Source organism: Miscanthus floridulus, chromosome 16 (assembly GCF_019320115.1).
Source record: "Miscanthus floridulus cultivar M001 chromosome 16, ASM1932011v1, whole genome shotgun sequence".
NCBI classification, from domain to species: Eukaryota; Viridiplantae; Streptophyta; class Magnoliopsida; order Poales; family Poaceae; genus Miscanthus; species Miscanthus floridulus.
In genome coordinates, this window is record NC_089595.1 from 79,622,602 (window position 1) to 79,694,690 (window position 72,089).

At 48.4% G+C, this 72,089-nt stretch overlaps 2 protein-coding genes and 1 pseudogene across 2 annotated transcripts; all 3 read right to left on the reverse strand.

The window, feature by feature from the left end:
* Window positions 1-1,880: 1,880 nt before the first annotated feature.
* On the reverse strand, window positions 1,881-3,414 carry LOC136512744 (cytochrome b6-f complex iron-sulfur subunit, chloroplastic-like). The gene is made up of 5 exons (XM_066506741.1): window positions 3,254-3,414; window positions 2,786-3,012; window positions 2,569-2,686; window positions 2,280-2,462; window positions 1,881-2,184 (listed from the first exon to the last, which is right to left on the reverse strand). The coding sequence occupies exons 1-5, from the start codon at window positions 3,296-3,298 to the stop codon at window positions 2,080-2,082; spliced, it is 678 nt and encodes a 225-aa protein (XP_066362838.1). The 5' UTR covers window positions 3,299-3,414; the 3' UTR covers window positions 1,881-2,079.
* Window positions 3,415-18,632: 15,218 nt separating this feature from the next.
* Window positions 18,633-19,196, reverse strand: LOC136510900 (uncharacterized). Its single transcript, XM_066505195.1, has one exon. It carries the CDS (start codon window positions 19,194-19,196, stop codon window positions 18,633-18,635), a length of 564 nt encoding a protein of 187 aa, XP_066361292.1.
* A 37,355-nt stretch (window positions 19,197-56,551) lies between these two features.
* LOC136513953 (protein ALTERED PHOSPHATE STARVATION RESPONSE 1-like) lies at window positions 56,552-61,533 on the reverse strand (annotated as a pseudogene).
* Between the last annotated feature and the right edge of the window lie 10,556 nt (window positions 61,534-72,089).

Here is a 72,089-nt window from a genome sequence, read left to right on the forward strand (position 1 = left end):
ACACTAGACTTGATCAGTAGTTTATCTGAAGCGAATGAACAATTTGTGTTTGGAAGATCACATAATTTGGTAAACTAAATAACCAAGAGTAATTTAACTGATGCCCTTTTCTTGAGATCTGCAATGCACAAATAGTAACCCATCTTCAGACAATTCCTGGGTATGATAAGTGCATCGTTGAAAAAGTGCCCAGGCCTTGTCTTGGAGCAGGAGGTGACCATAGCGCTAGCAACCTAGATGAGTCGTGTTCGCGCAAGGAGAAGAAGCTGATGGCGAGGAGTCAAATACGCAGACATCTCAAACACAAACAAAAGGTCCTTCTCTCTGTCATTTTTCTATCAGAGATTCTTTCTTTCTGAGTGGCGATTGAATTTGGGGTGACTCTGCTGAGGACTACATGATTTAACCTCACATGCCACTGACCATGTATCATTTGCCAAGCTTGTGAGAAATAGCAATAATGATTCACTAAATATGCCTCTTAAGGTGTTTGTGGTACTACAACATTTGCCTCACTGGCTCTCCATCAACAGCATGCAGGCCGCCGGCATGGATGATGTGTGATGGCAAGTGCTGTCTGCACGTAAAGACAATGTTCAGACATTTTGCAATGAGAGGTAAACCACGAAGGCCAGGTCATCTTGATAACAGGTCTCGTGAGCCTTGGACCTGCAGGAAACAGGATGTTTAGAAGCAAGGCCTCTTTTTTTTTTTTTTTTTTTTTTTTTTGAGCAAGAAGCAAGGCCTCTTTGTACTGATTAATTAAGTCTATCTAGTTTGTGGGTTTTTTTTTCTTCAGATGTTAAACAAAGTGTCAGGATGTATTTGGTATGCCAAAGTTCTGTGCCAATCCTACATTGAATTAATGTACTACTTGATCTAGTAGTAATGGTGTGTTATATATAGCAGATTAACTTTAACTGACATACTAACTCTACATCACTATTGCTTCAGTGCTACTCCCTCCGTTCCAAATTATAATTTGCTTTGACTTTTTTGATACGTCTATTTTACTATGCATCTAGATATAATAATATGTCTAAATACATAGTAAAATGGATGAACCAAAGAAGTCAAAACAACTTATAATTTGAAGGGAGGGAGATTTTGCATTATCTACAAACATGCTTTGTTCATTTCGGCTGCCAGGCAAACTGGACCTGGGCCACTGAGCGTCTCCGGCACACCAGCCTGCCAGGATAAAGGGTAGCATTTTTTTCTTTTCCTCTAGGAAAAAAGTTAATTTATCTTCTGAGATTAGCTTTATTCCAAGATCTTAGTTTAACATGACTCCCGAATATCTACAATTTTACATCTCAGTTCTATCTTCCAAGATCTAAACATTGAGTAAAAATTCATAGCAGTGAGCAATGGTTTATGTTAGGATCTGAATTGAGATTGATAGTATGCATCCAACTATGCCATTGACCTGAAAATAATGTTGAAGGTCACGGTTCTGACTTCTGAATGTTGAAGCTGTTGAGAAGGGCACTAGTACCTATGCCTGCATTACGTATCAGTTTTAAAATTGTCTGTGAAGCAACGATGCTCCATATATTTCTGCAAGCACAAAGTTAGTATTACCTCGAGAAATATTTTACCCATAAACTGATGTAGTTTTTTTTTTTACTTATATTCCTATGCTGCTTAAGTCTTTTAGGAGTGTTCCAGCTAATTCGATAAGATCATGTATACTTATTTTTTGAAACGGTCAACCATAGTTGATATCAAATGCTACACTGGCCAAATCTACCCGCTTCTAGTGTTATAACTATTAAAAGGTCACCTTCATTGGTCTTTCCTATATTTAAATCTGATATTCCCAAATTGCAACAGGGAAATACTATGTATGCTGAGATTACTACAGCAGAGATAGTATATGAAGAGATGAGAAACAGCTGTTATTGTTTCACACAGTGTGTGTACATATATATATATAATTTGGACGCAAGAAGCAAGTGAATTTGTAGCAACAACGCCCTCGGGGAGAACGAACGCAAGTCTATGACCTCATCACAGGGACAGGAGGCATACATAGGTCATATGTGAGCACTGAGCACCGCTGGTGTCGGATCCTCCTCATGCCTTCCACCACGGGTCCTCGCCGGTCCTGAAGTCGGTCTCCACCCACGGGACGAAGAGGACCTTGCCGTCGTCGACGTCGGCGTGAACCAGGGCCAGGGACTGTTTACAGAAGAGCGAAGAAGCAGATCAGTTGAAAGCGCAACAAAATCAGTTGCAGACTTGCAGTTAGAAGAAATGGGTGCGTTTGTTTTTACCAGAGGCGCCGGTCCACGGACCACCTTGCCCTGGTTGTTGTACTGGGATCCGTGGCAGGGGCAGATGAACTTGTTCTCGGCGCTATTCCACGGCACGACGCAGCCGAGGTGAGTGCACACGGCGTTGATCCCGTAGGTGGCTAGCGTCTTGTCCTGCTCCACCACCAGGTACGTGGGGTCACCCTGCACGCGCGGCGGCGCACACAAACACGGCCGTGAGCATCAACACAACACAGCAGGCATGCCTGCCTGCAGCTGCAGGTGATGACGATGGCGATGGATGACTGACCTTGAGCCCCTGCGCGAGCGTGCGGTCGTTGGGACCGTGCGTCTTGAGCCACTCATCCACCGTGATGTCGTTGCCAAGCTTGTCCTTGGCGTAGGTCCCGCCGCCGCCGCCGCCGGAGCTGCGTGCAAAATCAATGGGCCGGGGTACTATTCGTTAGTTGCTGGCCGGCTAGCCGTAGCTGTTGATGCATGGCAACGCGAGACGATCGACGACTCACCCGGCGGGGACGAAGAAGGCGCCGTAGGGGACGACCATGCCGACGGTGGGCAGCGAGATGGCGCCCAGGAGGAGGAGGTTCATCAGCTTCCGCTTCTCCATGTCGGGGACGCGGTCGGCGGGGATGCTGCTCGCCGCCTGGCACGTGATGCTCTGGGCGCGCTCCCGGCCCATCCCCAGGCCAAGCCCCTTCACTGGCTTGCCCAGCGTAGCGCGGGACCGGCAGAGCTGCCATTGCAGGCGCGGACATCGTATATATATATATATATATATGCAAAGAAACCATATTGTGCGATTCAGATGCAACTTTGGTGGGCAAGATTGAACGCGCTGGTGAAGACTAATAACGCCGTGGACGTACAGAGACTCTGTTTCTCCTCGGCCAAAACTCAAGAGACAAGGGTGAAGGCCAGGGAGGGAGGCGCCCCACGGCAGAAGAAGGAAGAAGATGAGGAAGTTGCTGGCTCACCTGGGTGGGGTTGGCGGCGGTGGAGAGCGCCGCGGAGGTCGCCATGGCTGCAGCAGGTGAGGATTGCTCAGGGTCGGGGCAAGACGGCTGGTGTTCACTCCCTGGCGTCCACAGGCTTGCGGATGAGCCCCCGGGGGCCTAGCTATATCTTTGCCCCGGGTGATTGGTTGATGCACAGCGACCGGCCTGCGAGCACCACATGTTCGAGACGGGCCAGGGGCGCCTGGCTCTGCGCGGAAGCGACGATGGGGCGCTCGTTTGCCCGGTCGCCTATTTGGACTGCCGTCCAGCCGCTCGTTTAGTTCCGCCGAATTGGCGCCGGCAGGAATACCGTAGCGGTACTGTAGATACAGTACCGTTTTGTTTTTATTTGGTAATAATTGTTCAAACGTTGACTAATTAGGCTCAAAACGTTCGTCTCGCAAAGTACAACCAAACTGTGCAATTAGTTTTTGATTTCGTCAACATTTAGTACTCCATGTATATACCGCAAATTTGATGTGACGGGGAATCTTCTTTTTGCATAGTGTAAAATTTGGGATTTCGGTGGAACTAAACAGGCACCAGGTCCACATCGTCCAACCGTCGGATGAGAAACAGCTGGCTGAGAGAGAACGAAGGAGTAAAATTGTATCTGACACGTACAGGGGCCTGCGCGGGGTGAAGGAACTAGGCACTGACTCACTGAGAGCCTGGGCATTGAGAGCCAGAGACGAGAGGGCCATGGCGACGGCTGCCGGTTCGATGGGACCACCGAGCAGCAGCCGGCCTCACCGATCCTGCCCAAGCCCCAGACCCAGCCGCCGCCGCCGCAGTACCAGCAGGCCCTACCGTAGTAGAAGCCGAAACCGGCGGCGGGGCGCATGCTCGGGCGGCCCATGGAGGACCGGCGCACGACCTACACCTTCGGCCACGAGCTGGGGCCGGGCCAGTTCGGGGTCACCTTCCTCGACACGCACCGGGAGACCGGGCAGTGCTTCGCCTGCAAGTCCATCGCCACGTGGAAGCTCGTCCACCGCGACGACATCGAGGACGTGCGCCGGGAGAGCACCACTGCCGCGCTCTTCCGCGAGATCGTCGCCATCGTCGAGAGCTGTCACTCCATGGGGGGTCTTCCACCGGGATCTGAAGCCTGAGAACTTCCTGCTCCTCATTAACAAGGAGGACTCTCCGCTCAAGGCCGCCGACTTTGGCCTCAACGATCACCAAGGTCCGAGCCACTTAGAGCAGAAAAAAAAAAGACGTGACAGCATGGTCCACGCTGATAGATCTAAAACAGGATCATAGTCATAGATTTAGCGTGTCTAAAACATACATCTACTAGTACATGATTAATAGATAGAGTGAGAAAGAGAGGGGTGAAAAGGGTGCAAACTATCAGCCGTCTTTGAGGAAGACGGGCTCGCCATCGCGGTGCTCGGTGAAAATCCGGTGGCGGTGCTGTGTCGAAGGGCGGCGGTGCAGTGACGGCGTTGGTCGGTGGCGGTGCTTCCCGTCACTGGCTACGCACCCTCTCTTAGATCGGATTAGGGTTGTGTCGGTGGACGACTGTAGCTCAGGTGAACCTCGTAATCTGAGCCGTCGACCCCTACCTTTCTTTTATAGCGCAATGTGACGGGGGCCCATCAACCATGTAGGGTTGGACATCCCCGATCAGGGCGCGGATCCAAGGGCCTAATTGACCTGGATAGAGATCAACTAACATTCTCCCCATTGATCTCACCTTATGACTTAAACTTAACTTACTTTATCTTGTTCCCATTCCATCACAGTTCAGTACATAGAGCGTGCCTCATCGTCACGATCAGTTCCCATTAGATTAAACAGCTACAATGCACCTTTCTGTTTTGAAACAGATTCTCTACTAGGCCCTTATTGTTCAGAAATCATAGGTTTTCCCTTAAACCCATGCCGGCTAAGTGTTCTCTGAACACGCTAGGTGGTAAGTCTTTTGTAAGCGAATTCGTGTGGCAGAACCGTATAATCTAATGCCTTTCAGGAGTACTCGCCTTCCGTTAGACACTAAATACCTAAGGGGGGACACTAAATTACACGGTTCCGTCGAGCACACCCCAAGGAAGAACCCAAAAATCCATATTTTTCCATCAGGATCACAAATGAGAGAATAAAGCTTACATCATCATTAACCATTTCTTACATCACTTTCCATGTAATATCATAGTATAATATTTATCATTTATAATAGCGGAATATGAACATGTGATTAGAGTTATGAACAATTTAAGTTAATAGCGGAATATAAACATGTGATCAGAATTACAACAGAAATAAATATCTATTCATGATATGATGAAGCATTGATATATAAACTATGACAACAGATTAATAAACTTCTATTTATAAAATCTTTAGTGAAGGTTATAAATAAAACTATGATCGCACCGTAAAGGAATCCTCTCTGAGCCCACTAGGAGGAATCCACATACAAGAGTCAGCTCTAGCATCCACCTGTCACCTGCAACAGGGGGAAATAAAACCCTAAGTACTCAATTGTTCTCAGTAAGACTTACCCGACAGGAGGAAAGAAAAAGACTCCAAGGATATGTAAGGCTATTTGGCTTGTGGGTTTATTGTATCTGCAGGAAGCATTACTAAGCGTGCGTTCTTATATTCGATTTTTATTAGCAGTCGCATTACTTCATTAACTAACCATTCTATGTAAGCACATATGCTACTTTCAAGCAGGTAGTAAGCAATCAAATTTCTTGTTACCATCTTTCATCTTTCAGGTCTTACTACGGTGCTAGAATTTAGACAAGTCGTACCGAAACGCCGATGATTCGCGAATCAATGCCCCCAGCTGGGTACCACGAAAACACATGCCCCGCTTGTATCCTAGGCACAAGCAGAACCAACCCACTACCCTCCTATCACGGGGTCTAGGTCCCCATCCAAACTAGGACTCCAAGCCCCCGCTCCTGAGTCCCGGACTCAGTGCGGTGCAAGAACCTCCACCCAAAAACCATCCTGACAGTCGGTCCAAAAAAAGCCAAAACCCATGACAAGAGAGTAACAAGTCTTCCCTATACCCATACCCAAGTATGTGCTTAGGATAATAAGTTTATGACTTGCTTAGAGTCTAATGCAACGGCCGGTCCTTAACCGACATAGACAGCGAAAACAGTGTAACCAAGCTATGCCCCGTTGGCCGCAGAACACCACCTCTTACACCCACCAATATCCAAACCATATCCCTGCCCAGTCTCCATTTCTCCTTTCGCCATTTATATATTCCAAGTGATAATAATACAATAATATATTTTCTATCTCTCGCGAGTGATAGGTAATCACTTAACTTCTACCGGAGTCCTGTAGCATAGCAATCTACACGATCCTGTCATACTACTAAGACTCATAGGATAAAGATATATATATGCAAGTGGAATTCATTCAACTCCTTAAAACTTAATGCACAAATATAATTTAAAGTGCAGAAAATTAGGGGTTATGCACCGGGGCTTGCCTGGGTAAGATTTAATCAGAAGTTAGCTTTCCATCATGGCGATACGATCTCCAAAAGTACCATTTCTCCAGCAACTCCCGATGACTCCACGATCCATCGATGTCCCTATTATGATATGCAATGCGATGCAATGCAAAGACGTAATTAATCAGCTGCAACCGTGACTCATAAAATACGATTTACGCCTTTCAAGTTAACGAGCTCGTTCTAACGACTAACATACTAATCTACGTATTAACATCGTCGAGAAAGGTGTCATTTTTCCAACAAATGTTTTAGTTATACAAACCCAAGTTGTTTCGTTATTCCGTTCTATCGATTTAATCTTTATTCAAAATGGGGCATTATTATCTATCTAGTAACTAACTATTCTGGAGCTACAAAAATTACAGTGAGCAGCTAATAATATTAGTAATTTACTGTAAATTTTTTAGAGTCAACACTATCACCGATTTATCACGGAAATTCCTACAAGTTCACATTTTAACAATATTAAACACTTTAAAATAATTAGAGCAACCCTAAAAACATATTGAACCTATGCGAACGAAATACCCTATCAGGTAGATTATGCTTTTAGAAATTTAACGAAACTAGTTTGGCATTTTTGTGATTTTTCTACACTTTATTTTTATTTTTTGAAGAACACTGAATTAACAAAACAAAAATCAACACCAAAAAGAAAAAGGGCCTACACGGCTTGACTCGGCCCGCAGATGCGCGCGTGGCCTACTGGCCAAGCGCGGCCCAGCGGTGCGATAAAGGGCGTGGCGGCCCAGGCGGGGGCGGGGCACGCGCGCGGCCACAAAGGAGGCCGGCGGCCCACGACCAACGAGTCGACCTAGCAACGCTAGAGCAGGCCTGCCAGCAGCCCAGGCGGGGCACGCAGCAAGTGGTCCAACCAGGGGGGCGACACTTATGCGAAGAGGCCCCTGAGCTTTCTTGAAACTATCCCACAGTCCAGCACGTACTATTCGTATGAGTCACATATTTTGCAATAAGAACCCTATATAGCTTCTATTTACCTTCTCACCTTCTCTTCATCTTCAACGAACAGAGGAGGCACGGGACAGGAGTGTTTAGCCAAATCCTAGCCACCTGCGCACCCGCCGGTGGTGGGGAGATGGCGCGGGGCAGCGGCGGACCTGGACGTGCACAGGTGGCCAAGGTTGTCCCCGCCGTGGCCCGTAGAGACACGGCCGTGCGCCACGGTGGCTGCGACGACCGGCGGCTGACGGCATACCGGAGGGTGGCTGTGGCACGACGGCTGGCGAGGGCAGGCCCTTTGGCACTGGGTGGATTAGGCGTGCCCCCAGCTGGGGCGGTGCTTTGGATGTGGAGCCCTGCGATGGCACCAGCAGTAGGCGGCCGGCGTGGACGACAGCGGGGAGCGCCGGTGCGGATGAGCAGCACGCTCGAGGTGCGACTTGGCAGCACTAGGGGCACCGGGGCACGGGGCACGGGAGGAACCATGGGGTGCGAGGAGGAAGAACGAAGAGCCACACGTGGGCTCAGGCGTGCCTATGCGCGTGGTGGCCGAGCAGCGGCGTTGGTGGTCTTGGCCCTAAGCGGGTGTTGTAGGGTAGCGGCATGGCGTGCGCCGACTCATTCGAGGCCAGCAGCGGGAGGCAAGCTGGGGGAAGAGCAGGAGCTAGGGCTACGGTCCAGTGCGGCCTTGGAGCTTGCACACTCGTGCGCATATGCGAAGGCTGGGCGACGGCGACGCTGATGGCGTACGTGGCAAGGATGAGCTATGTTGCTTCCGTGCGTGCTTTGCTCTGGTGGTAATTGCTTTGAGTTGCTTGTCTGGTAGAGGGAAAAGGGGAATAGAGACAAGCAGAGGCAGACAAGGATGAGCAGAGGCCTTGATGGTGCTGTAGAGCAAAGCGATGGAACTAGCAGTTAGACGGTGGCGCTTAGCGGGGATAGCAACAACTGAGGCTTGCACATGCTGCGATGGCGTGCTACCGACAGGGTGCTCCCACTGAGTGCTGCTAGTACTATGAGCTGCTAATGATGCATGCATATTTGCTCTATGCGCTGGTGGCCTCGGCAGCTCGGTGAGTACTTAGGATGAACTGCTGAGAGCGAGTGGGACGAGGTAGTTGAAGCGAGCGGCTGAGATCACTCGCTATAGGTGCTAGTTCACAAACAAAGCGCCAACGACATGTCCTCAATGCGTTCTAGCGAAGTTCGGTCAATTTTAGAGTGATCGTTGTAACCCCCAACGCAACTACGACCTATCCCATGCTCAAGTACTTACCCCGATGCAACCAACTGTGCAAAAGCATAACATTAGTGTTGAGGTATGTTTGTCAAAAATTATACGCCAACGTAGCACTATCTATTATCGTTTCCGACTTAGAAAATTATAACTTTTAGTTTTGAACTAACATCCACTAGCGCTTTTTGCCCAAATTTCTAAAAGGCCTAAACGCTGTCGATTTCCACTAACAAGTATATTATGACCTAGGCCATACTGCATACTAACCCATAGGAGCGAAATACTTAAGCACTATAGAACTATTTTGCTCAACATAATTTGTCAAAATTGACCTTTCGAACATACATCCAATTTCTCGCCGACTCACAAAAAGTTCTAGTTTAAATATCAGACTCGATTTCTAGGCTATCATATATACTATTGAATAACTTTTACTCACCAAAACAAGAGTTGCATTTTCATCTATTAAACTTGCGCTTCAAATTTTATTTAAGTACCAATTACGAGTTATATTTTATTTTTGTTTATAAAAATTGTTTTTTGTGTCAACCAGTAAACTGCTTCTCATATTTTCTTGTTAAGATTTTATTAGCACATTTAAGCAACTACTCACTATATTAATAGATCTATTTCTCTGACCATAATCTCAGTGCTAAGCGAGCTCGTAACACCAGAGGTGTTACCATTCGTGAGCATCTTTTTTGTTCTTATACGTTCAAGACTAATTATATGATCCCGGACTTTATCTTTCACAACATAATACTTTATGTCAACATGTTTGGTAGCACCACTTAACTTATTGTTGTGAGCATAACATACTGCTGGATTATTATCGTAGTATAACTTGAGTGGTTTATGTAGGTCGTCTACCACTTTCAACCTGGACATAAATTTCTTTAGCCAATTCACCTGCCCTGTGGCCTCATAACATGCTACAAACTCGGCATACATTGTGGATGATGTAGTGATGGTTTGCTTTGAGCTTTTCCACGATATAGCTCCTCCTACGAGAGTGAATATGTATCCTGATGTGGACTTTCTTTTATCTCCCGCATAATCAGAATCTGTATACCCCTCTATGTGCAGGGAATTAGATCTTCTATATGTTAGCATGAGACCCTTCATACCCTACAGATAACACAAAACTTTTGTTACTAATTTCTAGTGTTCTATTCCTGGATTACTCTGATATATGCCAAGCAACCCGGTAACAAACGCTAAGTCAGGGCGAGTACACACTTGAGCATATTGTAAACTTTCGACAGCTAAACTATATGGAACCGCTTTCATTTGATCGATCTCATATTGGTTCCTGGGATATTAAAATTCCCCATATCTATCGTCCTTGACTATGGGAGCAGATGATGACTTACAATTTTGCATACTATATTTCTTTAGAACCTTTTCTAAGTATGCCTTTTGTGATAATCCTAAAACCCCATTTTCTCTATCTCGATGAATCTCTATTTCTAGGACGAACGAAGCTTCACCGAGATCTTTCATATCAAACTTTGAGGACAAGAACTTCTTTGTTTCTAGTAGTAGATTAATATCACAGTTAGCGAGCAAGATGTCATCCACATACAAGACTAGAAAAATGTATTTTCCATTCTTGAAATTTGCATAAACACAATTGTCCTCTACATTTTCTTGAAACCCAAACTTTCTTATTGTACTATCAAACTTCAAATACCACTGTCTTGAAGCTTGCTTTAATCCATAAATGGATTTCTTTAGGTGGCATCCCATGCGTTTTTTTTCTTCCACAACAAAACCTTTCGGTTGTGATATGTAAACATTTTCCTCCAGATCCCCATTTAGGAATGTCATCTTTACATCTAACTGATGTAATTCTAAATCGTAATGTGCTACAAGCGCCATTATGATTCTAAAAGAATCCTTATATGAGACTGGAGAAAATGTCTCATTGTAATCTATACCTTCTCTTTGTGTGAAACCTTTCGCCACAAGTCGTGCTTTAAACCTTTCTATATTCCCTTTGGAGTCATGTTTAGTTTTGTAGACCCATTTACAGCCTACTGTCTTGGCTCCTTTAGGAATTGTTTCTAAGTTCCAAACACCGTTGGTTTTCATTGATTTCATTTCATCTTCTATGGCTTCAAGCCACTTGGATGAGTGGGCGCTTCTCATGACTTCTTCAAATGAGGTGGGATCACCCTCCATTTGAAATTCCTCACATTCATAAACTTCATAATAATCAGCAGAACTAATCAGCTGATCTCCTGACTCTTTGAGACCTTCTAGGAGCCTTGTTTAATGACGCTTGTTCTATATGAGGCTATTGTTGCTCTCCCTCTTGGGTGACAACTGGTTCTAGGGGATCCTAAAGGATAGGTTCCTTATGTTCATTCATTGTTGCCACAGGAGAACTAATAACATGTGCTATTACTACAGTGTCTTGCACTATTGGTACAACAACAACAGGTAGAGTGAAGAATGGCTCCTGAACCATAGGAATGGGCACGTATACCCGCTTCTCTTCAAAACTAATTTCTCACGCTACCATGCTCCCCCTTATCATATCATCCTCTAAGAAGACAGCATGCCTTGTTTCTACAAACTTCGTTTATCTGTCAGGACAATAGAAGCGATAACCTTTTGACTTTTCTAGATAGCCAATGAAATGGCAATCGACTGTCTTGGAGTCTAGCTTCCCTCAGCTGGACAACCCCACACATGTAAATAGTTTAGTGAGGGTTCCTTTCCTGTCCACAACTCATACGTTATTTTAGGCACCGACTTACTTGGCACTCAATTAAGTATATGAATGGAGGTTTTTAACGCCTCCATCCATAAACTTATTTGTCGACAGAATATCGTCGGCAGTCCTCCGAGGGGTATCCCACGAAGGTAGATTGATCGGTAGAGGAGCGCGAGATCAAGAACAAGAAGGCAACAGAGACACACGAGTTAGATAGGTTCAGGCCATCAGTATGACGTAATACCCTACTCATGTGGTCTGTTGGTTTGTATTAGCTATCGTATGATATGCCGTGATTTTTGAGGGGGTCCCTGCCCACCTTATATAGTCCAGGAGGTAGGGTTACAAGTCGGTTAGATCTAAGAGATAACCGGAAAGTAATAACTGATTACAGGAATCTTGGGATCATACATATCCTAACAAATCTTGTAATATCTTCATAATATCTTCCCAATGTCTTGCGGAAGGCACCGAGCATAGTCGTGCCTCGCAAGGCTTCTTCTTGTGGGCTGGGCCACCCCTAGGGGCGCAACCCATGTGGTCTGTCGTGGGTATCCAGGGTCGTACACCCCACAGCTAGTCCCCGAGCACCTTGTACCCATTGTGCAATGTCGTCTTAAGCTTGTCCAAGTAGGTGCGAACAACGTCGAGTGGTCAAGCTTATGGTCTCACCACCATGCTGAACTGCCAAGCTATGTGAGTCGTCGCCAATCAGTATGAACCATTGTCGAGCAGCACAATCTGTCGCCGAGTAGGGCGACATGTTGCCGAGCACCGTGAATCATCGCCGAGCAGAGTGACCAAAGTACGGCTTGCCATAAGGGTGTAAGGAGCTCAAGTTTAGAATCAAAAATTTATCCGTAGTGGACCAAGTGTGTCCACTTAGAATCCGAACAAACTTGTTGGAGTCAATCTTCCTCTATAGACGTATAGTCTTTGAGAAAAAACCCCGCACACTCACCGTGAGGTGAAGTGTGCCCACTTAGTCCCCGAGCCTGACAGCAGATGATGTAGTCATGTGGTGCCAGGGTCAGAGAATTGAAGAACAGTAGAAAACCAGCCGAGTAAGAAGTCAGTCCCCGGGCATGTCCCAGAAAAAGACAAAGCACATTCACCGCAAGGTGAAGTGTGCCCAGTTAGTCTCCGAGCTTGATAGTAGGTGATGCAGTCACGTGGTGCCAGGGTCAGAAATAGAAAAACAAATGAAGACCAATCGGAGTAGGATGCTAGTCCCCATGCTGCAGGCGGAGTTATCGGGAAAATCAAATCCTAGAGAAAAAACCATAGAAAAGGTTATACAATGTTAGTTAATTAGCCTTAATAAATGGCGGAGTAGTCGGCAAAATTTCAGCGAGGAGCAACTGATGGTAGCAACAAAAGAGCGACATGGGCTGAGGTTGCGCGAAAATCTTGGTAACGGCCCATTAAGCCGCATCGGAGAATTCGGAGTGGCACAGATCACGAGAACGATTTGCCAAAAACCCTTGAGTCATAAAAGTGGGGAAAGTGCTTTATAACAGTACCGCCCCCCCCCCCCCATTCTCACACCTTTGCCACTTCATCATTTCATCTTCCACCTCAGCCACCACATCTCTAGATTCGTAGCCACATACTTTGCCAACGCCATACCTCATCCAGATCTGAGTGATGGCACCGAAGAGGAGAGTCGTGAACCCAAAGAAAACAAGCCCAAAGAAGGCAGGAAGCGGAGCCAGTCGCGATGAAGAGTGGACGTCGTCGCGCACTGGAGAAGCAAAGCTCGAAAGGATGGTGACGGCGGGCGTGCTTCCTGACCGCGTCACCGCCGGATGGCGTCCAGCTAGTGGTGAGCCCTTTCTAATGCCTTACACCGATGAAGTTGTAGTCTTTGAAGATTATTTCTGGCGTGGATTGGGGTTCCCTGTTCATCCTTTCTTGCAAGATCTATTGGTATTTTGGTCGATTAGTCTGTGCAATCTCCATCCTAACACCATACTGCACATTTCGATCTTTATTCACTTCTATGGGGTGTTTCTTGGGATTCTCCCGCACTTCAACCTGTTTAGACACTTATTCTTGTTAAAGAAGAAAGGCGGCGCCGGCTCCAAGGTGGTCGGCGGGGTATATCTGTAGCTCCGGGATGGAATGGCCAGCGATTATATCAGCGTACCACTGAACACTTCCCTAAAAGGGTGGAATTCCAAGTGGTTCTTGAAACAAAACCACCCAGCCGTCCGCTGTGACGTCCACCATATCCCAGAGAACCAAAGAAGCTGGTCGGAGAGACCAAGAAGTATCAACATAGAGCAAGTGAAGGAACTCCTTGACTTGATTCAAAGTGTGGAGTTGAGAGGTGAACTTGTGGCAACAAGCTTCATAGTGCACCATGTCCAGCCTTGCAAGGAGAGGGCCTACCCTACTTTTGACTACAAGGGCGACGACGATGGAACCCGGGAGAGACCTGAGCGGCTGTCAAGGAAAGAAGTAATAGGCCACGCCATAGAACTATTCACCTCCAGCGCCTCATTTAGCTGGCCGAAAGAAACAAAGGCCTTCAACTGTACAAACCCACCTCCTCAGGTAATCATCTTAACTTGCATTGTTAAACTATCGATTTGTCAAGTAGGGAACTGACTTATGCAAAGATCCATTCATAGGACAGAGCAATATATTTTTCTGATGTGTCGAGAGCTGAATGGCCGGCAGCGGTGGACGTCCGACCAATAGATCACCCTGAAGAAAGTTATGTCGGTATCTCATCAGAATTTAGAGATTCAGATGTTGATCACACAGCGCCCCCCCCCCCATTATCGGAGAAATCTCGGGGGAAACAGGCAGCGGCAGACGAGCTGGCCTGAAAAAAGAGGAAAACGGCGACGGCCGCTCCCCACAAATCAGGCGGCATATCACTAGATGGTGACTAGACCACTCGTCCACGGAGAGCCGTGGTGATGGAGTGGTCTAACGACGACAAAAATACAGTTCCCGTCCCTCAAGCGTGCAAACAACTTCATGCAGCACACGCATGGAGGAGCAACCAAGGGGAAGTGATGAAGTCCCCAAGCAGTAGTCAACAAAAATTCCTGCGGAGCAAGCAACGGGAGTCCCCGAGCATCAGGCGGAGTTAAACCTGGTGGTACAGTTAGAGCAAACACCAGAACAATAGGTGGACTATAGAGGAGGACAGACCACCACTCAAGAATATGGGGGTTGACCCCACGACCGCACCTAGGGTTTCAAACAGACCTCGCTGATTCAAAAAAGCACATCGGCAGACTAAACGGTAAGTATCCTTGCGTTGGTGTTGTTTTGCTACTTGATCATAGCTGTTTGGGCGATCGACCAAATGTTCTGATGCAGCGCAAGGCATATGGAGGATCCAAAATCATCCGCCCATACTGATGAGCAACCTTGAGCTGACCCTGAGGCGAAGGTAACGCCTGTCGCCCCTGTGTCAAGATCCCCTAGTGCTCGGCAGCCGGCGGAAAAATCAACAACCGCTATGGGTGGAGCTGGAGACGGCGAGGGGCCGGCGTCAGCAGAGGCTGGCTTAGCGACAATGCCCGAAGCAACGACGAGTAGTGCCAGACCCTTGAGAGCTGAAACTGGAGTTGCCAGCGAACCAACAGAAACTAGGTCGGCGAGACCAGGGGTGGCCAAAGAGCTAACGGTGCCCCTTGAGGGGTCACAGGTCATGCTTAGACCCACTGTCCAGCCACAGAGCCCCCCTACGGCGACCCCTACTACCGCGGAAGAGGAGGACAAGGTGGAGGAGATCGTTCGTGATGAGCCTTGAACCTAATCCGTCCTAATCCTTCGCAAGCGCGGTGACGAAGTGGTAGTTGTTGAGGAAGAGGACACCCCTAGAGAATGAGGAGGCTGAAATCCGCCCTCGGCGGAGTAGTAAAACAAATCGAGGTTAATACTGAATCCCGAATATTCTTCGTTGATATTGGTGATGTCCTTCTGTCATTGTCATTGTTCATTTCCAGGGGATAACTCGCACTGCCGAGCACTGTTACCAGCTGATTAAGAGGATGGAGCCCCTCACCGAGGAGAACAAAAAACTCAAGGAGGCGATGAACTGTTCAGAAAAGAACATTCAAAGGGCCCAGCACGAGCGAGACCTTGCTGAGTCCAACGCGTGGGACCTAGAATACCAGAAGGGGGTCCTATCTGAGCACCTAGCGACTGCGAAAGAACAACTTCGAAGCAAGTTCGAGCAGCTGACCACTGCCTCTACACAACTTAAAGATGCTTCCGAGCAGTTGGAAAAGCTGCAGAAAATTCCTGAGGAGAAGAAAGGTACGCATGATCCACAAAAAAGCCTCGCATAGCTGGATACGATTACTTTTGGTGATGAATGATGTACTTGTAGAACAAGACGCGGTGCTGAGCCAATTGCGCCAGACCCTCAAGCAACTTCAAGAGGAGAAAATGAAGGAGACAGGGCGAGCGAGCAAACTAACTGAGGAGCTTAACGGTAAGTACCCCCTAGTTGGGTTTTCTGCTGTAGCGATTGTCTTGCCTGATGGAACTTCAAAATGCATGCAGACTATCGTCAGAGGGTCAAGGCACAGTTCGATGTGCTAGAGCAAGAAGCCCGGTCCTAGAGGAACAAATTTGATGTCGTAGTTGCTGGAATCAACCCAGTGCTCAACTGTGTCGACCCAGAAACTGCTCCTCAGCCCGATGGTAGGCCGCCATGTTCGGACATCATCATCGAAAGATGCAAGACGGCGTGGGAAAGCTTCAAAAGCTTCAACCATGAAGCCGTTATTACCACCGCTACCCACACCCTTGCTATTGTTCGGTCCCACTATCCAGCCACTGACCTTGAGGCAATAGGGGGCGGGTACGCCGAGGGGCTGAGCGAAGCGGAGACCCAGCGGCTAGAGGATGAGGTGGAAGATGCGGTGAAAAAGTTGGCCGGCGATATAGACCTGTTCGAAGAGACTAACGGCAGTGGCGAAGCACAATGATCTCCTTGGTAGATATCATCTGTAATTTCTGGACAGTATAGTTAGAATGCGCGAAAGCATGGAAAATACTTATACATATGATAACTATTATAAAGTGCATGTGTATGCAGTCAGATTGTATTTCGGCGAAAAAATCTTCGTAATTACGACCGTAAGGTATTTATACGGAGTGTAAGTAGAGTCCGAGCAGTTAGTCCGCTATTGACCCCCATGGCCTCAGCTAGCCCATAGTCCATGACGTCGAGCGCGGAGCCCGTGCACGTGTAGGAAGAATAGGCGTGACCAAGGAACCGTAGTCGACCACCCATAACGCAGAGCGCGGAGCCCATAGCACATGTAGGGAGAGATCAGAGACTGGGTCTTCTCCATAGAAAGAAAAAAATGCGAAACATGTACTGCTCGGTGGTTATCGAAATAACTTGGAGATATAGGTCGTATAGGCGGAGTACAAGCAAGTAGTCCTATATTGAACTCTCGGCCATGGCTGACCCATAGTCCTTAACGTCGAGCATGGAGCCCGTAGACATGTAGGAAAAATAGGTGTGACCAAGGGACCGCATCCGACCACCCATAACGCAGAGCGCGGAGCCCGTAGCACGTGTAGGGAAAAATCGGAGACTGGGTCATCTCCGAAGAGATCAAAAAAAAAGAAAGCAAGTTGTTCTTCGATCAAAAAATGTTTGGTGATTTAGGGAAATCGTGCTTGGCGATTTGGAGAAATCATGTTCGGCGATTTGGAGAAATCGTGTTCGGCAATTTGGAGGAAACGTGTTCGGCGATTTGGAGAAAACGTGTTCGGTGATTTGGAGAAAACGTGTTCGGCGATTTGGAGAAAACGTGTTCGGCGCAGTTACGTCGATTACGTACTGGAGTTCGTTATGAAGTAGCATATAGCTCGGCGACCACAAGTGGTTGTTAATCCACAATAGAGACAAAATGGAGACAAGTTATGGAGACCAAAAAACATTACTGAATATAAATTTGTAGAGTATATATCTGTAGTGTTTTAAGGATAGAAACGTATAAGGTGTTCGATGTGCCACAAGTTAGGAACATTGACTCCTTCTAAGTCACTTAGGCGATAAGAACCTGGTCGAGTAACCTCCTTGACAACATAAGGCCCTTCCCAAGGGGAAGAGAGCTTGTGCAAACCTTCAGTCCTTTGTTTCCTGTAGAGAACGAGGTCACCGACAGAAAATGAACGACCATTGATGTTTCGGTTGTAGTACCTTCGCAAGCCTTCTAGATATTTAGCTGTACGGACACAGGTGATTAGGCGCTCTTCTTCGACTCTATCGATGTCCTCCGACCGAACAGCCTCGGCCTGCTCTTCATCATAGTTTTCCAATCTAGGTGCTCGGAAAGTAACGTCCGCTGGTAGTATGGCTTCTGAGCCATAGACCAGAAAGTATGGAGTTATGCCAGTGCTGCGACTAGCTTGAGTGCATAGTCCCTAGACTATAGCTAGAAGCTCCTTGAGCCATCTGCCCAGGTGCTTTTCTTCTTTCTGATACAATCGCTTTTTTAGGGCATCAAGGATCATGCCGTTCGCCCGTTCGACCTGACCGTTGGCTCTTGGATGGGCAACGAAAACATGTTTGATAGAGATGTAACGGTCTTCGCAGAAATCCCAAAAATGATGACTAGTAAATGTAGTTCCGAGATCGGTGATGATGCTGTTTGGTAGACCAAATCTATGGATGATATCTTCAAAGAGCTCAACTGCCTTCTTTGCAGTAGCCGAGGCGAGCGGTTTATATTCAATCCACTTGGAGAACTTGTCAATGGCGACATATACGTATCGAAAACCACCTGGTGTTGGCTTAAAAGGCCCGATCATGTCTAGTCCCCAGCATGCAAAGGGCCAGGAAGCTTGGATGGTTTGCAGCTCTTGCGCCGGCACATGTATTTGCTTAGCGAAGAATTGGCATCCTTCACAACGTCGGACGAGATCTTCTACATCAGTGATGGCTATGGGCCAATAAAAACTAGCTCAAAAAAACTTGCTGACCAATGTTCTTGAGGCCACAGGAACCAGAGTGAATTTCAAGAAGCAGCTTCACTCCCTCCTCTTGGGTGATGCATTTCTGTAGTATCCCTTCCTTGGCACTTTTCCTCATCAAGCTATCATCCACCAACATGTAAAGCTTGCTCCGATGAACTAGGCGTTCAGTTTTAGTCTTGTTTGCGGGTACCTCAGCGCTGGTGAGGTACTTGATGAATTGCTCCCTCCAATCGGTGACCGGCGAAGATACCGCAAGTACCAACTGCTCGGTAGGGGGAACTTCTTCAACTTCCTTATCTTCTTTGATGGATGGCACCAGGAGATCTTGAACAAAAACCCCCAGTGGGATCACAGCGTAGGAAGAACTGAGCTTGGATAGTTGGTCGGCGAGTTGATTTTGGTCACGTACCACATGGTGATACACGATGCCATAGAATTTTCCTTCAAGCTTTCTGATTTCAGTGCAGTAAGCATCCATCTTCTCGCTGGAACAGGACCAGTCTTTGTTGAGCTGGTTGATAACCAGTGTGGAGTCCCTGTACACCATGAGGCATTTGACAACGAGCATGATGGCTATACGAAGACCATGGAGACATGCTTTGTATTCCGCGGCGTTGTTGGAGGCTGGGAAGTGTATCCGAAGAACATAATGTAGCTTATCCTTGGTTGGCGTAATGAATAGAATGCATGCACCAGCACCGTTGATGTTAAGGGCGCCATCAAAGTACATCACCCAATGTTTGGGGCAAGCAGCGGTGATGGGTTCTTGGATCTCGGTCCATTCAACGATGAAGTCAGTGAGCGCCTGTGACTTAATGGTAGGTCTGCTTCTAAATTCAATGGAATAGGTGCCAAGCTCAACAACCCATTTAATGATGCTGCCATTGGCTTCTTTGTTGCAAAGAATGTCCCCCAAGGGGAACTCAGTGACCACGGTGATCTTGTAGTATTCGAAGTAGTGCCGGAGCTTGCGCGACGTAGTCAGAATTGCATATAACAGCTTTTGTACCTGAGGATAATGAGTTCTTGGCTCATTAAGTACTTCACTGATATAGTAGATCAGACGTTGCACCTTGTAAGCATGCTCGACTTCCTCGCGTTCGACGATGATAGCTGTGCTCATGATGCAAGAAGTGGCGGCGATGTATACGAGCAGAATCTCATCTGGCCTTGGCGCTATCATGATCGGCGGCTTTGTCAAGAACAACTTGAGCTGCTTGAAAGCTGAGTCTGCCTCCTCTGACTAGGAAAAGTGCTCGGGGGCCTTGAGGAGCTTGAAGAAAGGTAGCCCTTTTTCACTGAGGCATGATATGAAGCGGCTTAAAGCAGCCATACAACATGTAAGCTTTTGTATATCCTTGACACATGTTGGCCGTTTCATATTGGTGATGGCGGAGACCTTGTCCGAATTAGGCTCAATGCCTCGAGCACTAATGATGTAGCCCAGCAGTATACTGGATGGAACTCCAAAGATGCACTTTGAAGGGTTCAGCTTCCATCGGTACTTGTTCAAATTGGCAAAGGTTTCTTCGAGGTCGGCGATAAGGTTGTCGGCTGTCTTGGTTTTGACAACCACGTCATCGATGTAGGCTTCGATGTTGCGGCCGATCTGCTAGTCGAGGCACATCTGAACGGCCCTTTGATAGGTAGCCCCGATGTTCTTGAGTCCGAAGGACATAGTTTTATAGCAGTATGCACCGAAAGGTGTAATGAACGACGTTTTTATCTGGCCTTCTTCCTTGAGGGAGATCTGATGATAGCTGGAGTAACAATCAATGAAAGAGAGTAGTTCGCAGCCGGCGGTAGAGTCTACAACCTCGTCTGTCCGAGGCAAGCCAAAGGGGTCTTTAGGGTAGTGTTTGTTAAGATTAGTATAATCAATGCACATTCTCCATTCTTTATTCTTTTTTCGAACGAGAACAGGATTTGCTAACCAATCTGGATGATACACTTCTTTAATAAACCCGATAGCTAAGAGCCATTTTATTTCTACCATAATAGCCTCCTTCTTGTCTGGCGTGAATCGGTAGAGTTTCTGCTTGATTGGTTTGGCGGTCGACGAGACATTCAAGGAGTGCTCGATCTTCTCCCGTGGTACCCTCGGCATGTCTACAGGTTTCCAAGCAAACACATTGGCGTTGGCACGTAGGAAGGAGACAAGCACGCCTTCCTATTTGGGGTCAAGGTGAGCCCCAATCTTCATGGTCTTGGAGGCGTCATTGAGGCCGAGGCTGACCTCCTTGATTTCCTTGGATTTGGCTAAGGCACGGGGAAGCTCTAGCTCTGAAATCTCCATGTCATCGGCGAGTACTATCTTGGCTTCAGCGACCATGCTAGCCATCTAGATGGAGAGGTTGGTGGCTTTGTCGAGAGCGAGACTCTCTGTCTCGTAGGTATAGGCAACGGAAAGGTTGGCCCGGAGAGCCAGGACTCCTACAGGCAAAGGCATCTTCATCACCAGATACACGTAGTGTGGTATGGCCATGAATTTGGCCAGAGGTGGCTGGCCAAGTATGGTGTGGTAGGCGATGTCGAAGTCGGCGACGTAGAAGTTGATATGCTCGATGCGGTAGTTGCTTGCCGTGGCAAACTGTACTAGTAGGGTGATCTCTCCAAGTGGTCTGGATGCCCTTCTAGGTACCACACCCCAGAAGGAGGAGTCTGAGGGTGTGAAATCTAATATCGCGAGGCCTAACTCCCTTAGGGCTCCGACAAAGAGTAGGTTTAAAGCACTGCCACCATCAACAAGGACTTTTCTGAAGAGCACCTTCTGGACGATTGCATCGAGGACGAGGGGGAAACACCCTGTATATGGTATGTCTGCCCACTGGTCAGACCTGCTGAAGGTGATGGGGACCTCAGACCATGGGCGATAGCTAGGGCCGGCGGTAGTTTCTTCTAAAGCGATGGCGAGCACTCGTCGAGCGGCAAGCTTTCGTTCCCTTCGACTCTTAGTGGAGGCAAGGCCCCCGAAGATGGTGGCAACCACCTTATCATGGTCCTAAAAGGTGTTGTTGTTGTTCCTAGGTGGTCGGCAACCTCTGGCTCCATCGTTGGTGTCGTCATTGAGCCTCTTGTCCTGGAACTCCCTGGCTAGACCAATGTAGTCCTTCATCTTGTGTTTGGCATTCTTGTGGAGAGGGCACGGGCCATCGAGGATCTTTTGGTACTGCTCGTCATAGTTACACTTGGCGCGAGGTTGACTAATGGCGGCGAAGATGTGTTCTGGCCAGCGGCGGTGATTTTGGCTAGGCCTATGTCCTCCTGTTCGATCACGGCCGCTATCGTGATGATAGCTATGGTCGTCGGGACGGCGGTCGCTGTGACATCGGTCATTGGGGTGATCATCGTATCGGTGAGGTGGTCGCTGAGTGCCTGCATCCTCATTGAAGCGCACCTCGGCTTCCTCTGCATCGGCGTACTGGTTGGTGGTAGTTATCATTTCACCAATACCGATCAGTGGCTTATGATTGAATTTGTAGCGAAGCTCACAATGGTGGAGTCCTTGGATAAAGGCAGTGATGACTTCAGCTTCCGTGATGTTGGGGATAGAGTTCCTCATCTCAGAGAAACGCTAGATGTAGCTGCAGAGGAGCTCAGATGGCTTCTGGTTGATGCGGCTAAGATCGTGCTTCGTGTCGGGTCGAGTACACGTGGCCATATAGTTGTCGGTGAAAACTTTCTTCAACTCTTCCCATGAGCCGATGGAGTCCGACGCAAGGCTGGTGAACCAGCTCATGGCGGGTGGTGTAAGCATGATGGGGAGATAATTTGCCATGATGCTGGTGTCTCCTACCATGGCACAGATGGTAGTGGTGTAAGCCTGCAGCCACTGAGTTGGGTTCATTCTTCCTTCGTAGGGCTCGACCCTAGTGATCTTAAAACCATGGGGCCATTGAAGCATTCATAGTGCCCTTATGAAAGCCAGAGGCCCCTCAAGGTTGTCGACACCATAGTCTATGGCGTTGTGGTCGGGGATAGGCTTGAGGGCTGAGTCTGGGTTGCCGTACTCCTTCTCATAATCCTGGCGGCGACACACTTCGTCTTCATGGTGACCAAAGTGACATTGCTTGATACGCCGCCGTGCATCCCGGAGGTTGCTAAGATGTACTCTAGCATCCTGCTCGACATCCTGGTCATGTTGGTGATGGTGTTCATCGCAATGCCACCTAGGTCCCCCCTAGAGAGGTAGCGATTGGTCAGCGAAATAGCTTTGACTTGGGCGGCGATTGGACCTCGGCGTAGCTGATCAGTGAATCATGCTTGTGGAGCATGAAGGTCTCTAATCCTCGTGGATCTCATTGACCTGATAGTGAGCCACTTTAAGCATGGCGGTGATCTTGGTGAGCTCGGGCATTTGAGGGAAACGAGCGAGCTCGTTGGTGACTACTGCCAAATTGGCGCTTGGAGTCTTGAAGACGTCGTGGCCATCGACGTAGAGGAATTCTTCATCAAGGTCATGGTAGAGCGGGAGCGGTCTTCCTTGAGAGTCAAACCAATTATTCCGAGCAGCCTCGGCCCTCGTGATGGCTGCCTTGTTTTCTCGCCACTACGCGTGGTTGATGTTTCGGTTCTCCCGAGCAACGCGCTCCTCCTCGGTTTCGCCATTCTAAGGAGGGTTGTAGATGCTAATGTTGAAGATCACACCACCCTAGAAGGGTGGAAGGAGAAATTGATCAGAGAAGGTTTCAGCGAGGGTCTCCATAGAGCCCTAAGACTCGAAGCCTAGAGTTTCTTCTAGGATGGTCTGGTGGTGCGCCTCGGGGCTCTAGCCTAAGTGTAGCTTGTTGACAGCCAGCGAGAGCTGGACGGCGACCTGGTCGGCGAGTTTGCCCCTTAGGGCATGCTAGTAAGCGGTGGTGGCATTGGAGAATCCGAAGGGTAGGGCCGTAGCCCCTGCAATTTCCCGAGCACCCTCCGATAGATCGGGATCAGAGGGTGGTCGGTGCTAAACCAGAGTGTGTAGTGCCGATTCGGCGACGGAGAGACAATCGATGAGCTTCAGTCTGACCCGATCAATAGATTCGATTAGATCATCATTATTGATCGGCCTCCTCTGGTAGCGAGGAAGCAGATGGTGAGTCATCGCTGAGGGAGACCTCGGAATAGGCTCTGAGATCAGATCTGTAGTTGCAGGAGTGGTGGTGACCGACACAGAACTGATCTGCCCCGGTTTAAGGAGCTCTCTGACTCTATCAGCGTTGATGACCTAGGAGATGGATCCGACCGTGAAGATCTGGCGGGTCTACGGAAGGGACAAAGAGCCTACAGAAAAAGCCATCTTGTTCGACAAGGAAATAGCATGCACACCCCTACCTGGCGCGCCAACTGTAGATAGAATATCGTCGGCAGTCCTCCGAGGGGTATCCCATGAAGGTAGATTGATCAGCAGAGGAGCGCGAGATCAAGAACAAGAAGGCAACAGAGACACACGAGTTAGATAGGTTTAGGCCATCAGTATGACGTAATACCCTACTCCTGTGGTCTGTTGGTTTGTATTAGCAATCGTATGATATGTCGTGATTTTTGAGGGGGTCTCTGCCCACCTTATATGGTCCGGGAGGCAGGGTTACAAGTCGGTTAGATCTAAGCGATAACCGAAAAGTAATAACTGATTACAGGAATCTTGGGATCATACATATCCTAATAGATCTCATAATATCTTCAAAATATCTTCCCAATGTCTTGCGGAAGGCGCCGAGGAGAGTCGTGCCTCACAAGGCTTCTTCTTGTGGGCTAGGCCACCCCTAGAGGCGCAGCCCATGTGGTCTGCCGTGGGTATCCAGGGTCGTACACCCCACATTATTGGTAGGGTAGAGTAACTTATCATGCTTCTCACCATATCCATTAAGGTATGGTTGCGTCTTTTAGCTACTCCATTCTGTTGAGGCTCGCCCAGTGTAGAATACTGGGCTACTATGCATTTTCATGTAAGAACCTTGCAAAAAGTCTAGGAACTTGGCCATATGGGGTATGTCGACCGTAGTACTCTCCCCCACGGTCGGACCTTACTACCTTAATCTTTAAGTTGTGTTGATTTTCTACTTCAGCCTTAAATATCTTAAATTTATCCAATGCTTTCGATCTTTCTTTAATTGGATAAATATAACCAAAACAAGAATAGTCATCTATGAATATTATAAATGAATCATAACCATCCACACTCTTCATAGGAAAGGGACCACAGATGTCTGTGTGAACTATTTCTAAAATTCATGCGCTTCATTTGACATCTTTCTTTATTTTCTTAACATACTTTCTATCGCGGACCGAATACCGGGGTACCCAAAGAGGAGGAACTAATAACCATCAAACGTTGATGCTTCTGATCAGACAAGAACGCAACTACACTTCTTGCCCAAATGACTAAAAATTGGTTCCGCCTCGCCTGACCCCTGAGGGCTAGACTCCTCCTCACCCGACGTCTAGGGGCAGACTCCGCTTCGTCCGATGACCGAGGGCTGGCTTTGCCTCGCCCGACGTCTATAGGTAGGCTCCGCCTCACCCAATGTCTAGGAGCTGGGTTTTGCCTCGCCCGACGTCTGAGGGTGGGCTCCGCCTTACCCGACATTTGGGGCTAGGCTCTGCCTCGCCCGATGTCCGAGGGCTGGGCTCCGCCTCGCCCAACATCTATGCGCTACTCCTTCATAACTATGCATGCAAATAAGATGGGGGCACTCAAGTCAACCACAATACCAAGGACCATACCCTGCATGCCTATAGGGAAGTACTATCAAGATATGACCAGACGGGCGCTTTAAGTCCTTCCAGGCATGGCAAAGCCCGAACAGTGTTGTAGGCGACGACTTTTGTCTTACAGTGTTGTGGGCGCCGCCATCAGCCCTTGGATGTGGATCCTGACATAAGCATATGACAACCACTATGATCCAGGAGGGAACTCACATCATCTACAGTAATGAACGTATGGTCACTTCCCTGTCTACTCCCCGTAGGGTCACGGCTCGGCACCTTGGTATGCCACGCCGCTCGCTGGGGCAGGATGGGATGTGACCACTTGCTGAACTAAGCCAGAGCACAGATCTATCAAGATCAGTGAGCGTGCTGTCCCTGTCATCATCTACCATGTTAGCGAGGCTAGCTCAGAGGAAAAGTAAGACCCAGCACCTTTGAAGGACCTTCTTGGCCTCTAGTTTTTCTTCTTTCTTCCATCTGTAACCCCTGCTCTACCTTGATCTATAAAAGGGAAGGCAAGGCGCCCCACTAAGGGGATGGATCAATTCCACACACCACATAACACATAGCTGAGCAGCAACCGAGCTCTGAGTACTCGTTCGACCTTTCCATCAGAGACTTAGGACCTGTCCCTCTCTCGACCGTTTGTACCCCCTACTACGAACCTTTTTCAGTACTAATAACATGAGCAGCAGTAAACTAGACATAGGGACATTTTACCCAAATGAGTATAAACCTTGTGTCTTTTAGCACACCATCCGGGCCTAACGTGCAACAAATATAAATTTACTAGTTGGTGTTTATTTGAAACACCGATAGTTGGCGCGCTAGGTAGGGGTCCTTTGCGCATTCCAATGTTAAACATTAGGCCATGGATGGCTAGCCATTGTATTAGCTGGGTCCTAGGCACACATGTGCACTTTGGAAACCTAGACTTCATCATCATGGTGGGAGGAGAGTTGGCATTGGCTCACGCCACCGTCCAATCTCTCCCCTCTATCAGCCTCAACCACAAGAGGTTTGAGCACCAGTTCAGTATCTCCCTTGGACCCTAGCAGTCTAGGGAGGACCAGTGCTGCCTCACCCTTTCTAATGCCAATGACATGGCATGGTTTTCTAGAGGAGGATCCCTCTCTCTAGAACACCACATATGGAGCACCCCGACAGCGCTTCCGTTCGGTCTCTGCAACGCTGCGGTGACCATTAGCCACCTTGTGGCACGATGCATGGTCCTACCGCCTACGAATAACGAGTTCATGGGGGTAATCGAACATGTCATGGAATCTCTCCACAACCTCCTCATAGAGGAGCCAGGGTCATCCCCTAGCTCTGACTCCAACAGGGGAGCCATCACTCCTCTCGGGAATGCTTCATGACAGGTACCCTCGAGGAACACGTCGAAAGCATCCCCATGAGGAGGCTACCCTGGTGGGCAACCTCGGTGATGAAACTGAAGGGGAGACTACAGCCCCACCTTGCCTAGGGGTGGAGCAGCTGAGAGCCTAACAGTGGGAGATCAAGGAAGCACGACTCTAGCTTGTGCAGGAATACGCGGAGCTCGATCAGGAGATCAAGAGCCATGGAGATGGTGGGCGCGCCCGCGCCATGGCCCGTGATGTAAACCAAAGGATCATCATCGATGATGAAGCCCTTTCTCACTTTGCTCAGGTGAGCTAGAACATCGCCGCCATGATGGCCTTGCTCCATGGTCTTCCAGAGGCTATGACATCCGAGGATCGTTGAGCCCACCATGAGATTTGCACGCTGCTCGAGCGTGCGGCGGCGAAGCAGGCAGAAAGCTTGTTGTCTCGGCGATGCGAGCTCGACACCAGCTAGCGTATGCCCTCCAAGCATCCTAGCAGGGACATGTCGGTCCACTAGGCACCATAGGCTATGGGCAATGTGCTGCTATCTCGATGCATCAGCATTTTGGCCATAACCGCAACGCGCGCAGCACTCTCGATGCCCGTAGACGTACCTACGGTGACCCGAGAGATGGAGCCCGCCATGGCTATCATCCTTGTCATGGTGGATGCTATGACAGCGGTGTGGACCAAAGGCCGAGCCCTGGCCTACTAGGCCCTCAGGCCTTCGGCCGTCACAACCTCAATGCTGCTTTCTCGCCAAGGTACTGACCACTGACCAATATCCCAAAATACTCTAGGGAAACAAACCCTAGATTATGGCTCGAAGACTACTGGCTTGCCTGCCAAGCCGGTGGTGCAGATAATGATGACTTCATTATCCACAACCTACCACTGTTCTTAGCCAATTCGGCAAGAGCATGGTTGGAACACCTGTCGTCCAATGCAATTCATAGTTGGGTAGATCTAAAGGAGATCTTTGTGGGGAACTTCCAAGGCACATACAAGCACCTTGGGAACCCATGGGACCTCAAGAACTACTGACAGAAGACCGGTGAGATCCTCCATGGGTACATCTGGTGCTTCTTCTGGTAGTGCAATGAGCTCCCTAACATCACCGACGTTGATGTTATAGGAGCCTTCCTGTCTAGGATGATATATGAGTCTTTGGTTCATAAGCTAGGACGCAAGGGCCCGCGAACAACCAGGGAACTCCTGAACATCGCCACCAGCCATGCCTTAGGAGAGGAGGCGGTCGGAGCGATCTTCGATCATCTTGAGGGCAAGGTAAGGCGGGATGATGGCGCTAGCAAAGGCACCTCCAATCGTTCTGCCAAAAGGAAGAACAAGAAGCAATGGCATGAGGACTCGCTCGTGGCCACTACTGACAGCAAGGGTGGTTGAAAACACATGGAGGGCACTCTGAACTACTTTGAAAAATTACTTGAGGGGTCATGCCTGAACCATGCCTTCCTAGTTAAGCATCTGCTCAAGGACTGTAGCCTCATGCGGCAGTTCTTGTCTGGAGACTCCAACAAAGGGGAGCACAGGAAGGACCTTGCCCCCACCGTGGATGACGCCGAGGAGGACAATGACTTTCCAATGCTGAATGGCTGCCTCATCATCTTTGAAGGATCGGTGGCCTATGACTCCAAACACCATCAGAAGGTCGCACGTCGTGAGGTCTATACGGCTGAACCGGCCATCCCTCTCTTCCTCTGGTAGTCAGAGTCCACCATAACCTTCGATTGGACCGACCATCTAGAGAGCATCCTACATCTAGGGAGATATCCTCTCGTGGTCGACCCAATCATCAGCTTGAAGTGACTCACCAAAGTACTAATGGATGGAGGCAGCGGCCTCAACATCATGTACGCCAAGATGCGCGACGAGATGGGCATCGACTGTACACACCTCCACCCAACCCAAGCACCTTTCCATGGCATAGTGCCTAGAAAGCAGTCCATGCACTTGGGTAGATCGATCTGCATGATACATTTGTGCATTAGTTCAATTATAGGATTGAAACCCTCACCTTCGAGGTGGTTGGGTTCCCTAGAACCTTCCACGCCATCCTAGGGTGTCCAAGCTACGCAAAGTTCATGGCTATCCCCAACTATAAATAACTTAAGCTAAAAATACTAGGCCCCCATGGGGTCATCACCGTCGGCACCTCCTTCCAGCGCGCCTATGAGTGTGAGGTCAAGTGCTATGGTCATGCCGCAGCAATCGTCGCCTTCGGAGAGCTCGCCGCCCTCAAGGAGGAAGTCACCGAAGAGGCGCCCGACGCCAAGATGTTGACTGTATCATTCGAGTCTGTAGAGGGCTCTAAAGAAGTCCTCGTAGATCCCGGGAGTGCTGAAGGCAAAACAATGCGCATTAGTACCACGCTTTCCTCCGAATAGGAAAGCACCATGGCAACAAAGATGTCTTTGCATGGAAACCCTCGGATATGCCAGGCATTCTGAGGGAAGTCACTGAGCATACCTTGAAGATCTGCCTAGGCTCCAAGCTGGTGAAGCCACGCCTGCATCACTTCAACGAGGAGAAACATAGGGTCATCGGTGAGGAGATAGCAAAACTATCAGCGGCTGGATTCATCAAGGAAGTATACCACCTAGAGTGGTTAGCTAATCACATTCTTGTACGAAAGAAGAGTGTGAAATGGAGGATGTGTGTTGACTATACAGGTCTCAACAAGGCATGCCCAAAGGATCTGTTTCCTTTATCGCGCATAGAACAAATAGTCGACTCTACCTCAGGGTGTGAAACCCTCTGCTTCCTTGATGCATACTCCAGATACCATCAAATCATGATGAAAGAGTCTGACCAGCTCACAACATCTTTCATCACCCCCTTTGGATCATTCTGCTACGTCTCAATGTCGTTCGATCTAAAGAACATTGGGGCTATGTACCAGCATTGTTTGCTCAAATGCTTCGGGGACCTAATCGGATGGACCATTGAGGCTTACATTGATGACATCATGGTTAAGTCCAAATGGGCTGACCACCTCATTGCTGATCTTGAGTAGACCTTTGTGAAACTCCAAGCAAATGGCATCAAACTCAATCCCGAGATGTGTGTTTTTAGGGTCTCGAGGGGCATGCTGCTTGGCTTCATCATCTCCGAGCGTGGCATCGAAGCCAACCCAGAGAAAATCTCAATCATCACAAAGATTGGCCTGATTTAGAACATAAAGGGGGTTCAGCGAGTCATAGGGTGCCTCGCCGCACTCAGCCAATTCATCTCACTCCTCGGTGAACGAGGTCTCCCCCTTTATCGACTCTTGAAGAAAGCCGACTGCTTCAAATGGACATCTGAGGCTTAGGAGGCGCTTGACATGGTCAAACTGCTTCTGACAATGGCCCTGATCTTGGTTCCTCCAACCGATGAAGAATCCCTTCTGCTATACATAGCGGCCACCATGCAAGAGGTCAGCGCCACTCTGGTAGTGGAGAGGGAAGAAGAGGGGCACACCCTCAACGTTTAGTGCCCTGTGTACTTCATTAGTGAGGTATGATCCAACTCTAAGACCCGCTACTCTAAAATCCAGAAGCTCCTATATGCCATCCTCATCACTAAGAGGAAGCTACGCCACTACTTCAAGTCAAACCCGATGACGGTCGTGATGTTGTTCCCCCTTAGTGAGGTCATCCAAAGCCAGGATGCCATAGGAAGAACCACAAAGTGGGCACTTGAGTTGATGGATTAGGGCATTACGTATGCCACCCGAACGGTGATCAAGTCCTAGGTGTTGGCTGACTTCATCGCGGAATGGACCGAGGTCTAAATGTCGTCGATGGCCATCAATCAAGAGTTCTAGATCATGTATTTTGATGGGTCATTGATGAAGAAAGGCGTTGGCACAGGGCTGGTCTTCATATCGCCCCTCGAGGTATGCATGAGGTACATGGTTTGTCTCCATTTCCCCTCATCCAATAATGTGGCTGAGTATGACGCACCCATCAATGGCCTATGCATTGTCATCGAGTTAGGCATCCGACACTTCGACATCCGAGGTGAATCCTAGCTAGTCGTTAACCAAGTCATGAACGAGTCAAGCTATCACAACGCCAAGATGGCTACATACTGCCAAGAATACCAATGGCTAGAGGATAAATTCGACGGCCTCAAACTCAATCACATCCCAAGGTGCCTCAACGAGGCGGCCAACACGCTTGCAAAGGCGGCATCCGGTTGAGAGCTGATGCTAATAGGAGTCTTCACCAGCGACCAACACAAGCCCTCGGTGCGCTACGAAGGGTCAGAACAGGCCAACGATGGTTCGCCCGATCTAGCATCAGGGGCTAACCAACCGATGGCTCCATCCGGCCCCAAGGTCATGGAGCTTGAAGAAGATCTAGCAATAGAGACTGACCCTCTGGTTGACTGGAGAATGCTCTACCTCAACTACCTACTCCATGACACACTGTCGATGGACAAGGTGGAGGCTCGATGGCTCGCACGCCGCACCAAATCTTTCATTCTTATGGAGGGCAAACTCTACAAACGAAGCCACACCGAGATCCTACAATGTTGCATCCCCATCGAGCAGGGGAAGCACTTGCTGAGTGATATCCACGGTGGGGTCTGCGGTCACCACACCATGCCTAGAACCTTGGTTGGAAATGCATTCCGACAGGGCTTCTACTGGCCCACTGCAGTAGCCGACGCCGAGTAGATCGTGCGCACCTATGAAGGGTGTCAGTACTATGCTCAGCAAACTCACCTCCTAGCCCAAGCACTCTAGATGATCCCCATCATGTGGCCCTTCATGGTCTGGGGGCTTGATCTGGTGGGACCTCTCAAGAAGGCACCCAGAGGATACACCCACTTGCTTGTCACCATAGACAAGTTAACAAAATGGAGAGAAGCTTGGCTGACCTCCACGATCAAGTCCGAGCAAGCCATGTTGTTCTTCCTTGACATCATCGATCGCTTTGGAGTACCGAACTCCATCATTACAAACAATGGCACATAGTTTACTGGCAAGAAGTTCCTTTGATTCTACGATGAAAACCACATCCGGGTCAATTAGGCCGCCATCATGCACTCCCGAATGAATGGGTAGGTCAAGCGCACAAACGACATGCTCCTATAGGTCCTCAAGCCTAGGATCTTCAATAGGTTGAACAAATTTGGCGCACAGTGGGTCACCAAGCTCCCTATGGTGCTCCGGAGCCTAAGGACAACCCCCAGTTGAGCCACTGGCTACACACCTTTCTTCATGGTCTACAGTTCTAAGGTTGTCCTCCCAACCAACCTCGACTATGGGGCACCAAGGATTAGTGCATACGACAAATAGGGAGCTGAGGCATCCCACGAAGATGCCATGGACCAACTAAACAAAGCTCACAACATCGCCCTCCTCTGCTCAGCCAAGTACCAGTAGGCGTTGCGATGGTACCATAGCCAACGAGTGTGGGACTGAGCATTCAATGTCAGGGACCTAGTTCTCCACCTCGTGCAGAGCAACAAGGATTGCCACAAGCTCTCCCCGCCTTGGGAGGGGCCGTACGTTGTCGTAGAAGTACTCCGGCCAGGCGCCTGTAAGCTGAAAACCATTGATGACGAGGTCTTCATCAATGCCTAGAACATTGATCAGCTATGTCATTTTTACCCCTAAATAAACACATACTTTCTCTTATCAGTTTTATCATCAAAATCTCTAATCTTTTGAGGCATCCAACCCCTGCAAGTGTGAGGGGTCAGACCTCACTCGGGGGCTAGTATGAGTATGTTTATCTTACAAACATTCTCTATGTTTTTCCTCATTTCTCATGGTAAGTCCTAAGGTCTAGGATTTTGGGAACAACCTCTAACTATAACTGGTAGGACTACGAGAAACCCATGCCCCAGCGGCTATGGTCTCTTTGCTCACCAGCATGATCAGAATTGGCTCGCCCGCACTCTGCGCTTTTGCGACCTTAACTATGGGAAGGGTCGAAAGGCACTAAACCACTTTTACAAAAAGAGGGAGAAGAGCTGAAAAGCTGTTTGCCATAACAAAATTTGAGAACTTGTTCATTTTTGCACAAATTCATCGATTACAAACTGATTTCATCACGAAAAGGGACTGATGTATTCATGAATACAAAAGACTGTTCACATGGGGGCTCCCCCACAACTTAAACAATTACATTTACTAACCAGTTCTACTCTAAATACTACTATGGCCACCACGCCACACTCTCCATCGGCAACGTTCTACTGCTCCACGAGAACCTTGAGGGCGCCATTGTCTGCAATGTCGAGCACCACGTCGGTGACTGTGGTGTCTTTGCCAGGACATCCAGGGACTACACCATCATGATCAGCCACAACCCTAACAACGGCACCTGGACGGGGGGCACTGCCTGCCGAAGAATGGCCACCATGGCTAATGGATGTCTCTGACATCTCATCAAACTTCATGAAGTGGCCGATCTAAGCGGCAGCAAGGGCAAAACCCCCCATCGATGCAGTCCTGGGTGGCTTCCCCACCGACAAGGCTTGCCTGAAGAAGATTCATCGAAAGAAGCCTACATACGGCTCCATCCTAATGAAGGCCTCGTAGACGACGACAAAGCCAGTGACGCTCAGCACCCTCTAGTGCGCCTCCTCTTTTGGCGGAAGCAGCCCCTTCTCGGCAAAGACGGCCAGCACCATCTCATCTATGTTGGATGACCTCCAGCTCAACATCGTGCTTTGGATTCATGAACGGATCTATGAGTTCTCCTCTCCCTCGCATTACCCTATGTCACTTAGGAACCGCTGCGACATGCAATTGCGCTCGGCGAGAAGGAAAAAGGAGGAGAGGTAGCAGCTCAAGAATAGGTGGAGGAATGGGATGAGAACCCTCTCCCTCCCCCTATTTAAGGAGGAGACACAGTAGTTGGAGAAAGGCAAAGGGTTAGGGTGAAAATCCCTCTCCCTTCCCCTATTCAATGCAGATGGGAATTCAAGGGGACGCGTCTTGATCGATGGGACGGGCCCTGCTCAATGAGACGGTGCCTAGTCAAATAGGACATGGTCTAGTCTTGGCCTACCACTCCGCAGATCAATGCAAGAAACAAGGCACAGCCGCACGCAGGCGGCTCTCCTCTTCCCCATGCAGGATCTGGAAGGACCCAATGACGGAACCTCCATCAAGGGGAGACCAATGGGCCTCCTGAGTCGATCAGATGGCCTAGGCGAACGCTGAATGAACAGCCACTGAAAGATAAGCACCCTTATGTACTTACTTTATGTATCAATTTTACTACTGAGCCTCTAACCCCAGCAACAGCAGGGGCACGGACATCGCTCGGGGGATGCCGAGTGTGTCTACTCATTTAGACATTCTCTTCGCTCGACCCCTCCTTACGTTTAAAAACCAGAAGCACAGTATGAGGGTGTAAACTTTGAGTAAAACTAGATGAACCGCTAGACCCTACGCCCCAGTGGCTATGGCGTTTTTATTCACCAGCGTAATTGAATTCTTTGTCCCCACATCCCAAGCTTTAGCATCCACCTTCTCGAGAAGGGTTCGGAGGGGTCTGTCTGTGGAATCTCCTTCAAGGAGAAGCTATCAGGTCGCCAAAGCCAATCGGACGGCTTGAATCACTGCCGAGAGATAGAAACAAAAAATTACGATGCTTGTGCAGGTTACACTGGCCCCATCGCAAACATCGGACCTGAACCCCACACGAACAAGTCCGGTAAGAACTTTCGGTCATTCATGCCACCAAGGTAACATCACCAACCCTCACTTTCATTTCCATTATATTGTACATTCATTCCATATATTCAAGCATTGCATCTGCAATTGCCGCATCTCAACGCTTCATGTCACATCACGAAGCAGTAGTCGCCTCATTCGATATGAGTGGCAACTGACTGAGGTTCAAAGGCTGGCCCATGAAGGGCTCGAGGCCACCTTATGTCAAACAGAGCCAGGGGAGAAAACCAAGATGAGCCCCAATGGCCTTGCCCGATCCCACTCAGAAGCGAACAGTGATGTCTTGACCTTTCTCGTTCGATTCTAATCTCAAGCCGAACCCATAGAATCTCCATCAAGGAGAGGCCAATGGGCCACTCGAGCCATCAAACAGCTTGGGCATCTGCCGGGAGGTGGGTAAAGAAGTAGTGGAATGCCACATGAGGGCTCTGTCGACCCTGTCAGTGAATGACAGGCCTAGATTCCACATGAACGTACCCGTTAGCGAGCTCATTGAGTGCAACACTCGAGCTATCGAGGCAAGTGTTGTTAGCTCAGCCCCTCTGGTTGTGGAAACCAAGGACGGGGTGATGCGTGAAACATGACTGACCCCTATCAGACCCTAAGGGGCTTGGGGGCTCAATCCGCCCGATCCTAGATCAAGAGACTGAGGTTTGAAGCCCGACCCACGAAGGGCTCGAGGCTACCTCACATCAAACAAGAGCTAGGGGAGAAAATGTAGATGAGCCTCAGCGGCCTTCCCCCAACCCACATAGAGGTAGATAGGTTCATCTCGACCTTCTAGTTCAATCTAGCCTCAAGCCTAGCGCATAGAATCCCCATTGAGGGGGAATCTATTGGAGGGTGGGTTAAGGAGCAATGGAATGCCACCTGAGGGCTTTGCCGACCTTGTCACGAGCGACGGGACTAGATTTCATTCAAACATCCCTATTAGCGAGCTCATCAAGTGCGTCACTCGAGCCATCGAGGCAAGTGACGTCGCCTCAACCCCTCTAGTTGCAAAAACCATGGACAGGGCGACAGCCATAAAAATGAGCTAACCCTTGACCGAATCCCCACCACGCATGGGGGCTTAAAGAAGGCTGGACTTGTAATGAGACCGAATGCATGGTCGTAGAACGATAGCTAAAATCCTAAGGAAGGGGTACGTGCGACTACAAGAGTAGTTTCACTATCCTCGCTTCGGTCTCCTATGACATCCGACCCCAGCAACCGCAAGGGGTTAGATCTCACTCAGGGGCTAATAAAGGTATAAATACCCCCTTTTTTGAAACAGTCGCTGCGTCAAACCTCCTCCTCATGTTAAAGTTAGTGGCAAGGTTTGTGGGAACAAATAACCAAGCTTGCCTAGTCAGATTGCAAAAGACCCACTCCCCGATAGCTACGGTAACTTTTCTCACCAGCATGATCGAAGTTTCCCTCTTACACACCTCGGGCCCTACGGTCTTAACAAATGGAAGGGTCGGATTGCATGAGCCCCTTTTTATTATAAAAAGGGAAGAAAGCAAGTTCAATCAAACGAAACAAAATTATAAATCTATTTTTAAGATACAAAAGGGTCGACACTTATCCATAGATTACAGATAATGTCTATCGGACCCATTCGACTAACTACCCCTCCAGGGGAGCACCATGTCTTTGATCTTGTTCACCAGGTTTTGCATAATAGGAGTCACATTCGTCTTGATCTCATCCATCTTGGAGGCTTTATAGCCAGGCGCGAAGCCGGTGCTCATTGTCTCCAACTCAATACTCTCCGCATAATGAGACCGAGCAACAGCAAAGGCTTGGGTGATCTCAGCATGAAAAGCATCCTCCTCAAGCTGGCGCACCCACACCATGATGTCTACGATAGTAGAGGCCGCAAGTGGGCGGGTTCCCTCTAGTCGTGCCACCCACAGGTCATCAAAGACCACCATGACGGGAGTGCGTAGGAGATCATGCCCATCGCTCTCCGCCTAAAGGATCCCCCGTGTCTCGGTCAGCTCCGTGGCTAGTCCGGCAAAAATGCCCTCGGCCTCCAGCCTTTGGGCTACCATGCTTCCAAGATCGGCCTGGAGGGACCTAGCCTCCTAACGTACCTCATCACACTCTTAGATGGTCTAGTTGCACTCCTCGAGGGCTGTGCCATGCTCTAGGCGGAGTCTCTGAGTAGTCTAGCATAGCTCATCCTGCTCCTTGCGTAGTCGGGCCATCGCATCGGCGTCCAGGCTCACCCTCTTCTATAGGGCTGCGGACCTCTCCTTTGCTCCTAGCTTGAGCTCCTGCTCTGTCTCCACCTCGACTAGGAGGTCGAGGGCCCACTGGTGGGCCTCGACATCCTGCTGGAGTAGCTCATCCTACTCCTTTCGCAATCTAGCGGCCTCCTTCTCATCCCATCGTGCCCTCTCCGATAGTTCATCAAAGGACTTCTCAGCGTCCTCTGCGCCCCGATGCACCTCGGCCTCCCGCTGCTAGAGACTAGCTGCCTCTTTGGCCAAGGGAGTTAGCTCAGCCACCCGTTGTTGGGTGGCAATAAGCTGGTGCTCACATCTCCGTGCAGCCGAGCCTCCTTGGTCAGGCGGTCCCATTCCACCTTCTGCTTGCAGAGGAACTAGGATTTCTCCTAGCTATGAGCGATAAGGGACTAAAAAGATCAATGTCAAAAACACAAAAATACATGAAGAAAGAAGAAAGCGAGAGGGGAGATTAAGTAGATACCTATCTAGTAGGAACGACGATGTCACACAGAACGCCCCTAGCCTAGTTTAGGACATCCATCAGAGCCGAGATCCCTCCGTCGAGACTCTCCCGCTCTATGCTCTCGGTAGCATCGTCGGGCGAGAAGAGAATCGATGTTGGGTCTCGAGGATCCATCCACTGGAGCAGCGACTCACCTCGCGCGGGCAAACGACTGCCCCCTGATGTTAGGGCCAAGGATGACCTACCACTGGTCCTCTCCACCACTGCCATGATGCCCGGGGACCCTCCGGCCATATCCCCCTCTGTCCAGCCCACCTCGGGCACCGTCGCCAGGGCCACTAGTGGCATAGATTGCGTTGTTCCCTCGAGCACCGCCGTGGCTGCATCTGGCTGTGCCTGGCTTGTAACGGCAGTGGCCACCTCCACCTACGACACTGGGGCCTCGACCTATGGTGTCGTGCCCACCACAGATGGCGCCACAAGCATGAGCGGCAGCTCCATCCGCTCTAACATAGGCAGTAGAATCACCTCCGCCGTCGTTTGCTCAATGACCCCCGGGTGCGCTCCTTCAGCCTTGGTGTCCGCTTGACCTACCAAGGGCACGGGTGCCACCATGGGCAGCGCTTGACCAGACAACGAGGCCGCAACATCGACTCTGCTCCTGCCCAAAATAGGAGCGACATCGGGCGATGGCCCTCGTCTTGCCTAAATAGCGATGCTCTTCTTGGGCACCACCGCCAAAGAACCGCACCGCCTCAAGACGCTGCAAGAACACAAAAAGCATGAGTCATGATGAAAACAGAGAAAACAGAGAAAAAATAGAGGAACTGATGGCTTACACCAGCGCTGTTGGGCGGGACCATTTGGGGGATGAACCCCTAGGTCTCTGCTCCACCTCATCAGGGCGAGACCATTTTGAGCCTGCCCCCTTCTCTTGGGCAGAGGGGCCCACCTCCCTTCCATACAGGGGCGCGGTAGCGGAACCATCGTCCTCCATCGACACCTCAAGCATGGCGACAGATCTGCCCACCCCTGCTAGCTCTTGAGGTGCAGCGGCAGGGGCACCCCCCTATGTCGGCACCTTGAGTGTGGCGGTAGACACACCTGCTCCCGCTATCTCTAGGGGTAGGCCGATGGTTCGGCCCGTCTCTGCCAGCCCCGTGGACGCACTTTGTCCCACATGGAACGGAAAGGGTCCCTGCATTGAAGAGTGGGTACCTATCAGTGTGTCCTCGCTTCCTAGGTCACCCTACTTGGTGTCTGCAACTACCTCGTCATCCTCCTCCTCCTCCTCATCGTCATCATCACTGTTTGTCTCCTCTCCTTGCTCCCATGCCTGCTGTTTCTATTGCTTCTTCTTCCTCTCGACCTCCTTTGTCTTCTTCTGCCACTCGACCGTGATGCAATTCGCCGCCGCCACGAGCAGGTCCTTCGGTAGCAGAGCTGAGTGATCCATGAAGACGAGTCTCTTCGGCTAGTCCTGCTATCCTAATGTCAGCATCAAGGGGTCAGGAGTTCAATTAAAAAGGAGGCATGGGGAAAGTGAACTTATGAAGTTGATGTAACCCGATTCTGGCCACATTGGGTGATGCCCCGACACTAGGTACACAAAATCAAGAGCAGCACCAGCACCATCCAGCAAGGGCTCCATCGGCTCCTTGATGCACTATGCCACATCAGAGGGGGAGAGCGCTCCATCGGTAAGCGTCGTCCCCTCGAGTGACGCTCTGGGCACCATCACGTATAGGGGAAGCGTGCGACTCATCAGCGGCACCACCCTCCACATATGATAGGCACCGATGATTCCTAACCCCTTCACGCCCCTCTCCTTTAGAATTTGGATGGTGGTGAGATGGTCCTGGATTTTCTTCTTGTCTTTATCTAGGACCCCCACTTCCTCCATGATTCTAGGGCCTCTTCGATAAGGCATCCGGTGAACGCTGGCAAGGGGGCGGCTGCGTCATTCTTGACGTAGAACCAATGTGAATGCCACCCCTTGTTGGAGGTCGATAGACGCATTGACAGGTATTCGTTGACCCAGTTGTTGCGGAGCTGAATGTCGGTGCATCCTATCAGCACGCTCAGCTTCTGCCTCTTCTCCCGCTTCTTCAAGAGGGTAACAGCGAAGAAATGCCACCATAGGTCAAAGTGGGGACAAATCCCCATGAACCCCTCACACAGGGCGACAAATACTGCAATGTGCTAGATCCTATTAGGAGTGAGCTGCTGCAGCTCCACATTGTAGTAGTTCAACAACCCCTAAAGGAACTTGTGGGTGGGGGTGGCGAATCCTCGCTCATGAAAGTGAGCGAAGGACACGACGTAGCCATCGGGCGGCGACGGCATGTCCTCATTGCCGAGCAGCCGCCACTCCTCGGCGGTGGTCCACGCGCAAAGAAGGCCATGGCGAACAAGGCCCTCTAGGCGCTAGAGGGTAACATCAGATTTGCACCATGGCTCCATTAGACGATTAGGGTGGTTGGATGCGAGCTTGACGGCGGTAGTGATGTGGGTGCAGGAGGCTCAGGCGATGGGCAGTGGAGATTGTAGATGCAAAGGCAAGGAGGCAAAGTATGAAACCCTGGGGGCAAGCCCCTTGGTTTTATAGGGGCGACGGATGCAAGGTAGGCAACCATCTACCTACATCTCCATGCTTGCCATGATACGCCACCACGTCATGTCATGAGATATGCGCCCATAATCCTTATCCTTTCCCACCAAAGTCACGCTGGACGTTTCGCCTTCCCGGGCAGACCAGGACTCTTTTCCCGTAGAAGGGATACGGGTCAAAAAGTGTTGCTTCGGCCCACCTAGGCCTAGGAGTTCAAAGGTTGGCCCAATGGTTTTGATGGCCATCCCAATGAAGGATGGGCCTGTGAGCGGCCAAAACTCAGGCACACAAACCTTAAGGGAGTCTCGATCTGCCATCAAGTCTCAACCGGGCTGACCCTGGATGAATCCCCATGAACGAGATAATAGGGTTCCCTTTAAACTATCCAGTTGATCAAAACATCAAATCTCACAGCCATACCCATGAAGGGTCTGAATTACCCTCCGAGCGATTCTATCCAAATCACCCGGGGGCTCAGGGTCTACACCCGACGGGTGCGCTCGCGCACACCCTCTGGCGAATCAAAAAACCCCCTCGGTAATTCTATCTGAATCACTCGGGGGCTCAAGGGCTACACTCGTCGGGTGCGCTCGTGTGCACCCTCTGGCGAAACGAAATAACCCTCGGGGCAATTCTATCTGAATCACCCGAGGGCTTGGGGGCTACTATCGGGCATCGAATACCGGGGTACCTAAAGAGGAGGAACTAATAACCATCAAATGTTGATGCTTCCGATTAGATAAGAACACAACTACACTTCTTGCTGGAATGACTAAAAATTGGTCCCGCCTCGCTCGAACCCCGAGGGCTAGACTCCGCCTTGCTCGACGTCTGGGGGCAGACTTCGCTTTGTCCGACGATCGAGGGCTGGCTCCGCCTCGCCCGATGTCTATGGGTAGGCTCTACCTCACCCAACATCCAGGAGTAGGGCTCCGCCTCACCCGACATCCAAGGGCAGGCTCTGCCTCACCCGATGTCTAGGGGCTAGGCTTCACCTTGCCCAACGTCTGAGAGCAGGCTCTACCTCACCTAACATCTCAGGGCGGGCTTTGCCTCGCCCAATGTCTGAGGGCGGGCTCTACCTCACCCGATGTCTGAGGGTAGGCTCCATCTCACTCGACGTCCGAGGATGAGCTCCACCTCGCCCGACGTCCAGGGCTGGGCTCCACCTCACCCGACGTTCAGGGGCGAGCTCCACCTCGCCCAACGTCTATGCGCTACTCCTTCATAACTGCATGTGCAGATAAGATGGGGCACTCAAGGCAACCGCAATACTAAGGACCATACCCTACATGCCTGTAGGGAAGTACTATCAAGATATGACCGAGCAGGCGCTTTAAGTCCTTCCAGGCATGGTAGAGCCCGAACAGTGTCGTAGGCGACGACTTTTGTCTTACAGTGTTGTGGGCGCCGCCATCAGCCCTCGGACGTGGATCCTAACATAAGCATATGACAACCACAATGATCCAGGAGGGACCTCACATCATCTATAGTAATGGGCATATGGTCACTTCCCTGTCTGCTCCCCGTAGGGTCGCGGCTCGGCACCCTGGTGCGCCACGCCTCCTGCCGGGGCAGGATGGGATGTGACCACTTGCTGAACGAAGCCAGAGCACGGCCCTATCAAGACTAGCGAACATGCTATCCCTAGCACCGTCTACCATGTCAGCGGGGCTAGCTCAGAGGAAAAGGAAGACCCGGCACCTTTGAAGGACCTTCTTGGCCTCTTGTTTTTCTTCTTTCTCCCATCTATAACCTCTGCTCCCCCTTGATCTATAAAAGGGAAGGCAAGGTGCCCCACTAAGGGGATGGATCAATTCCACACACCATGCACCACATAACACACAGCTGAGCAGCAATCGAGCTCTCAGTACTCGTTCGACCTTTTCATTGGAGACTTGGGACCTGTCTCTCTCTCAACCGTTTGTACCCCCTACTACGAACCTTTTTTAGTGCTAATAACACGAGTAGCAGCAAACTAGACGTAGGGACATTCTGCCCGAACCAGTATAAGCCTTGTGTCTTTTAGCACGCCATCCGGGCCTAACGCGCAATAAATATAAATTTACTAGGTTGTGTTTATTCGAAACACCAACACTTTCCTTTTATGCAATCTATGCATTGTTCTAAATCTGAAAATTTTAAAGGCGGAAGAATTGATTTCTTAATCAATCGCTCTATTCTCCCCCTCGAAATATGGCCTAAATAACAGTGCCATAATTTTGAAGATACATCATGCACTCTCTTCCACTTATTAGTTGCATTCATAGATGAGGAAGCATTGTCATTCTTAGTACTTACATCATTCACATTCTTAGAAAGTGATAATAAATAAAGCTTGTCTTGTCGGAAGGCAAGACCAACACATTTATTATTATAAACAATCTGACATTTCTCATTACCAAAATGACAATCATATCCATCGTCATCTAAATGTGAAATACTTATTAAGTTTCTTCGCAAAGAGGGTACAAATAGAACATCTAAAAGCTTAAGTAGAAAACCATCAACAAATTCTAGAGAAAGATATCCAATGGCTTCAATTTGAGGTTCAACTCCATTTGCTACTTTAATTCTTCTTTCTCCTCTTTGCAGGGTCCTCCTTGTATGGAATCCCTATAATGAATTTGCAACATGAATTGTTGCACCTGAATCAATCCACCAAGTAGATTTGCAAAACTTAAATACAAGGATTCATCTATGAATGTAATGAAATCCTCACCTCTCTTCAGCAGGCTCTTCAGGAAGTCTAGACAGTCCCTCTGGTGGTGTCCATACTTCTTTCACCATTTGCACTGATCCTTCTTGAAAGGACCTAGAATGCCACCTAGAGGGGGGTGAATAGGTGTTTCTGAAAATTAACACCTTTAAAAGCGGAAACGATTTAGTAATGGAAGTTTTCGAGTGGAAACTCCAAATCAAAGTAATACAACCCCTCACAAGTTAGCCACAGAGTATATAAAAAGATACTAAATAAGTTTATGGAGCCAAAGACCTACAACCAAAGAGTTAAATCAAAATGCAATTAAGTTTGGCATAGGAACCAATGCCGGATGTGTCCGGTATACACGATTTCAGTGGAATAGCCCCAAACTTGCTCCTTTCAATTTCTATCTTCAAACCAAACTACAGGTACCTACTAGAGATGACAAGATACATAGAGAACCTGCACAAGAGCTAGAGCAACATAAATATCAAATGAAAATGCGAATTGAGACACGATATTTGTTTTACCGAAGTTCAGACTCATTCGAGTCCTACTATCCATTGAGGTGGCTACGGGCGACCCAGCGAAGGTCAGCCCTAGAGGGTACCACAAAGGTCACTCTAGCCAGAGTCTTTTCCAACTCGTTTTCCTCCATTCACTAGTTGATTCCAAGGTGGCGGAATCGACCGTTACAAACTATCCGAGGCACACCACAATCTCTCGGGTGCTCTCGGCGATGCCTAACCATCTAGGACCGAATAGTCCAAGAGTAACAAATGCAAATCACGAAATAGACAATATGCACAAGTACTCAAGCGGTTGGATTTCTCTCTTTTTGAATTTCTCTCAACCCACTAATGGATTTGGCAATTTGGATCACATACTCACTAAGAGAGGGTTTGGGAGAGTTGGCCAAGCTAAAAACATACTAGAGGATCAATAGAATCAACAGCCTCCAAAGCTAGAGGCTTGGGGGTATTTATAGCCCCTTTGAAAAACTAACCGTTATTCTAGTCGTCGCCATATCGGACACGTCCAGTATAACTTACACTACGCCAACGGTAACTAAGTTGAAGTATGTGAGGTGTCGGAACTCCTGACGAATGCCGGAACTCCTGACTCATGTCGGAACTCCCACCCTCAGTTCATTTGAAAACTAGCTGTTGAGCTCTGGCCTACTATACCGGACATGTCCGGTAGAATACCGAACACATTCGGTGTGACCAGGCAGTCAACTCTCCAAGTCCGTTAAGTGCAAGACGTTGGAACTCTCGATGATTGTCGGAACTCCCGACTCACATCAGAACTCCCGACGAACCAACCCGAGAACACCAATTATTTTACTGTGGCTGGGCAAATACTAGACACATCCAGTGTGACTAGGCAGTCAACTCTCCAAGTCCGCTAAGCGTGAGACGTCGAAACTCCCGATGAACCAACCTAAGAACACCAAGTATTTTACCGTGGCTGGGCAAATACCGGACACGTCTGGTATCAGTACCGGAAACCATACCAGCAAAAACAAGTTAGCTCTTTTGTCTCTTAAACACACAAAAACTCACATGGGTTGGCATGAGCACTTATGAATAATTATCTATCAACATGATGCATCCCTCTTAATAGTACAGCAAACCTATTAAACTCAAGATCAAAGGAAAAACGAATTTATACCGCTTGAGTTGATCTCTTTTGAATTGATGCCGTCTCTTTCAATCTTCATCAAGTAAGGGTGCCAACATGTTGATATTGATTTTTTCTCTTAAGCATAGCAATCTTGAACACATGACTTGATTCCATTCATCAAATATGAATAACTTCAAATGCATCAAGTCACTTCCAACACTTTGTCCAATATAGATTTGATCCACCACATCAATATGACCATCTTAGCTTGATTAGTACCTCAACTAAATGCAAGTACTTTCTTCTTCACCCTAGCTAGGTTCTTCGACCACCAAGCCATCGCTTGCCCTTCACCCTTGCTTAGTACCTCAAAACCTTTCTTTGTTATCTTCACCATCTCAAGCCATCAAGTCACATCTTGTGTTGAATCATCCATTCATTTGTATTGTTATCTTTTTTCATTTCAATTTAGCAAGCTTCAAATATGAGACCACTCCATACGTAATCCCTCATGTCTCATTAACTAATTCTTACCGTGCTTGCTTTCACATAGTACATGGAAATCCCATAATAAATAAGCCTTTGCATGAATTCCATTTGTATTGTTGTCTTGTGCTTGAACTAGATTGTTTATACAACAACACATCATTTTGGCTTTCATTAAGTACCTGTGAGATAATCTATTACCTGTCCACACTTAGCAAATGGGTTAGACCTTTAATCACGTTGTCATTCAATCATCCAAAACCCACTAAAGGGCTAGATGCACTTCCAATCTCCCCCTTTTTGGTGATTGATGATAACTTGATTAAAGCTTACAAAATGATATAAACATTTAAGATTTTTGGTTCAATGATTTATGAGAGGCTCCCCCTTAATATGTGCTTATGAGTAGAATTCATAAAATGACCTCAAATGTCAATTGCACATACTAAAATATATAGGAGACTCCCCCTAAATCATTGCATCCATGGGGTGCAAGTGTGTGTGACAAAGTAAAACCGTAATGCATATGACAAGATATATCACACAAGAATAAATATAAAAGCATCACATCAAACATTTTCATTCTAGCATGCATGGTCCTTATGAAAATAAATACAACATATGTATGTCACACATAGCACTCATTACACATTTTCTCAAGTCCACAAACCACTAAGATAGATTATATTGTCACATGAGTCAAATGATAAATCCATAAAGCATAAGTATAAGTCTCAACTCTCACATGATACAATCTATCTCAAACTCAAGATACATCCATGAAGCTCAAAAACTACTATAGCTGTAGTACATATCTCTAGGTACAAAGATAAACAAAAACAAACATCCTAAAGATTTAATCAGTCTCTCTTCCCCTTTGTCATCTATCACCACAAAGGTCCAACAATGACATACTAAGCACAAAGGGGCTGCAAGCTGTCTCTAAAAGCTATGATCACTCATCACCATCTTCATCTCCATCTCTGCCATCATCCTCATCATCTGAGCATGGAGCACTAGCTGAACGAGAACCACCCTCACTAGACGGGTCATAGCCACCAGACCCGTAGTAGCCGAAACCACCTGTGAGGTCACTCCACCAGTCTGAAGCATACTTGTCTACAGCACTAGGACATAGCTGAGAGTGAGTAGGCATACGGGCCTGTAGTTGTAAAGTGTCAGGGTGCTCTAGTGCCTGCTGCTGCTGCTCCTATCACTGAAGAAACTCAGCAAACTCTTTGTCGTACTTGGCCTGCTGCTGCTCCTCAGTCTTAGGCTCACTAGCTTCCTCATCTGATAGTGGAGACCTAGGAGGATCAAGCTCAAGTCTAGCAACAATCTGCTTTAGAGTCCGAGTGTCCTTCCTCCTAGCCTCCATATCCTTCTACTGCCTAACCTGTATGTCCCTGCACATCCCAAAGATAGAACTAAACAATCTTTGGATGGGTGAGGGAGGACTGCCATGACATGAAGTAGAACAAGAAGAAGCACATGGCAGAGGGGAAGCTCTTCCTGCTACTGCACCACTTGTAGGTGCATCTACCTCTGCTGCTGCTCCCCCTAGACCTGCTGGAGGTACTCCAATCTCAGGCAGATCTACAACTATCTTTAGGGCCTTATGAATCTTGTCATACTCAAAGGTATGCCATGTGACCTACTCAATCATGTGCATAATGTATGGAGCAAAACCATAGCCCTTGAGGGGCCCCTCTCCAACACTCCTGATCTCACACCAGATGAAGTTAAATACACCAAAAGGCCATGCATCTGGTGCCATCCTACGGAGCAGTTCCTAGAATAGTCTACAACGTTTCCCTTATCTCCACCCTTGCAGTCAATGGTCTTCCTGAACATCCTATCTAGGTATTTGTAGGTGGGGTGAAGACCAAGAACCTTCCCCGCTGCTCCTCTCTCACCCCCTGGTGGATACATGTAGGCGAGCTGCTCTGGAGGCAACACCTGCTCTATGTGGATCCTGTCTCTCTGAAGATCATCCTCTGAGAAGCCAAGTAGAGCTACAAAGGCATTGTAATCCACACTATACCACTGGCCCTCAAGCATCTAGTGCATACGCCTCTCATCCTCCTCAACAAACAAGGTGGCATAGAATTGAGCTATCACCTCAGTGTTCCAGTCATGCTGGAACTCCATGATCTTATATACTCCTATATGCTCACAAATGGTAATAGCATGATCAATAGAGGACTTCTGCATTTCTCTGATGTACTGCCAGTCAATCCACTAAGATCTAGCAACCATAGGGTTCCTAGTGAGTATCACATTAGAGTAGAAATCCATGTGAAAGGCTGTCTGAAATCGATGATCAAATTGAATCCTAGGCAAGCTCCTTAGATCAATTCTCTCTCATCTCTGGCTCTTCTAGTCATGTCTTTCCCTTGATAGTCAACTCTAGAAACATAAGAGGGTACACTAGGTGGATGTGTCTCAAGTAAGCCACAATGCATACCCTGACCTAGCTGGTGCTGAACTAGAGGTACTGCCAGCTCCTCCTCAATCTCTTGCTCATCATCTGAGCTACCACCATCAGAACCTCTATTAGTGCTCTTCCTATTTCTATCTCTAGGCTCCACTCTATACTCCTTTGTATCTGTGTTAGAGGAAGAACTGCTATCTCCCTCTCTATACTATGGAGCACCCCTAGTAGCTCTAGAGAGTCTCTTGCTACTGCCCTGCTCCTGCTGACTGAATCTAGGATGCAAGTCCTGCCTTGTCTTCTTATATTTCTCTAATGCTGGATCATGCCTATGCTTGGATCTGGGCTCCTGTCTTCCACTCATGGCTGTTGCCCTGTATCGAAAGATTTGCAAGGAATTTTAGATACATTCCCAAAAGATAGCTTATTTTAGTTGAAATATAGAAATAAGAATAATTATCCTATGCTTTGCAATCACCTCAACCAAACTAGGTCACAAGGTTCACAAAACATAATAGATAATTAAACTTAGTCCTAAGAATCAACCATTGAGAAGATCAAAACAACGGAGCAAAACCTGCTCTGCTGGTCCGGTATGAGCGGACAGCAACCCTAACCAGGGCCCTTGGCTCAATCTTCAACCAATCAAATCCAAAACTTTAGGCATAGCTTCTAGACAGATAATGTAGCATCTCTATCGAAGGGTTTTCAAAAACATGCCCTAACCACTTAGATCGGATGAGGTCTAGGATTAGGGTACCTTGAGAGAGAGAGGATGAAGATGAGATTCAAAATCCAAGTCTCGGAGCCTTCAATCTTGATGCAAACCTCCTCCGATCCAATCTCCCTCTCTTCTTTTTCTTGGTGGAATCACTCGATCGCCAAAAGGATAAAACAGAGGTGGCGGCGCTGGCTTGGAGGAGAGAAAAGGGAGATAGAGAACCAGGGCCGAAGGGGTATGGGCCTTTTATTGACCCGCGCATACCGGACACGTCCGATATTTGCGAGCTGGCTGTTTTGTTCCAAAAATTCATTATCTTGATTCCAATCCCCTTCTCTGTTATTACTTAGTCCAAAGAGGTATACAATCTTGATCCAAACAGAGTATCATCAATTTTCTTATCCAATGTCATTAATTGATTTTCTCTTTTCCAAATATTTGACATGTTTATGATTTTGAATATTTGAGAGAGACTTAGTGAGACATAGTAGAATGTGGACTTAAGAAAGCCATGTCATGTGTGATTAGTCAATCAAACAATCAAGGAGAGCTATAATCATCACATGACAAGGCTAGGTCACAAAGACCAAGATTCGAATAGTTTTACAAATTCACACCACCTACACATGCTAGTTATGAGTTTTGAAAAACATCTCTCCTATGTCATACAAATGCACACTCTAGCATATAAAGGGCCTTAGATGCACTTACAATGCATGAATGTAAATACATATCTATGCCTTGAGCCCACAAGAATTCCACTAAGAAGATACATAGCATGATAATCTTTATGTTGACCTTAATTGCCAAATAATCATGCTAGATACGAAATCAATTTTCAACCAAAGGACTACAAGTAATGCTAGATAAATTTGTTAGTCCACAAAGGTGCAAAATAGAAACTGAGCTCCCCCTAAATAAGTGCTTTAAGTCATTTGAATGACTTTCAACTAGCACTTTATTCTATTAAGAATTTGGGAGTCAATTTTCTATTTTGACCAACACGAAGTAATAATGCCATATTTAGAATTGGGTTCAAGAGATGCTCACAGTCCACTTAGATTTGATAAATCACAAGCTTCTCAGTAAATTAAGGGTATATAAAAATATATGGATCAAAGACTCAGTTGCAATCCGATTAGTGTTCTGGTTCTTGCAATACCGGACACGTCCGGCATGTTCAGAACAGAAACACTTCTCTTTCTGTCCCTAGCCATACCGGACATGTCCAGTAGGTGCAGGACAGAGACAATTAATCTACTGCTTGTGATTCTTTGTTTTAGCTCTAGTATTTCTTTTATGCCATGAGTCTCAACAAATAAATTGCTCTACTAGAGAGCTATTAAAAGCACCATATGGCAAACATGATCATTATTAAGTGAAACTAATTAGCCACTTTCAATATTTCACAAATATGCCTATTTGTGAGCCATTGAGCACAAAACACACAAAGTGGGTATCCTAAAAGGTTTAGGTACTTGTTACCAATGGTGAGGATGAAGTAGATGATATATTTATTAAATTATCTTCGGGTCAACCATATAGGAGATTATAATGAGAATTGGTTGATAGATTGAGTGAATATTTTCAATTTGCTTGCTCAACCACCCCGAAGCCTTTTCTCTCATCACCAAGTACCTACATCATCAACCTAAGCACACTTTGGTACCCAACTCTTGTTGGGTCCTTTAGTGTTAGTCAATAAGTGCTTAGGTACCCAAATGGCTTTAGTACTAGTTTGTGATGAACACATCACCTTGCGAGTGCTAACTCCATTTGTGGTCTTCCTAAGCATATCATTATAAACAAATATGTTCAGCTTAGGAGTGTTACCATTTGGGCATTCATAGCTTAGATGCCCCTTTCTTCTACAAGTATAGCATATGCGGCCTTTGTTTGCTCTATGCTTGTTTTGCTTGTATGGACATCTATCAACCTTGTGGCCCATCTCATTGCATCCATAACATATTCTTATTGCAACTTGGGCTTCCTTTCTTGCCTCTTTGTACATTGGCCATTTCTTGGTAGGATTCCCTAATTTTTTGTACATGAGACAAGCGCTTTGTCTATCACTTTTCTTTTGGTTGGCCAACTTGTTTGAGGCCTTTTGTTCGGTTGCTTCACACTTGTCGGCCCAACTCTTATGTGGACACATAGCCCACTCATGTCCATATAATCCACAACCATACCATAACCTTTTTCCATGTTTCTTGCTCTTGGTTGTGTTGGCCTTGCTTAAAATGTGATTCTTTTGTTGGGCTTTGGAGGAAGCAAGGTTTGAACCCTTCTCAAGCTTCTTCACCATGTTATCACGGTTATCTTGAGAAGATTGTGCTTTCTCCTTACCCTTCAACCGAATCGCATCTTTCTTTAATCTTTCCACCTCTTCTTTGAGCTCTATGTTTTCTATGAGATTTAGCTCAATCGAAGATTGGCTTGCTTGAGGAGCACACTCATTAGTACAAGAAATATTTAATTGAGATGGTGTCAGTGCGAAAAGTGACCAACAAGTAAATATTTGTTGTTTTGTCATACGTTGTGATTGGATGTGGCCTAGCACTCAATGACACAGGGTTTATACTAGTTCAGGCAACGTGCCCTACATCCAGTTTGAGTCGGTCGGTGACTTTATTCCTGAGCCTAGGTGCTTGAAGTTTGTTGTGGGGTTATAAATGAGTGGAAGTAAGATAGGGAGTGTTAGAGGTCCAATCAGACTCTAGACCAAAGGGCCAAGAGTGATGGGAGCTCCTATGTACGCTAAGTATTTGAACGTGTGCTCTATGTAGCTTTAGAATGTCTAAAGCTAGCAGAGGGTGAGCTAGAATGATCCGTCTGTTGTCTGTTGTTCGATTGTCTCTTCCTTTTTGGGAGAGGGTGCATCCCCTTTTATAGATGAAGGGTATGGCCTTACAAGTGAGAGAGAGTGTGTCTGCTACCTAGTCTTGTTGCCCACGCCATCAGGTACAAGACGGTTTGTCAGCGCCCACAATATTGCTGATGCCTAGATGCATGTGGTTGGTTCCATCGTGTTCTTCTAGTATGGCAAATGTCAGTGCCTACCATACTGTAGGATAAATGTCGGCGCCCACAACACTGTTTATTGTTCTGACATGTCTGGAAGGTTATAAAGTACCCTTCTGACATGACCTAACAGTACTGTCCTATAGGTGTGCAGGGTATGGTCCTTGGTATTGCGGTTGACTTGAGTGCCCTGTCTTACTTGCTCCGCCTGATTCACTGAGCGGGCGTCCCCGTTCGGTCGTTTCCCAATCGGCTCCGACCACGTTGGTTGGAGTAGAGCTCTAAGCAAAGGTTTGGTGTAGTCCCAGTCGGGAGAAGTGGGTCAGAGTCAAAAGCGAGCATCGTCCCCTCTTTGGCTAGGCCTTCTGGTCGGAGAGAGCGGGTCGGAGTCAGAGGCAAGCATTGTTCCTTCCTTGGCCAGGCCTTCTAGTTGGAGAGGCGAGTTGGAGTTAGAAGTGAGCGTCGTTCCCTCCTTGGCCAGGCCTTTCGGTCGGAGACTAGATTGCTCTTCCGGTCTATCATTAGGTATCTAGGTCAGCCCAGGAGTTATGCGTTATTCGCAACGTCGTCTACTAGGGCGAGCTTTTGCTGAAAGTAGTCCATTAGGGACCTAGGTTTATGAACCCGATAGATGGTGTACTAGTGAGTGAATGTGTGAGAGGTTGAGAAAATTTTACTGATGTGATCACAACCTTATGAGCCACCTCAAGCATGATGCTTGATTCTACTACTTCCTCATGAGAGCACTTTAGATGAACATGGTTTGCTTGTAGCACATTATACTTGCTTGATAGTTCATCTAGCCTTGCCTTGATCTCAAAGTTTTCCTTCTCTAGTTGTGAAACACTAGAAGAGGAGTTAGTGACTAAAGCATGCTCAATTGACAATTTTTCATACCTCTCATTGATTTCCTTTAGTTCTTCTAACTTGGAGATGAGAAACATTTCTTGATGTTGAAGTGATTGTTCTTGCTTCTCATTCTCTTCCTGTAGCTCATCATTCTTCTCAACTATCTTCATGATGATGACCTTGTCTTTGCGGTTGAGATGATCAAGGTTGTAGTTGTCTTCAGCTTCAACATCACTCTTATCTTGATCATCTACTTGTGCTTTCTCCTTTTCTTGATCTTTCTTGTTACTCTTCTTCTTGCTTTTCTTGGCCATGAGACACAAGTGATGAGAATCATGAGATACTGAGGTTGACTCATCACTTGGTCGCCACCGGTCTTGAGCATCCTTGCAAACAGTTGCTTGCTGGTCTGCTGTCTCGGCCATGTCCGGTATGTGCAGGTAGACAGCAGGTCATGCGCTACTTGCACTTCTTGCTCCGGCTTGGCGCTCTTGAGGTCTTGTGAAGCTTCTTCGCTGCATGAAGACACAATGGATAAATTTTCCATTGACTCAATCTCAAGTGCATCATCACATTTGGATTTTCCATATAACTCAACAAGCCTAGTCCAAATGAGATGAGCACTCTCTGGAGCTGATTATCCATTGAAGATTGCCTCATATTGAACCTCTGCACTCAATGTACTCAACATGACATTAATAGCTTGAGCATTGAGTTGCACGCATATCTCTTCCTCTTTTGACAATTTTTTGTAGTTGCTCCAATCAACTATAGGAAGAGGTATGGTTGCATCCACAATATGTTCAACAAGAGGGCTAATAGCCCGAAAAGTATTGAGTACATGTAATGACCAAGATAGAAAGTTTGAACCGTTATTTTGGAGAAGCACCGGCTCCAACTTGATAGGCGTCGATATCATTTTCTCACGGCGGTGAAGCTTTAGGTGAGAACCTTGCTCTGATACCACTTGAAAGGACCTAGGATGCCGCCTAGAGGGGGGTGAATAGGCGTTTCTGAAAATTAACACCTTTAAAAGCGAAAATGATTTAGTAATGGGAAAGTAATACAACCCCTCATAAGTTAGCCACAGAGTATATAAAAGATACTAAATAAGTTTATGGAGCAAAACACCTGCAACCAAAGAGTTAAATCAAAATGCAATTAAGTTTGGCACAGGAACCAATATCGGACGTGTCCGGTAGGTCCGGTATACACGGTTTTAGTGGAACAGCTCCAAACTTGCTCCTTTCGATTTCTATCTTCAAACCAAACTACAGGTACCTACTAGAGATGACAAGATACACAGAGAACCTGCACAAGAGCTAGAGCAACACAAATATCAAATGAAATACGAATTAAGACACGATATTTGTTTTACTGAAGTTTGGACTCGTTCGAGTCCTACTCTCCGTTGAGGGGACTACGGGCGACCTAGCGAAGGTTAGCCCTAGAGGGTACCACGAAGGTCACTCTATCCGGAGTCTTTTCTAACTCATTTTCCTTCTTCCACTAGTTGATTCCGAGGCAGCGGAATCGACCGTTACAAACTTTCCAAGGCACACCACAATCTCTTAGGTGCTCTCCAGCGACGCCTAACCGTCTAGGACCGAAGAGTCCAAGAGTAACAAATGTGAATCACGAAATAGACAATATGCATAAGTGCTCAAGTGGTTTGATTGCTCTCTTTTTGAATTTCTGTCAACCCACTAATGGATTTGGTATTTGGATCACACACTCACTAAGAGAGGGTTTGAGAGAGTTGGCAAACCTCAAAAACGTGCTAGAGGATCAGTAGAATCAGCAGCCTCTAAAGGTGAAGGCTTGGGGGTATTTATAGCCCCTTTGAAAAATAGCCATTATTCTAGCCGTTGTCATACTAGATATGTCCAGTATGACTTACATTGTGCCAACAGTAACTAAGTTAAAGTATGTGAGGTGTCAGAACTCCTAATAAATGCCAGAACTCCCGACCGTCGGAACTCCCAACTCACGTCGGAACTCTCGACCCTCACCTCATTTGAAAACTAGCTGTTGAGCTCTGGCCTACTATACCGGACACATCCGGTAGAATACCGAACAAGTCTGGTATGACCAGGCAGTCAACTCTCTAAGTCAGTTAAGCGCGAGACGTTGGAACTCTCGGCGATTGCCGAAACTCCCGACTCACGTCGAAACTCCCAATGAACCAACCCGAGAACACCAAGTATTTTACCATGGCTGGGCAACTCGAGAACTGACTCTCCACCTTCTTTAGGTACTTCATGGCGGTATCATAGTCTGGGATAGACCCCCTTATAACATCTGAAATTGTGGACTTAGCCACCATCAAGCACTTGCGGTTTGATATGTCACATTTCTTGCGTTCGAGATCATACTTCATCTGCACTTCTGTATGATCTCGCTGCCGAGCAGTGAAATCAGCATCAGACTCGTTTTCTTCCCTCACCGGGTCCACTGGCTCAGTAGGACACGGGGAGATTAGCGCTAAGTCATTCTCGGACAGCGCAAGTACAAGCTCATACTTTTCTCGCCATACTCTGTAATTGCACCCTTCTAGAGGTGGTATGTGCGAGATGAATACCATTGGGTTAAGTCCTGAAAAACACCGTCAAAGATAGTGAGAAAATATAACATTATAATTGCATGCTTTAATTTAACGTTGGTCAAAATTAAAACACACAATACTCTTATACACTAATTCTATATCACCGTTGGGCAGAAATAGAATTAATGTATGAAAAACTTATGATTAAACATTATAATATTGCTATTATCAACGTTGGTCAGAAAAATAACAATATTATAATTTACTGATTAAAATTGACTACTCCTGAAATTAAATTCTTCCGTTGGTTCGAATTTAATTAGAAGATTATAAACTTTAACATTACAGCAGAAACATGAATAAATAATAATTATCTACTTTTCAGAAGCATTTTCTTGTTCATATCTACTTTCTGCAAAAAAGTAACACGTTGGTGTAATTTTATCAGAATTTTTAAACCATCAAAATTCATCAAAATTCATTCAAATCTGCTTCTAAAATTAAGTAAACATCAAACGTTATTTATTGTTCATTCTGGCCCGGCCTGCAGCAGCAGTAAGCGGCCTAGCAGCGACAGTACGTGGCCCGAAAGCAGCGCGGCCTACGCGCACGCGCTCGCGGCGCCTCCCCCACACCCAGGCCGCAACCTGGGCCTGGGCCACGAAAGCTCTCGCCCGCCTAGGCTCAATTTAGCCCGAGGCGCTCTCAGCCGTCCATCCAGATCCAATGGCTAGACGTCGATTTTGGGAGATCAAACCCCCCTCAGCCGGCCGTGTTCCCAAACCCTAACTCATTCGACTCCCTCCCTTTCTCTTTCTTCGCCGCGCCCCTCTCTTCTCCTCAACACAGCGAGCAGCAGTAGCCGAGCGAAAGCGAGCGGTGATGGCGCCATCGCCGGTCCCCTCATCGGCGTGCGCGCTCCCTAGCAGGTGAGCGCGTCGCCGTCGAGCGGTCTAGGCGGCGATGCCCTAATCCCCACACGCGCTGCGGTGAGGAGCTCCCGAAACCCTAGATCTTATCGGCCTCTTCTCCACCTTCTCTCTCTCAGTCCCACGACGACACCGAGTGAGGCGAGGCGATGATGGCGCCGTCGCCAGCCCCGTCGCCGGCGCACGCGCTCCCCAGCAGGTGAGCGCGCCGCCGTCGAGCGGCCTGGCCGCGGTGCCCTTGGCCAGAGCATGCGCCCGCTCAACGTGCAGCGACGGCTCGACCCTTCTTCTCGCGCGTCGACGAGGCGACAGCGCGGTGCAGCGGCGAAGTAGGCCTCTTCCCCTTCCCCTTTTCTTCTCTGATTGGATTTTTCTTTCTTTTCTTCTCGGATCTATCCGATTTAGGGTTGGGGATGGGGTTAGGATCGAGATTAGGGTTAGGGTTTCCTTACTGTTCATCTTCCCCGAGCGGTTTGCGCGGGTTAGGGTTAGGGTTTCCTTACTGTTCATCTTCCCCGAGCGGTTTGCGCGGGTTAGGGTTAGGATTTGAGTTGCTTTTCAAAACCGAGACCCTTCTCTTACTTCTTTTCTTCACCCGAATTGAGTTTAGGGTTCGATGAACCCTCTGTTTAGATCCCTAAATGAATCTATCACCTCCCTCTAAATGCTGCTACTCGGTTTTCTTTTTGATAGGCTAGATCTACACCTAGTTAGGCGTGTGATACCATTGATAGACCTAAAACAGGATCACTAGCCATAGATCTAGCGTGTCTACTTGCTTTTGGAATAAACAGTGAGTCCTAGAACATCTACTAGTACATGATTAATAGATAGAGTGAGAAAGAGAGGGGTGAAGGGGGTGCAAACCATCGGTCGTCTTTGAGGAAGACGGGCTCGCCATCGCGGTGCTTGGTGAAGACCCGGTGGCGGTGCTGTATCGAAGGGCGGTGGTGCAGTGGCGGCGTTGGCCGGTGGCGGTGCTTCTCAAGGGGTCGGGCGAGACGAAGCCCATGGCCTGGAGGTCGGGTGAGACGGAGTCTGCGGCCTTGAGATCGGGTGAGACGGAAACCGCTTCCTTAGGGTCGGACGAGACGGAACTCGTACCCAAGGGGTCGGGCGAGACGGAGCCCGCAGCCTTGAAGTCGAGCGAGACCTTTTAATACGTCTCGAACCATCCAGGAAAATCAGCGTGGGCGTTAACTTTTTTGCTTTGGACATCCCTAATATCGATACGCGACAGTAGCGCCGATATACTTGACGTGGTATTTGGAAAACCTCCGTTGGATGCCATCCCCTTCGGAACAGATCCGATCTGGCACCCTCGAAACAAATGTGTCCATGTGTACTGTGCTGTACACGATTGATCATCTGCGAAGCAACCGATCAAGCTAAGCTGCTCATTAATTGATATTGGTATTTTTGCTTTTGTACGTTAGCTGGATGCAGCCATATTACAGGTGAGTAGTTGCATTCTGCCAGTGCCGGCTTTAGAACAAAATGAAGACCAAACTGGCAAAAACTTTGTGGGTTATCGAGTTGGAAGGCAGACAGACAGCGCAAGGAACTACGGCGATATTCGCCCAACATCTATGTATGCTCTTCAATCTTCAGCAGGCAACACTATAGAAGGCCAGACCATCTACATGCCGTGAACAAAGGGCATAAATACAACTTTTACGATGCACAGATCAAATTGTACACAGATGGCGAGCTAACCTGCGAATTCGCTAACTTAGCTAATATGTACAGGAGCAGAAAATTGCCTTCCCCTGCTTTGAGGGGCTCCAACTAGACACAGTTCAGGCTCCTAGCAGCTCTCTGTGGACAAGTAGCTCTAGCCTCTAGCTACTGACTAGTGTCCAAGCTCCACATGAATTTGTTGCCTCAGAAATCAGAATCATCTCAAAGAACCCGGGGTAACGTTGCTTCGTGCACAATCATGCTGGAACTTCTGGGCCGTCCTTACTTGTACATTGGATGAATTCAACATTATTCCAAGTACAATGGTGTTGTGCTTGCGCATGGCTGGCAAATTGAAGACTGTTTCAGATTGTTAATAACTCCTTGGATGAATTCAACAATGTCCACTGCCCCAGCGATCATTGTGGACTTCAGGTATCAAGAGCTGCCAACAGAAAATTTGTGGACTTCAAGGTATCAACCGCCAACACCTTCGACTGGAATCCTGACATTTTCATAACCTTTCAGCGTCTCCACACTAAAAGATTCCAGTGCTTCAAATATCGGAGCCAGACCTGCTTTCAGATCAGCTGCACTGGCCTCCCGAATCTGTTTCACAGTTTCCTCGTGCTGAGCTCTTTGTTCATCCAATCTCTTGTGCAATGTATCCAATGCAACCATGCGGTTATCAACTGCCCTCCCATTGTCGGCAATGGGCAACACTGGCTTATCAGCTTCAAAATGCCCTTGCAAGCCATGTTCCATCTGAAGAGATTTGAGCCGCTTTGCAAAATCTCTAGAGAGGTACTCAGCTTTCAGCTTCTGCTGCTGCTCTTCGTCCTGCCGCTCCCATAACATATGCACGTTGACAGCAAAAGCCTCCATTGTATCTACAACGCTGCCTTCTGGTATCCTTTTCATGGCTTGACACCAATCATTAGCTGTAATGAACACAGCAGGAGCTCCAAGCCTACCAGGAGAGAAGGGTGCAATGCCATCCGGAGTCTCCTCCTTTTCCTGAGGAAGCCATTTGACTAGCCAGCCATTGAGGGTTTCGATATAAGCTTTTTGGGATAGGGATCCAATTCCTGAAACAAGAACACCAGTTCAAAAGTTCCATTTCTAGTTCCAGTGTAACCTTGGAGGAGCTTCTTTCAGGTCCATTCTTAGGGATGAGAATATGAGATTTAGTTTGAAGTATGGTATGGAATTGCTTCCGATGGCATTCAAGAATGAATTTCCACATTCTAACAAGCCTGCACAAAAATCACAACTATCTTTTATTATAATTCAAAAAAAAGAACATCGCTACTACTAAAACTAGCTGATCTTAGCAAATGTGGCAACAACTCATGCAACAATATATATTTTTTTTTAAAAAAAAAATCAGCATGCTGTAGTAATACAGCAACATAAGACGTGCTACTCTAGTTTACATGAAGTATTTAGACATCTTAGAAAACAAGTTCAATAAAATGGACCAAATGGTATATAGATTTTTTTAGTCACAACAGGTCCATACTTTTAGTGATTGTCCATCAAAGAATTGCATCTTTATTTTTCATTTGTTACACAATTGATGAAACATGTTAACTGAACAACTGCATATTTTCTTAAACAAACAAAACTTTATCTAATACTAGAATCATCAGTTCAAAAATAATATAAAATCTATTCTATAAGAATCAATGATTTTGTAGTCAAGAAATCCATAAGTACTTTGTAAAACAAATCAAAATTCTATGAAACAATAAAAAGGGTAACAGGCAAAATGGTATTCAAAGAGAGTGATTGTTTGAAGGTCGAACCTTTTGAGATCTACAAAAGTGAATAAAAGAGTATAAGTAGGATTACATCTGTCTTACCCTTGGATAAGCGTAACAAGGTGTGGATGTAACTCATCATCTCGTAGTGTGTGGATCCTCCTACAGATAACTTTAGCTGATCTGATGGAAATGTTGATTCTTGTGAGCAGTGCCCTAATTGAGGCCCGTGTTGTATCGATCTTATATGGCTCTGCACCATTAGCATCAAGCTCTTTCAAGCGCTTCCATTCTTTGTCATATGTAATCCTCAATTTTTCTTCCTCCTAACATAGTTTAAGAAAATGTTAAAACATGTTCATGAAAAAGAAAGGCTCAAAGTTCTTAAGTTCACAAAGAAATTACTGAGTAAGGGCCCTTCTTAACCATTTTCAGCCAATCAACATTCCCAAAGGACAAAATTTCGACTTTCTTGAAAATTATTTCCAGTTTTGAGACATTATCAGGCTCATGACCAAATTGAACTTAATACTCCCTCCGTCCTAAAATAAAAGGTATCCAGGCATCAAGATTTCCCCAAATTATAAGAGATTCTCGGTGAAGTATCCCTCCAACTTAGTTTAAAAAGACAACATTTACATGCATACCTACCATTATTGTTTATAACCAACCCAAATATGGTAATCACAATCTCTCTCTATCTCTACACTTAAGGGAGGGTTACGTTACAATCGTTATTTGCCTTATCCCATAATTTGTCCTAGAATTCCTACGATACCTTGTATTTCAAGACGAAGGGACTAGTGAACTATAGTCGTCTTTCCTTTTTTTTTACCAAAGGTACCCGAAATCAAATTGCAAGAGGAACTAATCACCACATTTCATATAAAGGAAATAGCATACCATAATTTCCTTATGAAGTCTTTTCTCCCACACGTACAGCCTGTCCATTGTTGCGGAAAGAGTATTAAGTTCAACATCACTGGGAAGATCGAATCTTTTACTGGAATTCTGATTTCCTTTGGATGAATTTATAGCTGATTGTTCCAAGCTCTTCACCGGTGGCTCAGATATGGAAGAAAACAACAAAGCGAAGGTCCCCATCATCCGTGAGAATACCACTGCATGGTGAGTAAGGATCAAATTATTTAACTGGGTTACAATTGTCTATGGAAGGACGGAGAAGAACTCCAGCCCAGTGATCAGTATAGCAATAAGAAACCAGGTACATTCTATCTCTCAAGTGGTCAAATTTCAATATAGCAATTGATTTACTAATGCAAACAAAGTCGGCTTCAGTTTGATGGAACCAGGATTTGCAATGGTTAAATGAAAAACAAAGCATACTTACATCTTAAGATTCTATTCCGTGATCGATACCGCATCCTCCCCACCTCAAGGATCCTTGCGACGTCATCCCCACAGGCAGCCACTGATTTGAACTGCTCCTTTATTTCCTCAACAACCTCAGCGACATCTCTTGTCCCAGTGAACTCTGGCGGCCGTTCATCCTCTCCGACTACTATGGATGAGTGATCCTCTGAGCTCACCTTCCTCACCTTCCCATGATCATCTTCTGCCTGGCACCTGCACTGGCCCCTCTGTTCTAGCATTGGCATGGTCACAATCGCAACTGCACACACTCTCGTCCCCTGACTCAAATACCGAAGCACTATACACACTCTCAATCTCAACTTCCTTATGCTCCATGGACACTTTTACCTTGGCGCTGACATCCACATTGCCAATCCGGTTCGATGCCGTGCTCTCTACAGCCTTCCTTGCCTTCACAGACTCCCTCATAGACTCCAGCTCCGTCTCCTCCTCGAGCTCCGGGATCCCCTCCCTTGCCCTCACCTCACTTGAGTTGGGACTGCTGGTGAACGACCCATTGGAGTCGTACCCTTTGCCCTTATACTGTGGAAGGTCCTGCTCATATGAATCGAATGGGTTAAAGAAGTCCCACGGTGTCGTCTCAGGCATTGGCATTGGCGGCGGCGGCGCCGGAGCCGCCGCCAGTTCCCGGCCACGATCCTCCACCGGCCGATCCCCCTCTGGTGGCAACGGGACGCCATACATTGGGTTGTTGTACCCGTAGTTGTACCCCACTGTAGGACGAACTGGTGGCGAAGTTGCCGTAGCCGTACGGTTCTTGGTACACCGTGTTCGCCGGCGTCGAGCTGGCCTTCATGTAGTAGTAGCTGGGAAATGTGGCATTTTGGAATGCGGTGTTTGGGAAGGAAGGGTATGGATCGTAGGAGGCGTACTCCCACGGCATCTCCGGCCTGGCAAATCCTGGGTCCTGTATTTGGCGTTCTTGGGGCTCGCCAGTGGCCGCGGTCGGGGGGCAAGGGAACGACGCCAGGACTGAAGGACAGGCGCCGGCTGCGGCGGGATCTCGCCGTGGGCACCGCCACAGCCTCCGGAGCCGGCGCAGGGGTCGTCGGCCGAGGAGTCGGGATCGGATTCCGAGGCGTCGTCGGAGTGGAAGTGGATGTGGGAGTGGCCGGAGTCGGTGTGCGGCTGTCACGGAGCCGCTCCGCTGTTTCTTGGGCTCGTCGCCGGCGTCATCGGCGTGGTCGTGGTCGGAGGGCGGCGGCAGCGTGAGCACGGGCGACCCCGGCGGCGGCGTGGCGGCGTGGTGGTGGCTGGCGAACCGCGCGAGCGCGTCGGCGACGCGCGGGAGCGCGCGGAAGTAGGCGGCGTGCGCGGCCGCGAGGCGTGCGCGGTGGTCCGCGGCCGCGCGCAGCAGGTCCCGGCGCTCCCGGCACAGCGCGACCGCCGGGGACACGTCCGTCGCGTCCAGCCGCGAGCTCCGGCACCCCATCCCCTCTCCTCCGTCCCTGGGCGGCGGCTCCCCTACTCGCTCACCGGCGCCGGCATTGGCATTGGCATTGCCCTCGCCAACCGCGCGACGCCGCGAGCGCTCGCTAGCTCCCGCAGAAAACCGAGGGGACTGAAATAAACAACTGGCGGGAGTCGAGGTAGAGCAGACAGCAGAGTGAGAAGGGGCCGGAAGCAAAGTAGCGTAGCGTGGCAGCGTAAAAAATGTTGGGCGAGCGCGGCGAGGCGAGGGTGGCGACTGCGAAGAGGAAGCCGAGGAGGGAGGGAGGGAGCGGCGTGTGCGCGCGCGCGCGGCAGCGTGACCCGGGCACGTGGAGCCGCTGTGGGAGAGGCGCGTTTATTATTCGGCGTATTCGTGACGGAATCCGTTTAAAGTGGGTCACGTCAGTTCGTATTTGAGTTTGGATATTCAACGTTTGATATTATATTCATATCTAAATACTTATATCGCTTATTTATAATGCAGATGTCTAATTATTTTTTATTTGGCATGATTGACTATCTGTATTTAAATTCAAATCCAAATAAAAAATAAAAATAAATATAACATCAGTAACATCCACCCGTATCTGGTCCGCTTTCATCCCAACGAGCGGCGAACAGCGAGCAGGCTCTGGAGTACTGTAGCATTCTCTCGTTGGCTACTTGGACCCGTTTAGATGCAAAAATTTTTACAAAATACAACTGTAGCGTTTTTCGTTGTTATTTGGTAATTAGTGTTCAATCATAGTCTAATTAGGCTTAAAAGATTCGTCTCGTGGATTTCATCCAAACTGTGTAATTAATTTTATTTTTTATTTATATTTAATGCTTTATACATGTGTCTAAAAATTCGATGCGACGAGAAATCTTAAAAAATTTAATATAATGAAGTGGAACTAAACAGGACCTGGCTTCAGCGCATTCCGAGCACGAAACAAGCGCAACGCAGCAGTTCACGCTCACATCATTCATCGGATCCGAATGCAGTTTTCAGAGGTGCAGAGGAGAGGGGCCACGCGTTCATGGTCTGGATCGGGCTTCTCTCCCGTGTGAGAGAGCGAGAGCGAGAGGCCGACGGAGGCCAGGAAGAAAGTACTGTAGTACCACATAGTAGTTTGGTGGAGTACTTTAGTACTACTCGTTCCGTAAAAAAAATGTAATTCTTTGATTTTGAGAAGTCAAATAGTTTTAACTTTGATTAAAATTATATAAAAAAGCATAACACTATGAGATAAAATAAGCATCATTATATTAGTTATAGAATATATATTCATAATAAATTTATTTTAAGACATAGATGCTAATATTATTTGGTATAAATTCGGTTAAAATCGGACTGATTTGACCAACACGTTTATTGTAATTGCATTCTTTGGTGTACATAGGGAGTAAGACCGTCTCCAAGAGGGTACGCATAACGTGACCTATACTCAAAATACGTGACGCACAGTGTTTTACCGGTAAAAATAAACGCTCCAACGGAGTAGGCAATGGCATGACCCATTTTGCGTCCAAGACGACGCGGAAGGCAAATAGGCGTCCTCGCTCGGTCTGTTTGTGTCGACGAAATATGGTCGGCAGTCTACCTAGGGGTATGCCCAAGGTAGTAGATTGTCGACAGACAGATGCGCAAGCCACAAACAAGACGGTGACGCAAGACAGACATGAGGTTTTATCCAGGTTCGGCCGCCAAGAAGGCGTAATACCTACGTCATGCGTCTGATTTGTATTGCTGTATGTCAATGAGAGAGAGATGTTTTTTAGAGGGATCCCCTGCCCGCCTTATATAGTCCGGGGGCAGGGTTACAGATCTGGAAACCAATCCTAGTTAGTTACAATTGCCATATGTGGCTGGATAAGGATTCCTATTCTAACCGACCAGGATCCTGCTTGATCGCCAAATCCGCCTTGACTCCTTGTGCGGGACTTCGATCAGGTTGGCTGGGCCGCACGTCGTCTTTCGGGTGGACCGGACCCATTGATCCGGGCCGGCCCAAGCTTAGCCGTAAGGGTATAGGGGTTAATACCCCCACAGCTAGTCCCCGAGCATCATGCATTATGCTGCGACACGCCATTTTAACCTTCTCCGACAAGTAGAGCTTGAGTCCTTGACGTCTCTGACCACCGTCATCACCGGAGAAGTAGGTTGTCCGAAGAATGTATGGTGCTCTTAAGAAAAAAGAAAAGATTTCTGTCCTGAGAAGTGTGCCCACTTGTATTTCTGAAAAGAAATGTAAGTGGTCTTGAAACATAGCGTCCTTGAACATCAGAGGCGTAGGGGTCGAAAAAACAAACACATTCACCGCAAGGTGAAGTGTGCCCACTTAGTCCCCGAGCCTGGTAGTAGGTGACGTAGGCACGTGGTGCCAGGGTCTAAAAAGAATTCCCAGTTTAGTTGAAAACCCAATTACCGTACAGGCAAAACGAGATGCACCGGCAGGTGCATCGTACCGACGTAGTCCCCGAGCTTGCTGGAAGGCGAAGTATGAGCTTTGTAGCAAGGTCTTAATAAATGTCTCTCAACTGTATGTGAGTACAAATCACATGTAGCCAAGGAGAACCATTATTCAAGCAGTGGTCGGGACAGTCCCCGAGCACATTAATAATCCTTACAATCATTCAAAGCACAGGGGTCGATTAAACAAACACTTTCACCGCAAGGTGAAGTGTGCCCACTTAATCCCCGAGCCTGGTAGTAGGTGACGCAGGCACGTGGTGCCAGGGTCTAAAAAGAATATCCGCTGAAGTTAAGAATCCAATTGCCGTACAGGCAAAACTGAGATGCACCGGCAGGTGCATCGTACCGACGTAGTCCCCGAGCTTGCTGGAAGGCGAAATATGAGCCTTGTAGCAAGGTCTAAATAAATGTCTCTCAACTGTATGTGAGTACAAATCACTATGTAGCCAAGGAGGACCATTTTCCAAGCAAAGGTCAGTCAGTCCCCGAACACGGCAGTGGTCGGAGCAGTCCCCGAGCACGGAAGTAGGTCGAAGCAGTCCCCGAGCACGACGGTGGTCGGGTTCAGTCCCCGAGCACGTCAGTGGTCGGAGCAATCCCCGAACACGGTAGTGGTCGGAGCAGTCCCCGAGCACGTCAGTGGTCTGGGCAGTCCCCGAGCACGGGAGTGGTCTGGGCAGTCCCCCGAGCACGGGAGTAGTCTGGGCAGTCCCCGAGCATGGGAGTGGTCTGAGCAGTCCCCGAGCACTGGCAGTGGTCTGAGCGGTCCCCGAGCATTGTAGGAGTCTGATCCATCCTTGAGCACAAAACAAGCATCGAAAATACGAACACCATTGATGTATTTATTTGGTGCATTTATTTATCTCCTTTCTCTGCCAAGTCCAGTCTGACACGCCTGGTCAAAAAAGCAGATGGGTATAGTACGTCATTCTGTCTTCTTACTCCTTTCTAGCAAACAGTCGCTTGGCACCTGTATGGAGGTGCGTCAGTGTGGGCCCTCTTTCACTATCAACGAAGAGGCGCGTACACTGGTAATGAAGTGGCGCGTTTATTGGCGTAGATCTCGAGGTTGTGTGAACAACCGTCTGCGGCGCGTGCGCACGTCTCCCAATAATCTCGGGCGGACGAAACGACGGAGCTCTTTGTTATTTATAATGTAGATCTGGTAAGTTACTCACACCATTCCCCATTGTCATTCGCCGCCGCAACCTTCTTCTTCTTCTCGCCGAACCCTATTCCTCCAAAAATCATCGCCAATCCCCTCGCCACCGCATCCACCCCCTTAGTAAGGACAGACTAATGGCAAAAAGAGACGCCCAGAAGAAAGGCGGAGTCATGGCGAAGGAGTGGTGGAAGTCGCGGAGCAATGAGCAGACCATCGAAGACCTCGTCGCCATGGGAGTGCTCCACAACAAGGCACTCGCGGGATGGCGTGCGCCGGAAGGAGAAAGCTTCCCCGATCCACAACCAGGTGAGATTGTGGTTTTCGAAGACTTCTTCAAACGGGGTTTTGGGATTCCAGTGCACCCTTTCCTTCAGGGTCTCTGCTTGTATTACGAGATTGGGATTTGCAATCTGCATCCCAACTCGATTCTTCTTGTCTCCACCTTCATCCATCTCTGCGAGGCTTATGGTGGCTTCCAGCCCCATTTCGACCTCTTTCGCCACCTGTTCTGTCTTCGGAAGAAAGGGAGCGGTGGCTCGAAGATAGCCGAAGGCGTCTACCTGAATCTGCGCGACGGTATGAAAGCCCAATACTTGCACTGCCCCTAGAACACCTCACTGGACGAGTGGTACAAGAAATGGTTCTACATCCGTGAAGAGCCGAACACCATCACCCTGTGCGACGTGGGGCTGATTCCGGAGAAGAAGAATAGCTGGACAGAGAAGCCCGAGAACTTGGAGCAGATCGCCGAACTGCTCGGGATGATCCCGTGGGGAAAGCTAGATGGCCCAAGTGTGGTCGGGAACTTCATCAGCCGAAGGATCCAGCCCTGCCAGAAGAGGGTTCATCCTGGCTTCGAGTACCAGGGGAGCGCTAGATCCAACAAGGACCAGGAAAGAGGCGCTCGACAAGACAGAAATCAAGGCCAGGATTGGCGAGCTATTCAACCTGGCCGATCCCAATTATGTCAGGCTGAACGACATCGAGCACGCCTTCAAGCTGGCCCGACCTCCACCAAAGGTAAATGATGCTTCCTTTTAACTGTAGAGTCATGTTTTAACAAGAAATTGACTGTTGTCTCCGTTATGTGTCTCAGATTAATGGTCGTGACCGGGCAGCAGTGTTCGTGTCTCCGCCCCCTCGGTGTGGATTACCCGCAAGTTGCCGGCCCAGCCGCCCAGACCAGCGCCAGGACCGACGACGTCCACTGGGCGGCACTCGAGGCTGTGGAGGATGCGTCGACCAGAGCCGCTGGCAAGCGCCCGGCTGCCAACAAACGACGCCAAGCCATCTTCCCCCTTTCGGACGACGAAGCAGAGGATGCGGACATCTTCCGGCTCGTCCCTCGAAAGAGGAGGAGACAAATGGGGTCGAATGGAGCAGGGTACCTCCTCTGTGCCAGCAGTGATCACATCACCGACCACTGCAACACAGAGGACAAGCGAAGGAAATGCCGAGCATCAAGCCCCGACGCCTGTACCGCTGGTGGAAAGAGTTCCGGTGGAACCTGCCGAGCACGCGGAGCAGGGGCGGTCGAGGAGACGCTCCTTCGCCACATCATTCCGCGCTTCGAAGCTGTAAGTATCTATAACTTTGATGTAAGCTTGCAATTTGTATTGAATACTATTATCTTCTGAACCTTTCTCTGATAAATTAGGTCGGCGTCCACCGAGAACCCCGACCAGCTAGCCGGGTGCGGCACAACTTCGCCAGCAATGGCGGAAAAAACTGCCCAGCAGCCAGCCGTGGAGGAGCCTGTAGAAGGAACTCCGCCGGGACCTCAGCAGGCGGACGACCAGACATTAGTCCCCGAGCGGCTGGTCGAGAAGACAGCCGAGCAGAGTACCAGTGCTCCGAGCACAAAACCTGCTGAGGCGGATACCTTGGCGCCAAGGGAGCCGGATCAAGCCGAGGAGCAGCAGCCGGAAGTGGCACAGAGCACTCTTGCAGATGCAACGGCTCGTGGAAAAGCCCTGGTGGTCGTGGAGACTGCAGACTCCAGACCAGCACCGCCCCCCGAATAGGAGGCTGAAGAGGACGAAGTAGAAGAGGTCCTGGGCCGTCCCCAAGATAAGCGACAACATGTATATGTGTCGCGCCGGCGGAACGACGAATGGGTTATGCACGAAGAAATCCCAGAGGTCGAAGAGACCCTAAGAGTCGAACGGGCGGCAAAGCGTCTGGTGACAGAAGTCCAGGTATGTTTGGCTTGACCACTTGACCCTGTTATGTAGTCGATCTGTCTGACTTAGCTTATTTATGTGCAGGACTTGATGAAGACCGCGAGGTACCGAAAGAGGTGCTTCGATCAGATTGAGGGAATCACGGCAAATAATAAAGAACTGGTGGCCGAGGTGGAACACTTGCGCCGCCAACTTGAAACCGCCGACCAGAAGAGTACAGAGCTAGAGACACAAAACCAGAACCTGGTCGGCCAGCTTAATAATAAAGAGCGGGAAAGAATAAGTAAGTTGTCACTTTATCACAGCAAGTGTGTAACACGTATTGTTGTGTTGTTGGTAGTGACAGCTGTAATGTAGGCTTAGAAGCTGAAGTAACCCGCCTCCAAGAGGGGAAAAGCCGCGTGACCGCAGAGTGTGGTCGTCTGAAGGAAGACAACGAGAAACTGGCACTGCAGCCAGTCCCAACTCTAGGACCACACCACCAAAATGAAGGAGGAACTGAAAAGTAAGTATTCCAGACCACCTTTCTCATTCTGTTGCCCGCCTTGTCTTGTCGTGCCATAACATTTGATGTCTTGTATGGTGTTCAGTTTTAAAAGTCAATGCCAAGAGACATCTGGAGGCCGTGATCAAAGAGCGTGACGGCTGGAAAGCACGATGCCTCGAGGTCACTGAGGAGCGGGACACGTGGAAGAACCGGTGCCAAGAAGTGGCAACTGGCATTGTCCCCGTCCTCGACCTTATCGACCCGGCGCTCACAGAGGAAGAGCCAAAGACGCCCCAGCTCGGACTGGTCGAGAGATGCAGTCAAGCAGTGGGGATGGTTCCAAGAGTTCGTGAAGGAGGCGGGTGAGTACACGGGTGCCCATGTACTAAGCATGGTACGTGCTCACTACCCCCTGATCGATCTCAAGCGCCTGGAGGCTGGGTACCCAAGGAGGTAGACCCAGACAAGGCGGAGGAGCTTTGGACAGGCCCAGCTGGACTTGTCGTCGAAGATAATTGGCGACATTAACCTATGTGGAGGTGGGGCAACACCTGTACAGGGTACGCCATTGACGAGTCAGCTAGAAATGCCATCAGTTGCAAGCCAACCAACGAAGCCTGCGGTCTCGACCAGCCAGGCATCGGCAGGGGCCATCCCCTTCAGCTCGACTAGCACAAGAGTCCCCGAGACTCGAGTAGGATGTCGGAATCGGCGAGCAGTAAGTGCTACGCGCCCCGACCAGCCAATGTAATAGGCTTAGAGCTATAGAAGGAGGACATAGTTGTGTTATTGTAAACTTTAGCCTCTTCAGGCAAGCTTGTAATAACGTAACTGTATATCCTTATAAGCTTGTTTGCTTTGTATAAAACGTATTTAAGCTTGAAACTTTATGTTGGTGTAACTAAGTGAGAACATGTTAACGTTCTGTTTAGTTGTACCATTTTGCTCGACACATCATCCTGGATAGTTTGTGCGGCCTTAGTTTGTCATGTGGTCGGAGTGTGAGGTACGGTGACCTGTGCACACGTAGACGCGGACAAGTCAAACCAAGGGGGACCTGCCGATCACCCGTAACGTAGAGAGCGGATCCCATGCACGTGTTGGGAGGAACCGGAGACAAGGCCTGCTCCTGAAAACCGTAGAAGGAGTGGTGGTCGGCTTTTACTGGCTAGGTTAGAATAATCATAAAATTCGAAGTGACACATTAGAGTGGTCGGAGAAATCATAATTGCTTTATTGAAGTAAATCGAAAGTACAAGGGGAGTACATATCTCAGTAGTTAAGCATAGAAACGTCTAAGCTTGTCGATGTGCCACGAGTTTGGTACGTCTGTACCGTCCAGGTGAGCTAACCTGTAAGACGTTGGTCGTGTGACTTCCTTGATCATGAAGGGTCCCTCCCATGGGGTTGCGAGTTTATGGACGCCAGCCTGGTTCAGTTTTCCACTTCAGTACCAGGTCCCCGACCATGAAGGAACGCTCTTTAACGTTCTTGTTGTAATACCTGCGCAAAACAGCAAGGTACTTGGCCGTACGTACACAAGAATCGAGCCTTTTTTCTTCTGCGCTGTTAACTTCTAGCTCCCGTACTTCATTGACCTTGCCCTCGTCGAAGTTCTCTACCCGTGCTGATCTGAAAGCTATATCTGGTGGGAGGACTGCCTCAGCGCCGTAAACCATAAAGTATGGTGAGACGCCTGTGTTACGGCTGGGCTGAGTTCGGAGGCCCCAGACCACGGCTGGTAACTCCTTGAGCCATCTTCCGGGAGCTTTGTCGTTTTCTCTGTACATCCTCTTCTTTAATGCGTCCAAGATCATTCCATTTGCCCGCTCGACTTGTCCATTAGCTCTAGGGTGCGCCACCGAGACGTATTTTACTACTATGCTCCTTTCATCGCAGAAGTCCCAAAAAGCGTTCCCGGTGAACTGAGTACCCAGATCAGTGATGATGCTGTTGGGTATGCCGAAACGGTGGATGACCTGGTCGAGGAACATGACAGCCTTTTCTGAAGATGCCTGTACCAAAGGCATGTATTCTATCCACTTAGAAAATTTGTCAATCAGCACAAAGACGCATGTAAATTTCCCAGGAGCCGGTTTGAAGGGCCCGATCATATCCAGTCCCCAGCATGCGAAGGGCCAAGAGGCTGGTATCGTCTGTATCTCATGTGCTGGTACGTGGATTCTCTTGGCGAAGAACTGACAACCCTCACAGTGGCGGACTAGCTTCTCTGCGTCGGCTACTGCTGACGGCCAGTAGAACCCTGCTCGGAAAGCCTTACCGACCAGTGTTCTTGAGGCCGCGTGGTTGCCAGCAGGAGCCAGAGTGGATTTGGTCCTAGGAGATGTTCGCCTTCTTCCTGGGTTATACACTTCATCAAGATTTCCTCCTTTGCGTTTTTGCGCCATAACTTGCCATCGACGAGCAGGTACTGCTTACTGCGACGCATCAGGCGCTCGTTTTCTGTCCGATCAGTATAACCGCTGCCATCTGTTAAGTACTTGATGAAAGGTACTCTCCAGTCAGGCTCATGAGTGGTCGGAGGCGGCTCGGTTGTGCTCGGCGCCAGAACCGTAGCCACCAATTGCTGGTCCGGAGCCTTGTCGACCGTGGAATCTTCCTCTTCGATGGAAGGCGTGAGCAGGTCTTGGACGAATACGCCATGTGGGATTTTGGCTCGGGATGATCCTAACTTTGACAGCGCATCCGCTGCTTGGTTCTTGTCCCTGGACCACGTGTATGTACTCGATGCCATAGAACCTGCCTTCCAGCTTTCTTATCGATCTGCAGTATGCGTCCATCTTTTCGCTGGTCGTGTCCCAGTCCTTGTTGAGTTGGTTGATGACCAGAGCCGAGTCTCCGTAGACATAGAGACAGTTTAACACCAAGCTCAACCGCAATGCGTAAACCATGCAGGCATGCTTCATACTCGGCGGCGTTATTAGATGCTGGAAAATAAATCCTGAGAACGTACCGGAGCTGCTCCTTGGATGGTGACACGAAAAGAACTCCTGCTCCCGCACCGTCAATGTTGAGAGAGCCATCGAAGTACATCGTCCAATATTCGTCGGATCCCGGAGAGGCAGGCGTGCTTAAGTCTGTCCACTCGACGATGAAATCGACGAGTGCCTGAGACTTGATTGTAGTACGGCTTGCAAATTCCAAGGAGAAGGGGCATAGCTCCATTGCCCATTTGACGATGCGCCCGTTCGCATCCTTATTGCGAATGATGTCCCCCAAGGGGTACTCGGTCATGACCACCACACGATATCCGTCGAAGTAATGTCTCAATTTTCGGGATGTTATCAGTATGGCGTAGAGCAATTTCTGAATCTGTGGGTACCTGGTCTTGGATTCGTTGAGTACCTCACTGATGAAATAAATTGGCCGCTTGTACCTTATAGGCGTGGCCCAGCTCGTCGCGCTCGACCACCATGGTAGTGGAGACCACCCGATTGGTTGCTGCAATGTAAAGTAGGAGAGTTTCGTCTTCTCTGGGAGCAGTGAGGACCGGAGGTGATGTAAGGTATTGTTTTAGCTGCGTGAAGGCAGCGTCTGCTTCCTCCGACCACTCAAACTTCTCGGATGCTTTGAGCAGTTTGAAAAACTGGTAGCCCTTTTTCTCCTAATCTTGATATGAAACGGCTGAGAGCAGCCATGCATCCGGTAAGCTTCTAGGACATCCTTCACCTTTTTGGGGGGCTTCATGTCTAAGACAGCTTTGACTTTCTCCGGATTAGGGCGTATGCCAGTCGTAACTGACGACGTTGCCTAGCAGTATACCAGAAGGAACACCAAAGATGCACTTCTTTGGGTTTAACTTCCATTGGAATGTATTGAGGGCCGCAAAGGTGCGTTTTAGGTTGTCAACAAGGGTATGCGCTTCCTTGGTTTTGACAACTACATCATCCACATAGGCCTCTACAAGGTCGTCTTTTATCTCGTCTGCGAGGCAGGCCTGAATGGCGCGTTGGTATGTAGCCCCGGCGTTCTTGAGCCCGAACGACATAGTCGTGTAGCAGTAGGCGCCGAAAGGCGTGATGAAAGACGTCTTGATCTGATCGTCCTTTTTGAGAGCGATCTGGTGATAACCAGAGTAGCAATCGAGAAAGGAAAGGAGCTCGCAACCGGTGGTTGAATCTACGACCTCGTCTATGCGAGGTAAGCCGAAGGGGTCCTTAGGGCAGTGTTTGTTGAGATCAGTGTAATCAACGCACATTCTCCATTCATTATTCTTTTTGTGTACAAGAACCGGGTTGGCTAACCACTCGGATGATACACTTCTTTGATAAATCCGGCTGCCAAAAGCCAGTGTCACTTCTACCCTAATCGCCTCCTTTTTGTCGCGAGCGAACCGTCGTAGCTTCTGCTTGATAGGTTTGGCCTTGCTGTTGACATTCAAGGAGTGCTCGATCAAGTTCCGAGGTACACCGGGCATGTCGGCAGGTTTCCATGCGAACACATCCACGTTGCTCCTCAAGAACCCGACGAGCGCGTCTTCCTATTTGGGA

Excerpts from the sequence above, each read along its gene's own strand:
- LOC136510900 (XM_066505195.1), bottom strand. The coding sequence starts at position 19,196 with ATGGTGTACAGGGACTCCACACTGGTTATCAACCAGCTCAACAAAGAC.
- LOC136512744 (XM_066506741.1), bottom strand. The coding sequence starts at position 3,298 with ATGGCGACCTCCGCGGCGCTCTCCACCGCCGCCAACCCCACCCAG. Across the intron at positions 3,013-3,253 it reads CCGCCGCCAACCCCACCCAG|CTCTGCCGGTCCCGCGCTAC; the intron begins GTGAGCCAGCAA and ends CTGCAATGGCAG. Across the intron at positions 2,687-2,785 it reads GCCTTCTTCGTCCCCGCCGG|CTCCGGCGGCGGCGGCGGCG; the intron begins GTGAGTCGTCGA and ends TTTTGCACGCAG.